This window comes from Cyanistes caeruleus, chromosome 3 (assembly GCF_971803275.1).
Source record: "Cyanistes caeruleus chromosome 3, bCyaCae1.hap1.1, whole genome shotgun sequence".
NCBI lineage: Eukaryota > Metazoa > Chordata > Aves > Passeriformes > Paridae > Cyanistes > Cyanistes caeruleus.
The window spans coordinates 63,055,262-63,108,588 of NC_141703.1; the positions used below are offsets into that span (position 1 = coordinate 63,055,262).

Here is a 53,327-nt window from a genome sequence, read left to right on the forward strand (position 1 = left end):
AGAAAGAGAGAATTGAGTGCAGCTTTTTCCTAAATTCTGTTGTTTAAATAGATTTCTGGATTCTCACTGTCAGGCATAATTTTTGAAATGATTGGGAGGCAAAACCCAGGCAATCAGCTTCTCTGTGATAGCGAAAGCATATTGGATTTGCCTGGTTACACCAGATGTGTGGCACACCACCCTCTCAGCTCACAATTTCAGATGATGGCTTGGGGAATATGCTGCCAACTTCTTCCACTTTTTGGGTGGTGACTCATAATTACTTACTTAAAGGAGGCAGATTGGTTCAAAAGACAAGGTGCAAGTAGAGTATACCTCATTTAAAAATTCGGTTTGAACCCCTTAAAAACTTTGCATGACTGCTGCACATTTTACAAATAAAGGTAGCAAATTGCATTTGTATGCCTTGTTTTTTATTAAATGAGGTGTTTCCACGGGGAATGAATCTTGTGTTACGTGGCAGTTACAGTGTGTCACATTAGCTATGGTCTCCTCAGTGTCTTGCTGGCTGCTGCTGTCCAGTGTATTGTGGCAATTGCAGTTGTGTTTCAACACCAGTAATTTGTCAGTACAAGGAGGTATTATCATTCCAGCAAAGACACACAAGTTCAGGAGACAGAAAAGTCTCTTTCTCTTTTCTGCTTCCAAGGCAAATTATAGTGATACAGCTTCACAAGTAGCAGTATTTAACTTTGCCTTTTGAGGGGTTTGTGTGGTTGGTTTGGTCAGACACTGAAACAGTAACAGAAGCAGTTGCATGAAAGAATTTTGGTAAAATAGAAATACTTTCATGTCAGAGGCTGGTCATGGGTATGTAATGCATTTCAAAGATTGTTGGAGAAGAAAGATTAAAAAAAAAGGTGATTTGGACATTTTAATTTCTTTGGGGAAAAGATTCAATAAGTGGTACCATTCACAGTGCAGAAAGCAGTCTAATCAATGATGCTGTTAAGCCCTAGTGAGCACAAAGTAAGCTGTTGTAAATTAGGAAGGAAAGAATCTCTGTTACCTGAAGCTGCTTCACCTGAAGCTCCTGTTCTAATGGAGTTTATCTAAATCAGAAGGATTGCAGGGGTCCTATTTGCTGGTACCAGCGGGGCTCCAATTTCAGTGTTTAACAAATGAATAATCTTTTCACTTTCTGGATAAACTCCACTGGAGAGTTTTCCACAGATATGCCAAGAAAAGGTTGAGAAAGACTTAGCAGGTGAATCAACTACAGTGTCTATCACAGCAGCTGAGCAAACAGCAGGACTTTGCAACAATGCAAAGTTGAACAGGAGCTCCAGACCCCCTAAGTCAGAAAACCTCATCGGCTGCTAAATGCCAGTGGCAGGATCATTCTGTGTTTATTTCTAGTACTTTTTTCCCCTGAGCACATGGCAGCAGCTATTGTGCTCAGTGTACTGCTTCAGCAGTTCAAAGCCCTGCCTGGTGGATTGGCTGGACCTTGGGTTTTTGGCAGCCCCTCACTTCTTTTCTTCTTTGCCCTTACGTCCCAGCCTCAGACAACCAAAAATGCTTTTTACTGGCAGCATTCATCTAACGTTGGTGGTTTTGTACAGCAGGTGATTTGGGGACAAGAAGCAAAGTTTGCAGAGTGTGTGTGTTTCGACAAGAAAAGGCAGCAGGTGCCTGCTGTGCGGGCTCTGGCTGTTGTCAGGGTGACTGTGGACTTTGCCTTGTCCTATTGAGTTGAGTAAAAATGTCATGCAAACCTGTCTGCAGGATGATGCATCTGGAGATATAACAGCTTTCAAAGGTTCAGCAGTGTGATTGCAGTGAAGAGAAATGCTTTTTTTTTTTTTTTTAATTTAGCTGAATGCTGGTGTGAGTAGTTACTTTTTCCTTTGTTCTTTAGAAGGAAGAGTGCTTTGTCTTTTTGGGATGTTTTGCCTATTGGTGTGCTCTTCATTAATCTAGGAAATGTATTAACCTTCTTTCTCCTCATATTTTCAATTACCTTTTCAATTATGGTTTTCAATTACCATTTAAGCATCCCTAATCCTTTATGAGAGAGAATTGTGCTAGGCACTTTACACCCACAGAAGGGACCTTTACCTGAAATACATAATGGCAAAATACAAAGACCATAAGTGGTGTATGGATACAGACAATCAGAATCACAAAGAAATAATTAATTAGTGTTGGTTGGCACAATAAACAACAGTCTCCTTACATCATAATTTTAATTATCTTCAGATTGCTTTGAGCTATGTGTTTCATGGATGATTTTCAACTAGGGAGGAAGAGTTTTAATGGGGGCTGCTTATTGCCTCTTCTGTTTAATTTTTGCATTGATGATAATGGCTCTTCAGAATGACACAAACCAGAAATGGACATTTTTGAAACATGACTTTTGTAATTTGTAACATTCACAAAGGATGAGGGGAAATGTCCTCAAATTGCACCAGGGAAAGTTTGTATCAGATATTAAGAAAAATTTCTCCACTGAAAATGTGGCCAGGCATTGGAACAGGCTGCCCAGGGAAGTGGTGGGGTCACCATCCCTGGAACTACGTGGATGTGGCACTCAAGGATGTCATTTAGTGGTGAACAGGGCAGTGTTAGGTTAATGATTGGATTCAGTGATCTTAGAGGTATTTTTCTACCTTAAAGATTCTATGATTTGAAGTATTCCACACCTAGTCAGCCCTGGAGCCAATATAACTCGGTTGTCTTAGAAATAATTGTGGAAGAGAATGATATTTTTTTTTGTTTTGCCTGGCAGTCAGGTAAGTACCTGAATACACATTTGTACTGGTCCAGCTAAGTTGGTAAGTGAAATATAAAAATGGTCCTATAGGATAAGATGCAAGTTTCTGGAAGAGTTTAGAGCATTTGAAATTTTAGAACCCTGTAGCATGCAGTAGTCTAGGTTGTGCTTCTCAGTGAGGTAAAGGACAAGCTTGTCACCCACCTGCTTTGCAGTTGGAAAAGTGGTAATTCACCTTCCCCTGCTCCCCTGCCTTTCCTTAGCATCTAGGAAACAACTGAGTCCTTGTAGGTTGCTCCTATTCTTTTGTTCTAAACCCGAGAGCTGGGGCATTAAAATTTTTATTTCCTTGTTGCACGTACCCACGTTCCTAGCCCATGGAATTTCACCCACTTTCTGTTTCTAGAAATCAAACACAAGAAAGTTTGTTTTGGCAGATATAAAATATGTGGGTTACTGCACATGTTTCTTTTTAATAAATGCTCTTTAATAAATATATAATAAATATATAAAAATACATAATTAGTTAAATGTTAATTTATATTTAATAGATATATATATATATAAATAAATGTTTGATGTTCTTTTTCTACGCCAGTATAAATTCGGATTTTTCTTATGGAATTTGGTCAAGGTTTGGCCAACATTTTGTCAGTGTCATCTGCATCAGCTCCCCAGGCTTGTGACCCTGTGGGAAGCCCACAGTAGAGCAGGCTCCTGCCAGAACCTGCAGAGCCTTGAAGAGAGGAGCCCATGCTGGGAGCAGGTTTGCTGGCAGAGCTTGTGACCCTATCAGGGGCCCATGCTGGAGCCCATTCCTGAAAGCCTGCAGCCCACAGAAGGAACCCACACTGGAGCAGTTTGTGAAGAACTGCATCCCGTGGGAAGGACTCATGTTGGAGAAGTTGATGGAGGACTCTCTCCCATGGGTGGGACCCCACCCTGGAGCAGGGGAAGAACTCCTTTCCCTGAGAAGGAAGCAGCAGCAGAAACGATGTGATGAACTGACTGTAACCCCCATTTCCCATCCCTGTGTGCCACTGCAGGGAAGGAGGTGGAGAATTAGGAGTAAACTTAATCCCAGGAAGGAGGGAGGGGTGGGGGCAGGTGTTTTTAAAATTTGTTTTATTTCTCATTATCCCGCTTTGATTCTGATTGGTAATAAATTCAACTCATTTCCCAAAATCAAGTCTGCTTTGCTCATGACAGTAATTGGCAACTGATCTCTCCCTGTCCTTAACTCATGACCCTTTCATTAAATTTTCTCTCTGCTGCCCAGCTGAGGAGGGGAGTGATATTGTGGTTTTGGTGCACACCTGGTCTCCAGCCAGGGTCAACACACCACAAGATGCCTTGTAACAAAAGCACAGGGAGAAATGGCTTCCTGTTATTTGTGCATCGTTTTAAAATCCACCTTCAATTAACTGTTAAAGGTGATGAAAACTAACCAGCAGCAGGAAGGGGGAGTGGCTCTGATTTTGGCTTTGAAAAATCTTATCACAAAGCTTGAATTGCATAATATAGTTGCCTGCTTTAAGTTAGGTTAGTTCTGACTTATTCTGACCCAGGCACTGCTGGACTGGGTATCTTCTAAGTCTGTTTCTCTGAACAACATCATTTAATGAGTGTGAGGATATAATTATATTATTTTATTGCTATACAAAGATACACTGTAGTATATTGTTTCTTATTTCCATAGAGAATGGAGATGCTTTTACAATGGCTGGCAATAAGCTGTATTAAATACAATTATAAAAACAATTTACAGCATCAATTGCCAGCATCATACTGCATTTCCAGAAGGTATTATTATAAAAAGAAGACTAATTAAAGTGTGAGGAAAAATGCAAGAGGAAATTGGACCTAAATCATGCAGAGTCTTAGCCTGCAGCATCTGTCAGTGTTGCAAATTCAGGTGTTTTATATAGTAATGAAATCTGAAGTGTCAGTTCCTGTGAAAAATAAAGCTGTGGAAAATAAAATACATCTTCTGCATATCTTGCCTGGCTCATGTTATGATGCCAGGGTAAAATGTGGTGCTACTTCCCACTGTGGCAGGGTGCAGAATGCAAATGCCACTGGTACATGCAACTTAGCAGCCTTTGGCTGTGCAAAACATTTATGTAGCTGCTTGTCATCAGATTCCACTGTGATAGAGGACCAAATGCTTGCATACAGGATAAAAAAGTACAGTACTGATCCACAGAGACTTGAGCTTGGAAGGCACTTTGAGAGATGAAGCACAGCAGTGTGGATAAGGACATGCACAAATGAATGTGAAATTTGAAATCAAGCCTCAGTTTGATTTTTGCATTCCAAGTGCCATTGACCACAAACATAGCATTGCCCTCGTTAAGACTGAAGTTCCTGTTCAAATTTGTCTGGCTCAGAGCAACCTATGTATCTCTGTTTTTTGTAAAATTCAGGGTTCCAGTCTTTGAGAGCATTTAGCATGCACCAAGCTGTGTGTCCCATGGCTTAATTACTTTCTACTAGCTTGGTGCTAGCTTGGGATTTCTGTATCAAGGATGTGTGTACCCTAAACAGTTACTGGACCAGAGTTATCAAAACATTGTTTGCAGTTGTTTTGTATACTCTTTTCTGACCACATCCAGTCAGGTTTTTCTTTCTTGTCATACAGATACAGCAGATGAAAACTGGACTAGTTATTAAAAAAGAATAATGTGCATGGATGACAATGTAAATGTTTTTCTAGCTCCTTTTTTAAACCCACATAGTCATAATCAAAACCATGTAACCAAATACATCCTCATTTTAATAATCCAAGTGTATTTCAGAAGCATAGGAAATCTTTGGTAGACACTGAGCTATTGAGTGCCGTAGAGTTGTAGTAAAATCTTACAGGAAATATGTCAGAGAAAGTTAAATTGGATTATTTGGTGATGTGGGTTAAATATCCCCCTGTGGAAGTGTTACTGCTGCTGTCTCAGAAAACCACAAGGAGCTAGGCAGCCATTTAGTGGGCGTTTTAACCCTGAGAAATGGGTTGCAGGAAAGATCTTGGCACTCTTAAGTTCAACTGGTACAGTGATGAGAATGATCTGGAAATTGTTGCTATGTCTGTCTGAATTGTTAAAGCCCAAAGAGGGAAGCTAAAAAAATAAATCTGTCCCATGGCAACTCCTGACTCAGAGGCACTAGTTGGGATAGAACAGGAAAAGCCATCTGAGTCACTGAGTCAAGTAACAAAACACTTGTGAAGGCTGAAGTTATTAAGGCAGTTTCTACTAAATATTGCCAATGCCAACAGTTAGTATCCTCATGGCCACAGTACATTATCATGGGGTACTTTCTTTCATCTGAACTTTTAAAAATAAATAAATACCATTTGTTTATGCATGCTCAGTGGAAACTGGGGCATTTGGTAATAGTGCATGCCACATTCTAGAGCAGTACATGTCCTCTGCCTGCCTTGTTTTTGTTGGTACCACACTTGTTGATTCATAGTTTAGGGGGAAAAAAATTAAAAATTGTATCTATAGTTTATAAAACATTAATGAAATGTTTACCAGGTGACTCCTGGCTGCCATCCTGGGGGACCAGGATGGTGCATGGACAACGAAGCATTCTTTTTGTTCCTGCTTCCCTTTTCCATCAGCTGGTAGGGGGTGGATCTTTTGAGCCACACACTGCTGTCAGCTGGAAGGATTGTGAGTTCAAAGTAATTTGCCACTACTGACAAGTCCAAATGGGTTCTTTGCTGTAATGCTGATGTTGTTCATTGTCTGCAGAGACACAAACATGGCAATGCTCGGCAATGCCTCAGGGTTTGATCCCATATTGTCTTTGGTTGTGTCTTCAGCATAGATCTTTTGGTGTGACTTCTGCCTCCTCTCTGGCTGGCTTTCCCTGCCACATCTTTGTGATACCAGGAAGATTTGCGCAAAAGCACAGGCTGATTAAAAGAGGTCTGTCTGAAAATTAACATTTTTAGCCAAACCAGTTTTCTGACTACCACCACCAGACACAATCCTCATTATTCCAGAAGTCTGAGAGTTTCTTTTCAGTATGTTCAGCAAGCTCTTTCAACTTGCATCTAGACCTGACACATGGGAAGCACTGGAAACACTTAGCTGAGAATAGTAGAGGGAAGACTGCCAGCAGTAAAGTCTTAAATTGTCTTAAGCCCATCATAAAATCACACTTTCAGTTAACTAAAGTACATTGTGTGTGGTATGGAGCTCATTGTTGGACTGAATTTGTTAGCTGCTCAAGAGTGCAGTGTTCCTTGGGCTTCTTTTTTTAAGGCAATGTTCTTTGTGCCCTTTTGTAAAAAACATTTTTGAGAATCAGCTTTTCACAGGAGTGGAATTTTAAGAAAACACAATGCCTGTAATCAGAGGACTTTGGAAATTATGGTGTCGGATGCAGTTTTTTACAGCTTTTGATTTAGTAGTGGTTGCTGATGGGAGTTTTATTATGTAGTAATTTATATACGTAGTAGTTGAATTACACACACAACTTGCAATTGAATTACACACTGCTGCTCTCTACAGAATCTGGTATTTATACCAAATACCAGTGTCTGGGTTCTTGCCAAGAACTATGAAGAACTGTGATCCTTATCTGTGGTTGAGGAGAGTATTGAAGCCTTCAGTGCTCTCCAGAGGATAAGTAGATGATAAGGCTGTTGGGTTTTTAAATTGAAATTTGGATTATTTCTAACAAGGTAACATAATATTCAAGCAGCTTATTTTGAGGGAGAAGAACACCAGGCAGCCAAAATAAGGAGCTCATGGAGAAGCCCAGAGCATTGGCAGAAAAATCATTATCTTACAGGGTGTTTGTAAGGAATTGCCAAGCAGCTTACTTGCTTGTGACCATGGTGTGAAAACACCCGCTGTAGGTTCCTAAGTTTGTTTGCATGAAGGTCCCATCCACTGTCTTCTTAGAGCTGGGAGCCCTTTCTTCATTGAGTGCTTAATATACAATGAGCACAGCCTCTGCTTTGACATGCCTCCAGGCTCCATAAAGCCTTGGTGGAATACACACACCCAGCAAAAAGTGTCAGGGACATGGGATTGCGCATTCAGGAACACAATATGGCATTCTCATCCTTTCTGTTTAGCCTGCTTCTGAAGGGAAACATGATGTGAACTTGTGCCATCTTTCTTCACAGAGACACTAACTTCCCAAGGTTTCACTGGAACTGAATGAAATAAACTAGGACAAGAGGGAGAAAAATACTAACATGAGTTCAAGTTACCCCTTTTTCTAACCTACAGCTGGACAGTCAGCCCACAGGCAACACACACATCCTTTTATACCAAGCATGAGCTGTTCCTCAGCTACCGGGTGGTGAGGGGATAAGTGAGAAATCTGCAGTACTATGAATGAAGAGAGGAGGGAAATGGCTGAGAATGCATCTGTGACCCAAGGAGTGACCCTGACTCTTTGCCTTGCTATGAACAATCAGCACCTGACTAAAAAAGTCAGAGAAGTTGGGTTTAGAGGATATAATGGAAGGCATTCAAGATCTTTTCTTCTGTAACACTCACCACAAAACCACTTCTCATTTGTGGACAAGGAGTACAGCAAAGTAATGTAATAGAACAAGATAATGTATGTAGGCCCACACAGATGAGGCACCCAAGATGGAAACATGTTCAGTGGAGAGTGATGAGCCATATCTGAAGTTTGACTCTGCTTCTCACCTTGGGCTACAAAAGCAGCCCAGGACAGCCAGCCATGTGCTGGAGGGACATCCATCAGGTCCATAACCTTCCATGGGAGGACTCTGTGCTACAAAAGTTGTGATTCCTGTGAAGGAGATGAGGGTCACATGGCTCTGAAGAGGGCTGAGATGGCACCACAGATTGCAAATGGAAGAGGGAGTGCCAGGTGTTGTTGCACTATCAGCTTAAGAAATGTATCTACACAAGCGCTCAGGGCAACAGAAGGGAAGGCAGCAGGAGTACACGGAGAGGTGAAGGATGTGAGATGGCCCCTTTCAACAGCAGCTTAAATTGATCATGAAAAGTTAACTGTAGGCAGGTCAGGAGAAGATAACTCCTCCCAGGTGAGGGAGGGATGAAAATTCACTGGAGCTGGAGCACAGTGTGGAGTTCCAGCATGAGTTATACCATCTAAAAGCAAAGGTACAACGTTTAGATCTGCCATTGCCTTTGCTTGATCATGCAGGGTCTCTGGGGGCATTAAGTGTTGGTTGTTGACAAGATTCATTCCCTCAGGATTGGCTGCGGTGCTGTACAATAAGGGTAGTAATTAGTCCTCATAAGATTGTTCATATTAATGTACCAGAGGTTTGAATCTCCGTCAGAGAGAAAATGGGCCTAATTTTGGGCTTTTTTTTTTTTGCCCAGGGGTTTTTTGTTACTGTTCTAAAGCTCCTGGAGGAGCAGACTGACCATTTTGCTGTGCTTGTCTGTGTGTTGGTCTTTGGTTCCTTAGCAGAGATGAAGGAGTGAGCATTGTAGAAGATTCAACTGCAGTTCTTCAGGAAAAGTATGTTTGAGGGGAGCATGAAAGAGGTTTCTCCTCTTAGCACTGTGCTGTGCAGAATATCCCATTTCTTCTTTCTTCTGAGTATCCTTCCCGAGTTTGAGGTGGTGTGCAAAGCAGGGCATGCTGAGAAGCACATTATCCAGCAGCCCTGCATTTGTCAGATGCTATTAAACAGCAGGGAAAGAGGATGGAGGAGCTGGTGAATCTGTCACATCCTGCTTGTTCAAAAGATTATTGATGCTGCATAATTCATCAAAGCATGACCAACCTAGCGGTGGGTTCTGCTGCCAGAGGTGTCCAGTTACTGCCTCTGTTGCAGCTGGCCATAAAACCATGATCCTTGTTTATGAAAATAGCCTCTGACTTTGTGTCTGCCTGTGAGCCTTTCAGTTAGTACATATAAAAGGATCACTCTTGCCTCGGACTCAGACAAAATGTGAAGGTCCTGTTCACTGAGAAGTGCTACTGTTTTGACATTTCCTTGTGTTTTGCAATGTGATGGAAGTAGGGAAGTACTGATACTTTCTGTGCAACAGCAGTCCTGGCAAATTTTAATTGGAAATATTATAGTGCCTTTTTTTTTCCTGACATTATACAGTGTTTGGGATTATTTTACATTCCCACAGTTGAAATATTTTGATTGATTAACAGTGAAAAAATATGCTGTTTTGTAATGTTTGGTTTTGCATTACTTCATTTCTTCCTAATAGCAGTAATTTCTTGATAATGAAGTACTGCTTGATGGGAGTTGAAGTTCAGAAGCTTGGCAAATTCACCCTGAACCTCTCCTGTTGCCCGATTTACATCTCTGGTACTGCATCATGCAATTTGGTCAAATGAAATTTACTGCCTGGTGTAGTGATAGAGGAATCTGGTCTGTATGGCATAAGACAGGTTCAGATATTGGTTCTCAAGAAGCAGCATGCTGTGGTGGAAAACATGGAAGTTTATGTTCCAGTGTTCTGATTCTCAATGCAATATTGCTGGAAAAAATATTTTAAAAAAAATTATCAATTATTTTTAGGTTGGATATTTTCTCTGTGTTTCCTGGATAGAAGATTGAAAATATATGTGGTTAGAAACCTGAAAATATCTGCCACAGTTTGGAAATGCTGCAAACTAGGACCAAGAACCAGTCTGCCTAAAATCTCACTTCATTGTAAATTCAATCCTATCTTACAAAACTTACCAGGTTTCCTTGGCCCTTTAGGTAACTTTTCATTAAACAACTCCTGGTAAGTCTGAGAGGTCTTTAGGTTCACCCTTTGTTTCACCAGCACAGGTGAGACAGAGGAGAGACATTTCAGAGACAGGTATTTATATCCTTCCTAAGCTCTGCTATGGGATGAGTTTAGTCACTGAAGCAGTCTGGAAAATCAGATCCCATCAAGACTGCTGAAGTGGTGACTTCTCCTGAAATAAAAAAAGTACTTGGAACACTGCCATGGGAAGGAATGGGTCTTTGCTCAGGGCACCTCCAGAGGGAATGTAACCTGGGTATGTCTTGGTGTAAAAGTGGGACCAGACTGCCAGGTCATGGCCAGAGTTTTGCTCAAGCAAGGTGTGCAAGAGACCTAGGGCCAAAAAGCAAATGAAAGAGGGAGACTTCTCTAACCTAGGATTATGCAGGTGATGTGGAAGAAAACTCTAGGGACATTTTGCCTCTTGTGTGAGTTAAAGTTAAATGCATACATACTGTAGGGAGAAGGAGTGTCAGATTCAGTTCTCTGTAACTGCAGACGAGTCTAGCTGCTTCCCAGCTGCTGGGGTTGCTGTCCTGACCTTACACCCACTTGGGCCTGCCTTGGGTGAGGAGCCCTCCCTTCCCAGCCAGCAAGAGTGATACCTGAGTCCTCATGGCACCTCTCAGGGGTGGTGGCTGCCCCCCCAGACACTTAACCCATTGCTTTCCACTCCACCCATGGGTATTTGTGGCACTAGATCATAGAATCATAATGTTATTTAAATTGGAAAGCACCTCTATGATCATCGAGTCCAACCATTAACCCAGCATTGTCAAATCCACCACAAAGCCATGTCACCACATGCCACATCTACCTGCCCTTTAAATACTTCCAGGGATGGGAACTGCACCACTTCCATGGGCAGCCTGTTCCAAAGCTTGACACCCCTTTTGGTGAAGAGACTGCTCCTAATACCCAGTTTAAGCCTCCACCGACTCCCACCCGGCTACACCCTCCCTTCAGGCAGTTGTAAAGAGTGACAAGATCTCCCCTGAGCCTCCTTTTCTCCAGGCTAAACATCCCCAGCTCCCTCAGCTGCTCCTCATCAGATCTCTTCTCTACACCTTTCACCAGCCCCTGTTCTCATAGCTACCCAGCCAGGCAGCTCTGGATGCTAAGAGATTTGTCCTCTGCAGGTACTGCTGTTCCTTACAGAGTGAGTGGAGGAAAAGAATGAGGAAGGCAAGATCATCCTCCACAGGTTTTTCAGAGGTGGCTGCTTCTCTCCATGCACACAGCAGGCGATGTAGGCAACTGTAGACAACTGGGATAGCAAGTTGCCAAGCCCAGGCAGCTTCAGTTGTGGGGAAGTCACCAAAATGAGGTGGTTGGCACAGGCAGACTTGGCAGGACCCACTGCTTTCTTTCAGATTGTCCTACTGATGAAAACATCCTGATTTCTGGGCAGGACAAGGAGGGCAGGAAGAACCACAGGGCTGGACTGCCATTCTGCTTTGCAGGATTTTCTTTTATCTCAGCTCAGCAGAATCACATCGGCAACAAATTAGAAATAATATGTAGAGGAGGACCCATACAATCATAAAATATCAGGGCCATCTTCCACTCCCAGCTTTAAGAGGTCATGTGTAACAGCTCCACAGCATTTGGGCTGACTGCTTTAACCTCTCATGGGTGGTTAATACTACATAGCAGAGGAGTAAAAAGTGTAAAATTGTAAAATACTCTTTCAATCCTGGTAGTAATTACCTCTTAGCAAAGTTAGTGCTTTGCCAACTCAGAGCGACCTAATCCCCTTCTGTCATAGGAAGAGGGAAAAAATGTAATAGCTGTGAGAACTGTGAAGCTTATTTTCAAATTGATGCCTCAGCATTTTGATATTTTCTGTGGGATTAACTAGTAACACAGGAAGGCTAATACATATGCAGAGCTTTCATTTGCTTCTGTAACAATTTGCCCTGGGACAAATTGAACTGTGTCATGAGAAATTGTGTTGTTTCCCCTCCTTTGTCAGATGAAGGTAAAAGACTTGTTAGCAACATAGAAACAATTTGCAACTGATTTTCATTTCAGGGAAGGTTTCTCCTTGCCTCGCGTTTCTGCTTAAGTTCCTCTTTTTGTTACCCAAACAGAAAGAGCTGCCATTTTAGAAGCACAGAAGCCACATAATGAAACATGTAAAAGCATCTGTGCTAACATAAAATAGAACTGAAGCTCTTTTTGTACTGATCTGTTGCACTCACATAGTTGCTGCTAGCTCAAAAAGATGATTTGCTCTGCTCTATATAACGCAGGCTCCTAAGGATGGCTTTGTGCTGTGCCTGTGAGGCTGGTTCTGTGAGCATCTGGTGCTGATGGGCACAGGCAGCGATGGCTGCAGAATACTAATGCTGCCACTGGCTCCCACAAGGCTCCACTTCAGAAAAATGCTCTAGCCATTCAGTGTCCATGCACCATGCTGAGCAACAGGAGGGTAGAAAAGCCGTGCTCAGGGATTTTTTTTTTTAATGTAGGGCAAGAAGCTGACAGCAGCGATGGCTCCGTGCTTCACATTGTTGTGCCCAGGCTTCTTTCAGAGCTGCAGTCATTTATATGCATAAATATCAAGCCTGTCACTTGTTGCAGGCTTTTGTGTAACAAAGGAATCAGAGAGAGAAAAAAAGTGAACATCTTCTATTCCGGTCCTAGAAAATGAATGACCGACTACGTAGTTATCAGGTTTCAGGTTTTATTAAATCACTGTCCTCTGCAACTTGTTTTCCTTCCTGTTCTGCTGTCCAATGTAGAGGACCTCCCCCCACACCCCTTTTGTCTTTCTCCCACACTGTGACTACCCACAGGGGGTATCTCAAAGAATTACCTACCAGTAATGACTGCCACAGCAAAGCCTCTTGCCACATACTGACACCGTTTTTCCTTTTGCTTCAATTTTTTTTCTTCCATTAGCCATCTGACAAAGTCACTCCACATCACCCATTTCATGAAGAGATAGGAGAACTCTGCTGTAATTGTATTTTTGATTACTTACTTGGTTTTTCTTTATCTCCCCTAGGCAAGATGCTTGCTTGCTATTTGTTCTGCGTACCATATCTTTCTGCAGCTTCTAAATTGAGGCCGACGTTGTGTTTACCAGTCATCTCTGTCTGCAAAGCTATGCAGTTGCATCTGAATTTTCTCTGGGTCTTGCAGCTATTCTATATTGAAAGACAGCTAAAATACACTCCTCGCACAAAGCTGCTTTTCCATTAAAGCAATTGGTGAAGTATCACAAGAATGTTGTTCTGATGCCAGGAGGGAGGAGGGAGAGGTTTGTACTGATTGCTAATAGGAGGGGGAATAGCCTTTGAGACAATCCCCTTATTAAATGTGGTCTGCACGATGAAAAGCTTGGGAAGCCTTTTTAAGGCTTCTCACATTTAGGCTTTGTGCCCAAGCTCAGGGTCTCAGACATGGAGGTGGTTTCAGAATACCACACAAGGGGAGCCATTACAGCAAAAATATCAAGGTTACTTGATTAATTTATTAAATTGTCTTGGATCACCATGCCTCTTTATTGGCATGTAACTCCAGCAGAAAAGAAGTAACAGTTTCTCCTTAGACCTCTAACCAGCCAGTGCTCTGCTGGGCTATCAAAGAAGTTTCAGGGACAAACAAGAGATAGAGCCCCTCTGAACATTGCCAAGGTTAACTAGAGGTTTCTTTTTTTCCCCTGAGTAAGTGTATTTTTTTTGTGCCTCCTTCCTTTAAAAGTCTTCCCTAATTTTAAGAAAACCTTGAAGCAGGTTACAGTCCTGATAGTCTAAAATATAAACAGTGCAGGATTTGTAGGGACAAGTAATATATTTTTCTAAAGAAAGACCTGTGTGCCTGAAGGCTTGTCTGCTTTTTTTTTTTTTTTTTTTTTACCAGCTATATCAGTTGGTCTAATAAAAAATATTACCTTTCCCTACAAACATTGCCCTACTTATTAGAACAGTTGCCTCCAGGACATATAACACTTAACTGTGTGTAAAATTCCAGAGTCAGGGTGATAGAGTTGAGTTCAATGGTGTGATTTCCATGCCCTGAGCCAATTGGCAAAAATGAAAACAAGGTGGGATGAACACTCTCCACCCTTATCATTCTGCACATCATTAATGTCCCTTACAGCCCCACTCTACATCAGTATTTTTGTCTTTCCTACCTCTCAACTGTATGGAACAGGCCTTTTCTAACATAGAAATGCACACCGAGTAGCACCTATTGGATGCTATCTCATAGAAACAGCAACTCTTATGGTATGCTTGATGAAACTTTTCTCTGCCTTCTAATTATTTTCTTGGTTGCTCTATCGCTGCACATTTTGTTGTTGTTTACTACAAATGAGATTCAGAGAGATGGAGAAAAAGAAAAGCCCACTGTGTCTGAGTAAACTGTTTCTCCTTTAAGGGTCACCTAAGTGTTGTCAACTTACTTGCAAATCTTAAAGGACTTTTTTTTTTTTTTTTTAATGTTTCAGGTGAACTTTCTGTGGAAGGCATACAAGACCCATTCCTTGTTAGCGTACATATTATCACTGACCCGGGTGAATCCAAGACTCTCCAGCAGGCCATTGATAAGCTTCTAGCCTGGATCCATCCAGACCTCCAGCTGTTTCGGGTCTCAGAAAGGCGAGTGCCCAGGAAGCGCAGGAAGCCGGTCAAGGCTGGTGTTTCTCAGCCAGCCCTTGCTGTCATTCTGTTCCTGCAGGAGGAGTATGGAGAAGAACCCATCTTGCAGCTCCATGAAACTTTTCAGCGGCCACCTTGGCATTACCACCACACAGAGCTAATGCACGGGAAATTCCTCCCTTACCTCCCCTGCAGCCAAGACTTTTACACGTTGGCTCCAGAGACTCCTCTGTGGGCCATTCGTCCAGTGCACTACGGGAAAGAAATGATCCGCTTCACCATATACTGCAGGAATGAAAATTTTGTGGACATTTTGAAATTGTATGAGTTAATACTGAAGAGACCAATGTGTCAGAAAAAAGCAGACTTTTGTGTTTTTCCTGTGTATTCTAACATGGAAATAGACATTCAGTTTTCTTTAAAAAAACTCCCAAAGGGACAAGTTCCGGTGAGGACAGAGTCAGCCGTGCTGGAATTCAGAGTAAAAGATGTGGGGCAGCTTGTGCCTCTCCTGCCCAACCCTTGCAGCCCCATCAGCGAAGGCAGGTGGCAGACAGAAGACCATGATGGAAATACGATCCTTTTGCAGGTAAGCTCAGTACACAGGGAAATAGAAGCATATTTCTTGGATTTTGCGCAGGAAAGCTTAACCTGCACTGACAGTTGCCCTTTGGTTGGTTGCTTGGTTGCTTGGGTTTTTTTTTGCTCTATCCTTGGAGCAAGAGCCAGGACTGCTGAAGAAAGAATGTGAAACCCCTTGCTGTGTTGTGTAACTGATCACAAAAGCAGTGAATGATGTTATCCAGATATCAGTCAACCTCAGTTTATGCTAAGAGTGATGTGAGATGAGATAGCTGTTTAAAAAAATGAGGAGATAAAGAATTATGAGCCCAAGTGGAGAAATCAAGGCTGATGAGTGTAGTTTCATAAGAAGTATGGACACAGAACTGACAGAGAGTTTTTAAATAGCCCTAAGTTATGAGATCTTTATGGAAGACAAGCAGAAGTTCTAATGGTACTCCTTATTTTCTAGCATCACTGGATGACAAACTGCATCTCTCTTTTGCACAGTGATTATCAGGATGAAGAGAGAGGTGATGAAGGAAAGAAATGCACCCTGAAGAGCAGCCTAAGAGAGACATTCCCACAGACTCTCTTTTTGTACTAATCTCAAGTGCTCATAACTGAATCCTGAGAGTTTTTTGTTAGGACATCTGTAGGCACCATATCTGGGCAATATATCAGCATGCTCTGCTCCATTTCACTACATCCGAGGGAGATAAAAGGATAAGCAGCAAACCCTTAATAGCTGCCTGCCCTGCAGAGGGGTATCTGTGGCAATCCAGAGCCAGGTTAATGTGCACTCTTGCACTGCAGAGGTATTTATTGCTGCTTACATTCAAATCAAGGAGTGCAGTCCCTCATCTTTATAGGCTCTTGTTCAGATTTCAAAGGGTATTCTTTTGGAGTCAATTTCATTCATGTGGCTTGTCCAGTTGTCTGACCTTTCTGTGAAAGGCACATTGTGGGTGCCATCCTTTCACCGTACAGACCTCCTAGTATGCAGAGAGGTGTGAACAACCCTCTGTAGCACAGTGCCTCTGGGTTTCCCCCTTTGGTTTCTCCCATTTCCTAGGACTTAAATGGGTTTCTCCCATTTCCTGGGACTGAAATTCCAAGTATGCAGGACATCTCTGCGCTGGTGAGTCACATCCAGGTGGTAGGGGAACCTTTTGATTCTGCCTTGCAGATTTCACCCTCGGGGAAATCCCATGCCAGAGCTGAATAACACTTGTAAAGAGCTGAGGAGGGCAGCTTCCTTGCCCATCTGGCAAGACAGTCACCAATTTGTCAGGGTTACTGGTTGTACTTTAGGCACATCTGTGTTAGCCTGATGTTGCAAACTGAAGCTGACAAGTCATCACCAAACTTACACACAACAGCCACACTCACCTATGTCCTCTTTTCCCTGTTCTTTCTCAGGACATTTCTGCTATGTGATATAACTTTGGTTTATGGGACCTTACACTGGTTTCAAGCAAAGGAAGGGTAAAAACAAAAAAATAGGGTTTCTAAATAAGGCTTTTGGTTTAAACCCAGCAAATTTTCAGAAGCAACAAATACCAGGCAGTACAAAGGTAAAGTGAGACTCGCTGAGCACAGAAAATCAGAATGAGATTTTAGCCATATGAACCAAAAGAAAAGAGCAGAAACCTACCTAAGTATGGCCTGCAAGTACAATTGATTTTCATTTATGTTTTCAGTGAGGATGATGATTCTGAGCAGGAGGACAAAATGGCAAATGAGAATGAAGTTACAGAAATGGAATTTATTACTCTGGAAATCTGGTGGATCAAAAGGAGTTTAGTATAAGAAAACTGGAAGGAAAACAGAGACTTTGGATCTAACTTGTGCCATTTTAAAGTCATGAATACTAGGTCCTGGTATATGGGTTTCAAGCAAGTCTGTACAATAAGAAGTGGATCTCTACAGCTAAATCAAAGGGAAAATTTCCTATAACTCAGATACCTACAGGCACCAGTGCAACATGACCACGAAAAGAAAATTGCAGTCTCGGGTGTGTACCAGAGTTACTATGCCACAGGAAGCATGGGAAGTTGCACAGGGTCCCAAGGGCCACACCTGTCTTCAGCTCTGGGCTCCAGGAAGGTGACCTCAGAAGGTGCAGGGACAGGGAAGGGCTCTCACCCCAAGCAGAGGAATGGAGACACAGTCCTACAGAGGGGAACTGGAAGAGTAGGGTCACCTGAGCCCAACCAAAGTAAGTCTGAAGGGAGCTCTGACTGGAAGACAGACCACAAGATGAACAGCAGGAACAGCAAAAGGCTAGTTCACTCGATGATTGTTTTGATACAGGAACAAGAACCAGACAATAAATAGATTTTAGTGCATATTCATAGCTAACTACATAGCATCCACCCAGCAGGAGCGAGCAGGTTAAAACCTTAATTTAAGGCAGGATGGTCAGTTAGGGAATGATGGAGGATGGGTTATAGGAAACATTGGATTTGGTGATCCAGGGACTCCTTTTATTCATTTAAGTTCAAAGCAATTATAGTATCTATCTTTGAACTTAAATGAATAAGTTTTTATTCAAGACTACATTTTTACTTGTCACAGAGAGTTGCTAAGAGCAGTATTATCCATGCCACAGCATTGATAATAACTTTGACTTCTTCCCAGTTTATATAAACTTAAACAACGACCTCTCAGTATTTTTCAGCCTCTGTATCATTTGATAGTGATCATCAGAATGGTTCTCTTTACTTTATACAGATACTGCACTTTTTTAAAATTATAATTATACAAAAAATGGTAGATTAACATCCCTGTTAAATTGCAGGCAATGTTTTAAAGTTTGAAGTTTGAGTGTTCTTCCATGTTGAAGCTAACAAGATGCGACCTCTTGCTTCTCCTGACAGGGACTTGGATACTTGCCAGCCAGATTAATCCATGTTCTTAATCCATTTTGCAAATGCAATTATCAAGGGGCTTAGATAAAGTCAGTTCAAGAGACAACAAAGTTATTCATGGGTAAGATAAATCTGTTTAATGCCAAGAAACTATTCCTTCATTTGCAAGGAAGCCCTTCAGAATTGTCTTGTCACAGTAGCTTTTAGACGTTGGCAAATTGCTCCAAGGGTGCAGCTATAAAACAGCTGAGGCAAAGGGTTCAGTGGCTGGAGCAGGAACAAGCCTTAGGAACAGGATTGCATCCTATGGGAAGACACCCACACTGCTTCACCAGAACTAAGCCCAGAAGCAGGAGCTCTGGGGAGCTTTTGTCAGAGCAGTGGGAAGAATATGTAAATAATGTAGCTAAGAATATATCATATACTGGTATAGTGAGTGTACTGCTGGATTTATAGGTCTTGCCCAGATTCTTGGCTGCCTCTGAGCGTAATCCACACAGAGACAGATGAAGTGCTAATCAACTTGCACTCCTGGCAGTGCAATTTGGGAAGCAGGAAAGGTTAGTAACTGATGGGACTGGCTTGGCCATGCATGTTTGGGAAGGAAGGATAGTGAGCAGAGAGGAGAAAGTGCACAGATGGCTTCTTTAAATTACGATAACATCTCTGGATAGAGTAGGAAAAGTAAAATAATATTTTGGCAGGATTTCCTGGCCACTCTGTGTGAGATGGAACATGCAGACATGCCCAGGATGAAGGTGGACACCAGAAAAATTAATATCTTACCTAGGTGGAGTCTCAGCACATAAGCATAGGGCCTGCTGCTGTTTTACATGCCAGAAAGTCCCTGTGCAGTTTATGAGGTGGCTATTTTCTGCCTAGTGTTGCTTAATAAGGCATCCTTGAAATAACACTGCAAATGTTAACAGATCACAGCTTATGAGGAGGTAGAGGGATTCTTTTTTTAGCTGATTTGCTGAATTAATCGGCCAATGTTCTTATCGGTATGGGGCAACTGTAATCTTGAGTTGAGAAGTTGTATCATGTGTTTTAGGAGCAGAGGTAGTGGCCATGACTGACGCAAGGAGTTGGGACAAGAGGATTCAGATAAAGTAGAAAAGAGAAAGAACGGCAACTAAATGAGGGTCAGAGAAGGCAAAAAGACAAAAACTGGCAAAGAAAGTGCACTTTTGCAGAGAACAGTTTAGTCTGCAGGAAGGAAAATGGAGGTGAGAAAAGACCTTCAAGCTTGCTGAATTATTATGCATAATAGTGCTGATACAGCAGAATTGAGCACAAAGAGGAAGAAAGGCAAGAAAAGCATCCACTGGAACAGGTTTCCCAGAGAAGTTGAGGGTGCCCCATCCTTGGAAGGGTTCAAGGCCAGGCTGGACTGGGCTTTGAGCAACCTGATCTAGTGGAAGGTGTCCCTGTCCATGGCAGGGGGGTTGGAACTATACAATCTTTAAAGTCTCTTCCAACCCATTCTATGTCTTATGACAGGCAAGGATGTGTACAGGGCACTTTACAAAAATTATATTTACTTTCTTCTGAAACTGGTGAAAAGGCCACACTTTCAGAGCAAAAATTGACTCAGTTGAGGGAGATGCCATGAACTAATTTAATTAATCTGCAAATCTAATTCTAGTCTCCTGTTTTTCAAAATATTTTAATCTATTTTTTCCTTTTCTTTTTGTGACATTAGTGTTTGGTTGTCCTTAATGCTGGTGGCTGGGAATTGGGAGAGCACAGAGGATCGGTCACTAACTCATATAAGGGATTTTTACTTGTTTTTCTTCAGCCTAAGGTACTTTATCCAGTTAAGTTCCATGGTAAACTAGGATATCTTACAAATCTATGCACACAGCAAAAATTCTTGAGAGTGAATGTATTTTGTATTACAAAACACTCAACTTTTCTATTATTGTGAACACATTACAAGCCACTTTTCAAAGAGGCTCAATTTTAAATCTGTGCATTTTGCCTTTTTGAAATGCTGTGCTTCTGACTATTTGCCTTTCAAGTAAGACTTATTATGACGATACTGAGGACTAATCTCTGCCACTTTTTCTTGTGTTGATATTTTTCCCCTGGATCAATTCCGCTGGTTTTAATACAATTAAACAAACACCATCACACTCCTGTTGAGCAAGGCAGACAAAATCTGGGCTCGAGATGGTGATGTCATTGCTGTGCTGGCTGGGTCCTGACCTCAGCAAAGCCTTGCTGGCAGTTCTTAATGCAGATAATGCTTAAGGAGATCTCTATCTGCTTTCTTAAAAAGCAGATAACTTAAAATAGACTGCAGCAAGGGTTTTTTCTGTTAGGTCCCAGCAGCCCAAGCTGAAAGTGTTTTTCTGAAGGGTTCACCCCAAGTTGTTTATGGCATTCCCGGATATACATCATGAAATTCTTCTGCAGCCCATTGTAAAACACAAAGACTCTAAATCCCTCCAGGCTTCACAAAGATTTGTGCAGAGATTATAAATGAGCAGCAGATTAGCACCAGATGAAAAAATCTGTTCTGTTAGAGAGCTAATCTGTTCAGTCAGTGACTGGGTTTGCTGCACATCTTTGTGGCAAGGTCTGACAAATCTACCTCCCTGCATTTGGAATTTTGGTCAAAATCAACGTGTCACTTTGCAACGTGTCTTTGTCCCCTCAGATGACTGACATGCTCTCTGGCATCTCTCTGGTGCTTGTGCCTGTTGCAGGCAGCACAGCAGTAGCAGGCAGGGCTCTGCCAGGCAGCAGGGAGGCAACAAGCAATGCTGAGAGCATTAGCAAGCCATGAGAAGGCTGATGATGAGGACTTGAAAAGAACTCAGAAAAGATGCAACTGTTTTCAAAGCCAGTGGCAGGATGAAGGAGGCAGAGAAGCCTCCTCCAAAAACTGAAGAGGAGCGGTCACACAAGCGCACAAGGCCTCGTGCAGCATTCGGTGTGCCCTGCCAAGGTGGCACAGGGGAGCACAGTCAATGGCCTTGGCACAGGACAAGGAGCTAGTTTTGCCTGATTTTTAAACCTGGCTAAATCATTGAATCCCCTCTGTGATCTCTGACAAGTTAGAGAATGTAGATATAGAAAAATCTTATTAGTCCACATAATCCACTTCCCTACAATACAGGATTAGCCTGTAATCTTTATTCACTAGTATTTCATGGGGTGGAGCTTGTGACAAGCTACCTGTGGTACAGTGTTCTACCTGTAGTGCACTACTGCTGCTGGTACTGTCTGGTACTGCTGCTAGTACTCTCCCAGCCAGGAAAGTCTTCGGTCATGTTGCTTTTAGATGAAAGTATGAAAATAACACCTCCACATTATTTCCCATTTCTGCCCATAGAATGAAGAGCAGCATTGGAAAATAGGTCTTCTAAATCTTACCTAAAAAAAGGATCAAGGTGAGCAGTTCCCCCTACAAACAGCTGTTCAGAAATAAGCTTTATAAGTGATGTCACTTGATCTGTCCTGCAGGCAGCCATTCTGGGAGCAGGCTTTGCTTGCCCCCTTCTCCTCACCATCCACCATTACCTCCTGCCAGGCCAGCTGGGCTTGACCAGGAGCAAGATTAACAGCAAATACTTAGTGTAAAATGAAATGCATCTATCTGTCTGCAGGAACATTAAAGAATTAGGAAAAAAGGGTTTAAAATAGCAAAACCCTAAAACTGATATCTTACCTGAAGTAGGTTGTCAACTACAGTCTGTGTTCTCACTGCAGTCAATGGGTGCATACTCAGTACAGCCCAAGGACATAGAAAGAAATTCAGCTAACCAACCAAACACAAGAATTTTTTCAGGGAAAGCTGAATTGCTCTCCAGACCCCACTGGCTGTACTAACTAGACAGCTAAATTTTATTGATGATGCCACCTGACATACGTGTGGTAGACAGGTGGTGTGGCCTGCACAAAGTAAAAGCAAGGCTTTTGTACTGGCCCCAGAACTCTCTGCAGTGCAAGAATAGATCTGTTCCCAAAAACCTTATGTTTTCAGCTCCAGGTTTGTCCAAGGTGCTCCCAGTGGTCCCATCCTTTTTACAAACAGGAAGACTGCACTGCTTGGATCCCTGGTTTCTGTGGATGTTTGATCGCTTGATCTGCCAAATTGTCAGCTTAAACCTGCAAAACCACAAGTATTGCGTAAAAATAAGATACAGTGAGGCAATTGGTTAGAAGTGTTCTGAAGGTGCTTCTGTTGATTCCCTGTGCATGGTGGTTGAGTTCATGTAGTGTATCTCATAACAGAGCTACTGCAGAGAAAAAAAATGGTGCCTTTTGTTAATGCTAACAAAATATAATGAGGAGTGTTTTCTTGGTCAGACACATCAAAAGAATGCAGTGCTCTGTTTGTGGACTTTCAGCATGTCAGATTCTTATTTCTGGGTTATCCAAAAATGTCTTCAGTTAAGAAACAGCTGGTATTTTCTTCACAGACAAGCTTTTCATCTTGCAGAGTAATTTTTAAACAAATTGGTTCACATATTGCACTAATAAAGTAATGTTATTTGTAGAGGTCGAACGTGATTTCTGGCTAATGTTTTGTTGACAACTGACTTTTTACATTTGACTCTTTTGTCCTCAATTTCTTCATTAATATAATTCTTTATGACATTAAGGGAAACAGCTTACTATATTACACAGAAGTAGTTATGAATTAACACACCTTATTATATACACACACACACACACACACACACACATATATATAGTATACATATATATATGTACTCATCTACAGCATCTAAATGAACTTCTATGGTTTGGCTGTCCTATGATCTCTAGTAAGAGATCATGAAAGAACCAAGCATTTTTTGCAGATGTGAAAATCCTTTATTTGCCTATAAAATCACTTCAATAAAAACCAGAAGATGGCTATGACAGATCTGGGTCACTAAGACAATGTGATGTGCACTAGCAAGATGTTGGAAGCAGCAATGTATGGAGCTTTTTTAGAGACTGGGTACAAAGAACCTCCTTGGTTGCCAGGTCTCAGCTCTTTCTCTCATGTCATATAATCTGTTTGGTAAAATGAAGAAGCTCTGTCTTTATCCATTACTCACCCCAGAAAATTCTTCTCCTTCTGTTGTTACTAGAAACCTTCTATTAGTTTGCGGTTCCATTTTTTTAATGGGTAGTTAATCTTTTGCACATAGGTGTGATTGGAATCATGTGCAGTATTCCAGGTGAGGCCATAACAGTGCTTTTTCAACTCACTTGAGACTGCCCAATACCATGTTGTCACAGCCTTGTTGCTTTAATAGCAGAAAGAGATCAGTATACCCAGTTCTTTCTCCTCTCCTGTTTTCAGCTGACAAGTCCCATAGCTGAGATTATTGTTTATTCTCTTGATGATCTTGCACTTTGCCCCATGATTTCCTGTCCCTTTTGGAGCAGAGATCAACTGTGTTCTATTATGCAAGAAATTCCATTAAAAGGCTTTAAATTAAACTTTTTGAAAGGCTAATTTCTAAAAGCCTCACTAAAATAAGGGAGAAGGTGAAAAACCTCACAATTGCCCAAACACAGTTCAGTTATCCAGACATCAGTGTCTAGCTCCATAGGAAAGCCACGTGGCTCCAGCTCCTTCTTGAGAAGGATGTTGGATTCACCATGCATCACAGCTGCTTTCCCTGTTCTAATGCTTGAGTATCTGATGGGTAGGCAACTGAATCCTGCCCTGGGACTGAGATTTATTCTGAGGTCCAGATTTGGATCACAACCATGAGCTTGAGTCTTCAGTCTAGGTGTCTACAAGCAAACTAAATGTGTGTCTGTAACCTCACTGTGAGCTAGTTAATAGAGCAAACTAGGTAAGAAAGAAAATATGAAAGAGTTGAGAGAAGTAGTAAATTCCCACTGAGAAAACAGAATGAGCATGCTTGTTGAAGGCTTTCTGATGTTTTAAAGGGGGACAGAACAAAACAAGAAAAAAAGTAAGGAAGAAAAGAGAAATTATAATTATATAATATACCTCTTCCATTTCTTTATTTTTTTCTTAAGCTGTCCACTAAGGTAGTAATGTTGGAAGACAGAATATGAATGAATCTGGATTAAGTCAGTAGGAAGTGAGAAGTCCAAGCTAGTGTAATTCAGCCCACAAGGCAAGGCTTCTCTACCATTTATTCTTGTTGTCTTTGAGGCTCCTTTTGTAAATATTTGGGATTTTGGCAGGGTGGTTTGTCATTGTTATTGCAGTGAAACATTTGCCGCAAGCATACTGATTGAGGTCTGCTTCATAATTATTTGCAGTAACAACTCAGCAATGGAGACTTAGGGTTGTAAAACTGCCAACTCTGTATTAATGTGATCTTCTTCTCTCCCTCTCCCAACTGCAGCAAGCACACAGTTGGTGTAGGAAGTCTGCAAAGCAGAACAAGCAACCATATCCATCTGTGTCAACAGATTCCCAATTCACCACTCTGCCAGCCTTTCTTCCTCAGAGCCACCGATCTGTCTCTGAACAGCCACAAGAAATGGGTCAAAAAAAGGTACATCACACGAATGGCCTTGGTCATTATCTTGGTTTCTCCCAGCAGGACTTGAGACATGGTGATCAAGGAGACTTCAAACGCAGATCCAGGAGTGCCTCCAGCATTTCTTGGTCATTTCAACGAAGCAAGTCTCTGTTCTGCTTGCCCACAGTGAACTCCGCTTCAGCATCAGAGACATTTCATTTCAGTGAACCATTTCAGTTTTTAAACACTGGGTCACCTACAGCCAGGCTAAAAACATGGAAATGCAGCCCCAAGCTTAACATTGATGACTTGGAGGGTGCCCAGGAGACTGATGTGGACACAGGGATGAGGCTGTCCTTCTCAGACCTGTCCGTGGTTTCTGCATACTCTGCTCTTAATGGATTTTGCAGTGAGTTGGAAGACTCTCTTCCATCACAGAAACAAACTGCCAATAGGGCTAAAAAGGCAGCCACCAGTGGAAGGCCTGTATCAGCCATGTGCAATACTTTTGAGTCAGCTGATGGTTCACTGCCTTCTCTTTCAGAATGGTCTTCCAGCTCTTTCATGTCAGCATCTCTCTCCGAGCAACACAAACAGCCCTTGAGAGCAGCTCCCTGTTCTCTGGATGACCGTGTTTGCCCAGCTTCACCAGTTAATGAAGAAGAATTTTACATCTGAGGTTTCTCTATCTTACACCTTCCAAAGGAAACGTATTCTACTTGTGAATGACAGCAGTGGGCCCACCCTGAGCTTAGAGAAGGTTCCTTGCTGAGGAAAAGGTGATGCAGAAGTGTGTTAAGTATTTGAAGAAAATACTCAAAACCCTCTGAGACTGGCATTCCCAAACTGGGTACAGTAAAGCAGGCTGAGATTGCACCCTGTATCTTTTTGGGGGGATATGAACAGCACAGAGGCTTTTGCACAGCAGCACAAGGTGGATGTTTTCGGAGCAGCCCTTGGACTGGTGGTGAAGGAAATGCCAGAAGAGGCACATTGTATTCCATCTTAATTTGGCAGAAAATGAAGACTAATTTGTGATACCAAACTGCTTTAACTTTTCTGAGAAATTCCCTTAAGAAAGATGGGAAAAGAAAGGGGTCTCATTTCCCTTTTCACAGGTTCCAAAGGCAGCTCTAAGCACAGCAGATCCCAGCAGCACAGCCCCTGTAGGGTTAGGCAAGAAGTTTCTTGTGAGGAAACACTTTGTTTCCAACCTTTGAGAGCTGGCAGTGGTAAGGTGGGGCAGAATCACATAAATATCGAAGCTGGAAGAGCTCTTCAAGATCATCTAAGTCCAAGTGACAACCTAGCACTACCATAATCACCCCTAAACCATATCCCCAAGTGCCACATCCTGACACCTCTTGAACACTTCTAGAGACTGACCCCACCAACTCCCTAGACAATTTATTCTAAGGTCTGACCACCCTTTCAGTGAATAATTTTTTTCCTAATACCTAATCTGACCCTCCCCTGGTGCAAGCTGAGGCTGTTTCCTCTCCTTTCACTCAAGATAAGGCAAGAGACCAATCCCCACTTTACTACAACCTCTTTTCTGGTAATTGTAGAGATCAGTGAGGTAACCCATGAGCCTTCTTTCCTCCAAATGAAACAATCTCAGTTCCCTCAGCTGTTCCTTGTCAGACTTTTGCTCCAAACCCTTCACCAGCTCTGTTGCCCTTCTCTAGAAATGCTCCAGCACCTCAATGTCCTTCCTGAACTGAGGGGTCCAGAAATGAACACAGGATTCAAGGTGCGGCTTTCACCAGTGCCAAGGTCAATCTCTGCCCTGGTCCTGCTGGTCACACTATTCCTGATCCAGGCCAGGATGCCATTGGCCATCTTGGCCACCTGGGCATACTGCTGGCTCACGTTCAGCTGGCTATTGACCAGCAACCCCAGGTCCTTTTCCAGCCACTCTTCCCCCAGCCTGTAGCAATGCATGGGATTGTTTTGACCCAAGTGCAGGACCCAGCACATGGTTCACCTTATTGAACTCCACAAGGCTGTCCTTGGCCCATCGATCCAGCCTGTCACAATCCCTCTGGAGAGCCTTCCTACCCCCCAGCAGATCAACACTCCCAACCAACTTGGTGTCATCTGTGAACTTACTGAGGATGCACTCAATCCGCCCATCTGAATCATCGGTGAAGATGTGAAACAGAACTGGCACCAGTGGTGAGCCCTGGGGAACACCACCAGTCACCAGAACCAACTGGATTTAGTTCCATTCACCACCACTCTCTGGGCCTGGCCATCCAGCCAGTTTTGTTCAGTCAAGAATCCACCCATCCAAGCCATGAGCAGCCAGTTTCTCCAGGACAGTGCTGTGGAAGGCAGTTTCAAATGCTTTCCTAAAGTCTGGACAGACAACATCCACAGACATTCCCTCCCCTGCTAAGTGGATCACATTGCCATAGAAGGAGATCGGGTTGGTCAAGCAGGACCTGCTTTTCATAAACCCATACTGGCTGGGCCTGAGCCCTTGGTTGTCCTGCACATGGCATGTGATAGCACTCAGGATGATCTGCTCCACAACTTTCCCCAGTACTGAGGTCAGGCTGACAGGTCTGTAGTTCCCCAGATCACCCTTCCAACCCTTCTTGTAGATGGGCATTACATTTGCTGATTTCCTGTCAATCAGGACTTCTCTGATAAACCAAAACAGCTGGAAAAGGGTTGACAGGGGTTTGGAAAGATACTTTGCCAGTTCCCTCAATACTCTCAGGTGCATCACATCAGGGCACATAGATGTGTGTCTAACTGGGACAGAAGGTCATTAACCCTTTCCTCATGGATTATGGGGCCTTCATTCAGCTCCTCATCCCTAACTTCCAGCTGTCATTGCTGGGTATCCTGGGGGCAGATGGCTTTGGTGTTAAACACTGAGGCAAAAAAGGCATTAGGTACCTCAGCATTTTCCTCATCCCTTGACACTGTGCTACCCTGTGCATCCAACAAAGAATGGAGACTCCTTAGCCCTCCTTTTGCTGCCAATGTATTTATAGAAGCTTCTTTTGAAGAAGTGTCACTCCTTCCCCAGAGAGGAGGAAATTCCACTGCATCTCTTACTTTGACAGACCAAGATGCAGAAAGTGCCAAAAGGGAAACCTCAGAGAAATTTTCAGCCCCCTCGCCCAGAAAGCCCATCCTTTCTAGCTAGAAGGGAGCCATTTGGACTGCTGTCTGAGCCACTTGTACAGACAGTGATAATCCAAGTAAACCATGTTTGCTACTTCTAACTCAGGCAATACAGCTCACCTTTTTGGAATACAAACCAAGAAAGATAACACAGCATTTTTATATATTGCTACACCATTAGACTCAAAAAGACAGCTCTCTGCTTTTTAAGGGATTATTATTTTTCTGATAAAAATAATAAATGAAGAAACTTATTCTTTGTATTTGCAAGCATACTTTCTGGATAAAACTTGTTTCTTCTCGAATACCTCTCCCCAAAGGGAAAACAACCCAAATTTTCTGGCTTTCAAAAGATGTTTTTAAAATACGCATTTTTGATAGCCTGTTTTGCTCTAAATTACTCTAATTGCTGTTAAAAAAAAATAAGTGAAAAGCTGCTAATATGACAGCTAAGTACCTTCACCAGGATTTAAGTTATATAAACAGATTTTATAATATGTGTTCTGAAAAGTTAAATTTTTGGATGACAAGTGTCACTGATCACAACTCTGATCAAGCCACTGGGGAAATTACCATGTTAAAAGGTGTATGTATAATGCTGGGTGTAACCTATATATAGGTGTAAATGCTGAAGACCTACCATGATGGCATTGTGGTCTATGGAATAAAAGCTCATTTTCAGAGAAAGGTATTTGCTGTATTACCAGGTAATTTTAATCAAAAGAATTTCTGCTTTGGAAGGAAAAAAAAAAAAAAAAGAAGATGAAAAAACACACACATACTGTTAATAATAGTTTAAAAAATGGAACAGCTCCCCTGGCCTGTTTAGGTAAGTGCATGGTTTTTACAAACTAGTCTGGAAGAAAGTCTAGAGGAAAATGAGTACGGGTTTTTAGGGGAGGAACCTGTAACCCGAGTCCAAAACAGGCCAGAGGGATATGCTGTTGTTTTCTTCACATAGAAAAAAAAGTCAACAAACTGAAGTCCAAGTCTCCTCTCTGTAAGATGCTTATTATAGCATTTAGCAGAGGTAGACTTTGTCTTTTGTGCTAAACACAATGAATAAATAGGAAAATCTATTCACAGTAAAGAGCACAGAAGATTATCAGCCTTCTACTACCCTCTAAAACTGTTTAGACTTATTGCAGTTTTGGGTAAACTGTTCTCTTTTCTGAGACAAAAATAGCACTAATGAAAGATTTGTCATGGTGTGTGTGTGTGTTTATTTGCTCTATACTCCTTCAGACCCCACACAGTCTTTCCTCTGACTGTCATGACCTTTAGCTCAAATCCCTCCCTGGAACATGTGAACCTGATTTATCTAAAGTTATATTTCCATGTTATTGTTTGTACCCTGCCAAAATATATGTAAAACACTGTGAAGTCAGACAGCCACTTTTTCCATCAGCTTGCATTTCACCATACAAACAGTGATGCCTAGCACAGTCAGCATCCATGGGTTTAAATTTATGCTTCATCATTATCTGTCCATAATCATGGTATTCGCACAATATTTTAGTAATACAGATAACATTTAATCTGGACATGAAATAAAAAACTTGTTTGAACTGATGTAGCTGTCTGATCTTGCCATCATGCCAACACTGAACTCCTGACAAAAGCTGATTGGGGTTTTTAATGAAGAGGAGGCTCTGAACCATCTTTCTGCATGCTCTAGAAGGAGTCCGTCGCATCTGGGATCTGTTGCCTGCTGTGGCAGGAAGCACTGGGAACAGAGATCCACAGGGAAGCACAGGACAACTCAAGTGTCAGTCATGAGGCCCATGTGTGTTATTAACCAGCAGCTCCACAAGCATCTCAGCTCCAGATTTTGCCACGTTAGTCCTGATGGGAAGAGATCCAAAAGAAGTGTCCACAGACTCTGCATTTGTACTGTCCCCACTGCTTCTGTCTCTGTTTTGTTTACTGATACCTAACTAGAGATTAAAGTTTTAATTGTTTACATGGATGTTGCTTGTAACCAAATCTTGTAAAAAACTGTCCTAAACTGAGTTTTCTGACACTGAGTGTCAGGAAAAGCAGAGGTGATAGCGTACAGAAAATTTTCTGTCTATAAAAAGAAAGCCAGATTATGAAGTGAGTTTCACTGAAGGTAGGCTTCATTAATTCTCATCCCATTATTTAAGAAGGGGCTTATCTCTTCAGAGACTTGAATATGCACAAATTTCATGACATTTACTTATTGATATGGTTAAATTATCAACAATGTCCTTTGAGAACTGCAGGTTTTTTCTGAACTTTTTCTCCTTTTACCTCAGAATGCACTGCTTCTGTGAAATAAAATAGAGATGACAAGTCAGTTGTACGTAACCTTCTGCATGTTCATCTATGAAGTATTGCAGACTTACAGAGTATTTTATCTAGGCTTCGAAAATGACTGCAGTGCCACCAGCTCTGCAGCTCTTGGCATTGTATGTTGGTGGGATAATTACAAAATAAACGCAGCAAAAATATTTTTTGTTGGATTCAGTTTTGCCTCTGCAGACTGGGTCTCTTGATTGTCACTATAGTGTTGTAAATCATTTTCTCTAGTAAAGCTGAATGATAAAATAGGAGCTGTGACACATATTGGTAATCTTTCATGCTTAAATCCCATCTGGGTTTGTTTGATGTGCATTGGTCTTCATAATCATCCTTTCCTCTTCTTTTCATCAGTGTGTGGTGTTACCTATTATGCATTTCTTTATTCCCCCCATGGGACATGTCTGCATGTCAGCGTTAAATTGTATATGCAAAGCTGTGTAGGTTTGGCTCTGTTTGGTTTTTATGGTTTTATGATTTAACATTGTAGAATTTATATATATTTTTATGGCGCTTACAGAGCTGTAGAAACATCAGGAGTTGGAAGAGGTCCCTGGAGGTCATCTAGTCCAAAGCATCTGCTGAAAGCAGGCACAAACTGCTCAAGCCTGAAGCTTTGGAGTTAAATCAAGTTGTTCAGGACCTTGTCTGATCAGATTTGAAAGTATTTAAAGGTGGCAATTTATGGTATCTCTGGGCAATGTGTGCCAGTGCTTACCCACTGTAATGGTGAAAAATTGCTTCCTAATCTGCTGTGAGAATTTCCCACGTCCATAATTGTGATCTTTCCCTCTTGTTTCACTGAACACCTTTGAGAAATCTGTGCTCTGTCTTCTCTATAATCCTGCTTTAGGTGCTGGAAGGCTGCAGTTACTCCTGCAGCCATGGTCTTCTCACTCGACCCTCTGAACTCTCTCAGGTTTGTCAATATCACTCTTGTACTGACATTCCCAAAACTCTACACAAATGTATGGATGTGGTTGATGACGAGTGCTTAGCTGGCTGGAAGAAGAATTTCTGTCAGCCTGACAATTTATTTGCTTTTATTAAACTTGATAAGGTTCTCACTGGCACCCTTCTCCAGCCAGTGAAGGTCTCTGTGGGTGGTAGCCCTGCCCTTCAGTGTATCAGTCATGGTCATCCCACTGGGCAGTTTCTGCTGCACTGTCAGTGGTAGCCCATCCAGTCCCGTGGACTGATGCAGCTTTCTGCATCCCTGACTCACTCTTCTAGTGTGATTAGTAATTTTCTCCTCAAAACTTTGCTGGATAGAGACACACAGCAGGCCTAACAGAACATCTTGTGAGTGATGACCTTGTGACTGAAGGCACTGAAGAGTTTATTCCAATTGGCAGATCTTTCCAGTTACAAGAGACAGGAATTTTTCTAGTCTGTCCTGAGTAACTCCTGAGTTGTTTAAAGAAGGTTCTATCTGTCTTTCCTTCTTGATTGATTGGGTTGTGGGAGATACCCACAACAATATCCGTTTAGTTTGCTTCTCCTGACCCATGAGCTCCTGAGTTTCTCACCCTCCCTCACAAACATGCACAAATTTGTGCCACTCCGTTGCTTAGAGTACAAACATTATTGCCGTCTTCCACCCTTCCATAAAGAACCTGTATCCAGCCGTGAGAACTCTGGACCCAACTGCCTCATCATATCTCTAAATCATCTGGTTTTACATCCTGAGAGTGCTGAGGTCTTCCAGGAGTGATTTCAGGTTCAGCAGCCTGAGCTTTGGCACTGGTCATCCCATCTGCCCAATGGAGTTGCCCAGGTGTTGGGAAGACAGTCCCACCTCACAAAGGGCTTAAGAAGCAGTTTCAAACTGTGTGTTAACTACTGCAGAAATCAGGTTTGTTGTTTCTCCTGTCAAGCTGAAAAGTCTTAACGCAGTAACGTATTCTTCATAGGAAAACCATTCCATGCTTTTGTTCATTCTTGTTGCCCGTTACCTTTCTGTGCTGTGTGCTTTTTGAACTAGAGGGTCTATAGATACATGTCGTTTTTGGAGATTTAGATGCACTGTACTAATGTACAGAACAGCTTGAAGGTGTTTTCCATTTTATTCTCTATTTCTCTCCTAGTAATAGAACTTGCTGCTTTGGCTGCAGGTGATCACTGAGGTACATTTTTCATAGATACTTACATAGCCCTAAAGTCCAATTCCCAAGCGGAAAAAGTCAGTTGAGACCCTACTCTCATGTATGCAAAATCAGATACTTTTAAAATGTAATTAATTTTAGAAGTAGCTACGTTGAATTTCATCTGCCTTTTTATTGTCCAATTGCTGTCTATTGTGAGATTTTTCTGTAGCTTCCCCAGGTGTTCATCATCTTTACTGCGTTGGATGCTTAATAACCTCAGCAAACTCCCATCTCACAAAGCCCCCATTTTTCCAGGTTTAAGTCATGCTGAGCAACGTAAGCTTGAGTACAAATGCCTGCATGACTCCACTGCCAACCTCCTTCCACTGTCAGAACTGGCTATTTATTTCTACCGTCTGTTTCCTGCCTTTTAATCAGCCCTTTATTCACAAAACCTTACCTCTTAAACCATCACACCAGGATTTCTTGCAAAGGCTTTGATGAAGGGCTTTGGAAAACTGTTCTTAGCTCTACACCTATTTGTTGATGCCTTCTGAAGCCCCAAACAGATTTAAAAGATGAGATTTCCTTCTATAAAACCATGTTGACTCTTCCCAAAAAAAAAAGAATCCTCAGAATCTTCTGTTTGGATAAGGACTTGTTTCTCATCTGAGCTCAAGTGTCATTTGAGTACAGAGCAATCTTCCCTGTGGCATTCTTTCCCAGCTTCCAGGATTCGGCATAGTGCAAATTGCTAAATTTACACAGAGTCCAGACTTCCTGAGCCAAAAACTGCTCAGATCACTGTGTGACCAACTGCTACATTGTGCTACCAATGGATTTATCCTCCCTCAATTTGTTGAATCTCTCTTAATTCCTCGGGTTTCCACAGCAGCTCAGGGCAGTAAGCAGCACTGAATTCATTCCCTGCGTGAGAAGAAAGTCACATTTATTTGCAGCCTTCACCCAGACAATTTTCATCGAGCACTTTCTGTTCTAGAAGTCAATGCAGGCTTCTGGGCCATGTTGCCTCAGTAGCTGGGGAGGATTGTGTCCCCCTGAGCTCAGGAACCAACGGGTTGTGAGATAGCTGTGGAGGAACCCAACTGCTTGCTTTGGAAAGCCTTGCAGCCTCCCAGGGTATAAATCGTCTGGCAGAATATGTCTTCAGCAGTAAATGGAAGTGGGACAGTGAAGCAGGTTCAGACACTGGATTGTTTGATTGCTTGTTGTCTCTGTTTTGGACCACTTCAAGCAGCTTTCACCAAGACACTTCCTGGTGGTGCCCTTCACCTCTAGGACTGTTCTCACTACAGAAGAGGCTACATCAAGCTTTGGCCTCTCTGTTTCCAACGCTCTCCCACCAGGCATTTTGCATCTTCCTGTCATCCCACGTTCCCTTGGACATCCCACACCAACCCAGCCTCTCAGGGTCATGCTGTCAAAATCACCTCTCAGCTGAGCTGCGATGCAGGCCTCACTTCAGCACTGTGGGCTGGCTGTGTCTGAGAGCGGCACAGATCCTGCAGCAGTCTGGGAGGGAAGCCAGGCCTGCTGCAGTGTGGTGTGTCTGGTGACCTGTGGGGCATCTCTCAAGCGTGTGGACAGCTCAAACAGCGCTGGGCTGGCCTTGGAGCTCAAGAAGAGTATTCAAACTGCTGCTCTTTTTTTTTTTTTTTTTTTTAATATTTTACACATAGACAGTGTTGCTTCAATTTGGCCACAGAAGGGGAGTCTTAGAGGACTTCATCCTGCCCCTGCTGTGGCTAAGCCTCCTGCATTGAAGCACGGCTGGCGTTTTAATCAGATGTCCTTTTCGATCCCTTTTCTCCTGAATACATGGTGCATAAAATGGAAAGATAGCTTGGTCGGTGGAGGCCATTAATCCGATCTGCCCGTCATAAATGAAAACCGCCGACCTGATGGCACATAATGAAACGGCGATGGGAAGGGAGGGATATGGCCAGAGATGGCCGCTGGGTAGGAACGCCCGTGGGGCTGCGCCGTGTCCGTGTGTGTGGCGTGTCCGTGTGTGTGGCGTGTCCGTGTGTGTGGCGGGGCCTGTGTGTGGCGTGTCCATGTGTGTGGCGGGGCCTGTGTGTGGCGTGTTCGTCCGTGTGTCATGTCCGTCCGTGTCCCGTGTTCCCGGCGTGTGGCGGGGCCCTGTGTGTGCCGTGTTCCCGGCCTGTGGCGGTGCCCTGTGTGTGCCGTGTTCCCGGCGTGTGGCGGGGCCCTGTGTGTGCCGTGTTCCCGGCCTGTGGCGGGGCCCTGTGTGTCCCGTGTTCCCGGCCTGTGGCGGGGCCCTGTGTGTCCCGTGTTCCCGGCGTGTGGCGGGGCCCTGTGTGTGCCGTGTTCCCGGCGTGTGGCGGGGCCCTGTGTGTGCCGTGTTCCCGGCCTGTGGCGGGGCCCTGTGTGTGCCGTGTTCCCGGCCTGTGGCGGGGCCCTGTGTGTGCCGTGTTCCCGGCCTGTGGCGGGGCCGTGCGCCGGGAGCCGCCGGCCCGGGCGCGCCCCCAGCGCCACCCGGCGGTGACAGCGCGCACGGTGACAGCGCGCCGAGCTGCCAGCCCCGGCGGGGCACCGCGGGGACCTCGGGCTCCGGCTCGGTGCCCTGCTGCCCTCGCAGCCTCCGTGCTCTGTATTTCAGCCCGAGCTGCTGGCGGCGGCCGTGCTGCGCTCCCGGCCCGCGGCTCTGCCTCTCTGGCCTTCCAGCGCCACCCAGGGAGCGGCTCCGTGACCCGAAGGGCTCCGCCGTGTGCTTTCCCTGCGCCGGAGCCAAGGGCGAGGAAGCGGCCACAGCCCACGGGGCTGCTCTTGGGATGGAGCCGAGCATCCGCTGTGAACGAGCCCCTGAGCACGGCTCGGTAAGCCGGCTGCCTGTCACGAATTCCTCTGTTTACTTTGATGAAAATTTCAGCCCTCCTGGTACGGAGATAATCTGCTAAGTATGACCCAACTCCTGCCAAGACAATGCTTCTTGTGAGGTTAGCAGTGCTGCTGGAGAGCTCCTGCTCCTTAGGTGCAATGAACCTGGGGACAGGGCTGCCCGGAACAGATACTCCTTAAGAATGCAACACATAATACCGATTTTATAATTCCTCTTGCTTCCATGAATTAACAGCCATTTTTTGCAGCTCACATGTACTGTCGCATGGACATATTTTTGTTTAAACTGGGCTGTGATTAGGAGCAAGAGGGTTTTTTCACACGGTTTGCCATGACATGGTTATGAGTCCCACTTTTTCCTATTTTTGGGGGGGGTGGATTTGTCACAAGAAAGCAAAGCTTTAACTAATTACTCAGTGCCCCTGCTTATGGAATTTGACTAGATGCCAGTGTTCCCCTGTCATGCCATGTAAAGCCACAGAAATGCAGCCTCTACCCTTCAGGTTTCTCTCCCTGACATTTTTCTGCCTTGCTTTCTTTCAAGAGTTGATTGGCCTGTGGTTTTCCCATAGGATTCGTGAGGATACTGGTTGCCACCCTGCCACATGTGTAAAGACTCTGCAGAAGTTTTGAAGAAAGGACTTCTGGGGCTGCCTGAAGCAGCAACAGATAGAACCACTGCCAGGTCTGCCGCTGCCAGAGAGCTGGCCATGAGGTCAGGGTAGTGCTGGGACAAGCCAGAGGGCAGGAGAGGAGCAGAAAGATGGGAACCATCTGTGACCCTCCTCCAATTTTCTAGCCCCAGATGGTGAACCAGCTTCAGGCGTGTGGGGCTCTGCAATGTCCCACTCTTTGAGAGATTAAGATGAGATAGAGAATGTGGAGGGAAGCCATCAACCCTGGGGGATAAGGATGCTGAAGCTGTCAGGTTGCCAGCAGGGCCCAAATGCACAGTGTTTTCCAGGTTTCCAGGATAATCTTTGCTCCGGGCAGGTTTGCTTTTCCAGCCACTGTCCGTGCAGATGAGTTCTTTTTGGATTTATGCTGCCTGTCCCCACAGATGCTCTTCTTCCCTGGCCTTCCTGCCTTCCTTCCTTCCTGCCTGCCTGCCTTCCTTCAGCTTCCCTTTTCTTTTACAGTACAGCACTATCTCCTCCTTGGCCAGCATGAGCCTGGATGTGCTCCCATTCTGCCAGCTGCACCTGCTCCCTGACACAGCCCTTGTCTCCCCTCTTCAGACTCATCTCAAGTCTGAGGCTGCACTTGCAGCTCTGTCCAGAAAGAAACAGGACAGGACCCAGGGCTCCTCTCCTTTCCTGCCCACTCCTCTCTTTAGCATCTCCTCACTAAATCCACAGGATTTGGTATTTACCTTGTCTCTAGCAGACTGCAAGGGGCAAAACTCTCCTTTCAGCATACCTGGGAGTCATTCAGCGGCACCACAGGGATGCAGATGGTGGTGTGCTCTGTTCTCTGCTGTGGAGGCTCGTTGTCTCTCAGACATGCCAGGTCACCAGAATATTTTCTGATGATGCCATTTTTGGTAGATGGCCCAAAGAAAAATTGGCTGCTCTCTGGAGTGACAGCTAGATTGCAGCCTGACATGAATGAAGAGCATAGCAAGATGGAACATATTTTTGTTCCAGTTCTTCTCTGCTGATGTGTTAACTTTGGCAGCATCATTTGGAGAAAAAAGTGAATTAATCTGATTGGAGCTGTGTACAAAAAAGACTGGGGGAAGGAACAGAGAAAAAAAAAAAAAGTGTGAATCTATGTTGATTATTTTGAAGCCATAAACAAGTGGCATCAGAAAAGACTTTGACAACCATATGGACTTTCAGAAGTGTGAAATCTGAAAATGATGTGCAATCATGTAAGGGCTGGCATAAAAAAAAAAAGAAAAGAAGACAAGATATGGATGGATGATATGTACAGACAGCATACTGCAATCTGTGATATAGGAGTTAAGATTCTGGGTAAATGAAAAAAATATTACCTTGAAAAATAATTTATATAAATGAAATAAAATTAAATTAAATTGCATAAGAAAATTCTCACAAAGGTAATAAAAATAACAGTCAATCCTATTCTTATTGCTGGTTTTCAGAACTAGACTCTGGGGACCAGCAGTCTCAAGGACTGAGCAACAGCTTTCCACTGAAATAATCATTGTTTTTCCGGGAAGCTTCACTGGAAATGCCACATGCAATCAGGATTTTACACGGGGCAAGAACCACAGGTACAAGAGTGCAGGTCCTGCTGAAGGGCATCAGCTGCTCTGGCTGAGGTCAGGAACTGCTGTGCCAGCTCAAGGTATGTCCACTGACATTCACCGAGGGGACACTTTTATCCCAGAGCTTGGGAAGTGCTGCCTGAGAGGCAAGTGGGTTGGCAAGAAAGCAGATTTGCAAATTGTGTAGCTTTGGTTAGCACGTTTCCACACAAGCTGTATGTGCATGTGGCAGGGACAGCCCCATGGGCCACTGGAAGGTGCAGGATGTGACACACACCAGAGGAGTTAAGTGCTGCTCTGCGGGGCTATTGGCAGGGACAACTCATCAGATCTAGCCAAGGGCCACCACGCTACCTGTGGTCTTACCTGCTAGGAGGAGAGAAACTTGAGACATCCGGACTCTCTGGGGACTAAATTTCAATGCCAGCACTCTGAGCCTTTTTACAACCTGAGTCTTTGATGCCTTTCCACTTTAAGCTATCACAATGCACAATAATGTGAGACACAGATTGTGGCAAAATACTTTTCAGGTTTGATTTACAAATGGCTCTGATTTGCTTCTGATTTCAGCTTCCACTGTGGCACCATTCCAGGTCCAGATTCTGGTTTGTATTTCTTGCCACATCACGAGAGAATGAGAAAAGCAGATGAAAGGTGAAAAACTGAAAATGGGAAATGAACCAGCTATGCCATCTTAAAGAAGCAGGAACAAAAGTAGGCTGAACTCTCAGATGAGAAATTATTTTTCATGGGAAAGTACAGATCAAGGCAAAGTTGGCTTTTATGTATCAAAAGGGGTGTATGATGGGATTAAATAGATGATGCATGTGAAATGAATCTGCATAGCTGGAACACTGAAAAGGCACAGCCTCTGTGCACTGTATATAGTATACACTATCCCATGATACTTTGAGTCCTCTCCCCACTCTGCAATATTTCCATCAGACTTCAGTCTTTAAGAAGTCAATACACATCCAAAAATGTTCACACACATCTTAAGTTTTTCTATATATATTTTCTAAGTATACCCTTCCTTTTCTTCCCTTTGCCTATCACCCAGCAATCCTTTGTTTTTTGGTGACATCAGCATGGTCACCAGTAAATTTGGTGTCTCTTCTTACCACTGAAGGTTGTATGTGCAGTTAGTCCTAAGTAGTTGCAGCCAAAAAGTGTCACTGAAGAGAATGTGATGAACTGTATAGAGAAACTTTTTTTTTTTTTTTTGCTATTTGGAAAGAAAACTGAGAATACTTTAAGATGCCATGATCTGTATTTTCAGACTCTGGAGTGACAGGCCTAAAGAAAAGCATATCAAGACGCCCCCTTATTTCTTTATTTAATGAGGTATGGGGTTTAGCTGAGGAATTTAAATGATTGACTGGGAAGTATTTGAAATCCTTGAGGGTCATAAAGATCAAGGCAAATGGATCAACCCAAAATAATTAATTTTGACACTGTGACAACTGCTAGTGCTTTCTTTTTTCCCTCAAACAATCTATGTGTATTTTTTCTCTTCTTGAAATGCTGAAGTAAAGAGTCTTATTTTCCAAGGAACTGCAACATTAAACATCCCCATATTTGACAAGAGCATTTAAAGAAGGCTGTAGCTGTTCTATTTCTAAAACAAAGGAGACATGAAAAAAGAAAAATTTCTCAATTCAGGATTCATTCATTCATTCATTCATTCATTAGCTGGTCCTTTGACACTTTTTCCTAATTAATAGAGTTGTTACGCGACCAAGCAGCAGCAAATAGACATTAAGCATGGGGGATGGGGGGAAAGCATTAAGAAATGAATGTCTTACATTTAATTACAACAGTCATGCAGAGATCATATGTGCTGTGCCACATCTCAAGCAGAATCAGTGCATTGTCGTGCCCTCGAAGAATCAACCCTCACCAGACCAATTAGCTTTTTAACACTTTTTCTTCTCTATTACAAATAGTGTATCTGATGAAACAAGATTGTTTAACAGTTTAATTTTGTTTTATTCCAGAAAACAGATTTACTGTTTCCAAACATACAATCTCAGGGGCTGGGAATACAACCATGCTTGAAAGGCATCTCTGGACAAAAGTGCACAGAGAACAATCCCATAAAAAAGATCAGCAGCCATCCTGTAGTGAATGGTGCATGCCTTCTGTGTGGCTTCACATAAGACCTTCAACCATGAGGTGTCCCAGACTTCCCAAGGAAAAATTGAGAATAACCTTGTGTCACCAAGCATAGTTCTAATATAATTCTGCTTATCACAGAGAAACATAAACAAAACAATGTTATTTTATTAGGTGCCTATTCCAGCAGATTTCTGCTTAAAGGAGGAGAAAGCAGTACTTGTTTTCTGTAGGAACTGGCTCTACATTACAGCCCTGAAAACTCAGCTTTCCTGCCTGGTTCCAGCTCTGTCAGAAGGAGCTAAAGGGTGGATACCAGTCAGACAACACGCTGATGGAAGAGATGTCAGCTTCCCAAAATCACTGCCTCTCTGGGAATTATTTTAACTCTCTTGATCTCCAAGAACTACCATGCCTTAGAGAGGAATGTTTCAGAGTTGAGGGGAAAAAGAGAAGAACAAGCTTGGAAAGCAAACAAACTACACTGGAAGCCAATACTTGTTCATGTGGTTATGTGCTTGCCTCCTCCCATGGCCTGAGCTAGCTTTTGGCTCTACTCTTTGGAGCAGACTGAACAAAGATAATCCCCAAGCAATGAATCCCACCATTCTCAGAGGACTGCAGGTGCCCTGGTCACCACTTTAACTGAAGAAATTACATGTAGCTTCTTTGTGAATTTGTCTTATGTTCAGCTCCATCAGGATCAGCAAGTTAACTTTTCAGGTTCCCATTTCTGGGACATTCTTCTCCCCTGACTTTTGTTCTGCTACTTCCTTGTTCTTGACATCTGTATGAACATTTGCAATAACACAGAATAAAAAATTCAATTTTAAAGTTGTTTCCCTGAGGTGTAAGGGTCATCCTATCAGCCTGCCTTGATCTGATACGCAAGGCCTGGGTGACCATCACAAATAAGACGTTTCAAAAGCTGTGGTCCTGCAGATCTGAGGGTCTGTGGAGAGCCTGCAGACTGCAAGTCCTGTTCTGTCCTTCCTGGAAAAATTTTTGTTTAGTATCTTGGATTCCTATTCAAGTGCTGGGCTGGCCATGCCACTGGTAGGGAGATCAAGAGCCAGAGCTATTAGCACTCAGCATTAACACTGGGCAGGAATTATTTTGGCTCTGCAGCAAGGTTTCCCTGCCACCTCTTGTCCCCAGTTTTCTCTGCTGAGGCAACAACTTAATGGGGATCAACCCCAGCAGGGTGGAGCACTATCACATCCCAACACCAGTGACACAGAGGGGGCAACTGTTCCCATGGGAATGAAATCCCACATTTTAATGGCAAGCACATCTAATATACCTCTTCTAGGAGTGTGTGTGGAGACTCCTCCCTTCACTCCCCTCAAGGCTGAGCAGAATAGATTTGCCCACAGTTGTTGGTATGGCTGAATAACATCAGTCTCTACTTAATTGTTTTGCCAGCTTTAATATTGCTGTTTCAATATTGCTTCAATAAATAGTGCACTGCACTAATAGTTATAACTATCTGTACTGTGCAGTAAATCATTCTGATTAAGGTATTTTAGTTTAATCATTATAATTATCACCATCAATAAAATAAATAATCTACTTTATTCATATAAATATATTTGGTTTTCCTTTCTTAATCTTGCGGTCCAAATTCGCACAAAGATTCAATTACAGGAATGTAATCTCTTCAACATAAAGTCTTGGGCAAAGACTGGATCCATCTGCACCTAGATTTCTCTGAGGAGAAGTTTAGAAAGCAGGGGGGTTCTTTATGCACCTCATGACTCAGTGAGAGCACTTCTCTAATAAACTTTGTCAGGAGCCTCTGTTCTGCTTGCAACACCTGCATCGGGAGAGGGTGGAGAACAGGGATCTCGTCTGGGAGGGTGCCACACCAACAAATGCCATCTCTGACAGTGAAATCTCAATAGAAAGCCATTAAGAAGAGGCCTTCTAATTAGTGCTTTCCCCTTTCCTTGCAGCTGCAGCTTTGCCCAGCAAAGCTGTATGTTTGAAGCTGTATCTGCCCATAGCTCACCCACAGCACCGAGCGCAGACCTCCCTCCATGAAGCACATACACCGGCAGATAATCCAGATCAGTTTACCTCTGTGTACCTGGCAGCATGCTACTGTGCACTGACCAAGTATCAGAAGAGTTTGTGGTTAATTAGGATCAGATTAATCCCTGCTGACTGCCTGTCTCTGTGTAAAAAGGGCACTAGAGGTTAGAAAGTATTAAGTACCTTAAATGTCTACTTGCATAATGTAAAAACCTACTGAAGATCCAGACTTTGTGCTTGAAAGTGTTGATGTGAAATAATTTACCCCTAGAGGCATTTAAATGTGCTTCTTATCCTGTCAAAGCAAAAGAATCCATTAAAAATTTCCCAGGATAAAATGTAATAAATACTTGACCATGGAAAATAATAAACCTGCAGAACAGTGGAGACATCTACACAAAAGTGCCTTAGAGATTCTGAACATTATTTCCAACTTCAAAGAATTTAGCTCAGCATATAAAGTATCATTTTTATAGCTGCAATAAAGCTTTTCTGTGATACATTTGTACAATGTTTTCAATTTTATTAATTCCTATTTATCATAAGAATAGAGAAGATAATAATTAGATAGTTTCAGATATACACCAATTCTATGGTACTCCCTATGGAGCCCAGAGGGCTTCACAGGAAAGACACATTTCCATATTCCTATATGATCAAATTCCTTAACACATTCATGACACTAAGGTGCAGATTACATTTGGGTGAGATGCTTTGCTATGACTAAGCATGTATGTGATTATTGGACATGTCAAAATATGGAGAACTTTTGTGCTTTTCTCTTGAAATAAGGAAAGATCCTGAGGCTGATTGTAAAAACTGAGCTGATAGTGGGAAGATTTTTAGAAGCAAGAGACACTAATAGAGGATGTGTGGGTCTGTGAGAAATGTCAACTTTACACACATCTTCACATACCTTGATAGACCATTGGGCCTTTTTTCTTTCTTATTTTTTGTTACTGGCACATTTATTGAAGTATTTGGAACACTTACATAATAACAGATATTAGCTTATTTTGAGGTCATGTGCTCTTGTGACTTACTCCCCATTTACAGTCATAAGCTTCTCATTGTGACATCACCTTGGCGGCCTCAGCAGTACCTGTGATGTCACCAAAAGGGATTATAACCTGAAGCTGTGAGAGCAGATCAGCTCCCAAAGAACAAAGGCTTTTTGTTTTGCCCTGCTAGCAGAGGGATGTGGAAACACCCACCCACCCTTTCTCCTCCACCTGTCTTGGTGGAGCAGGACCATTTCACCACACAGGCTGGCACTGCAAGAGTGGGACTGCCTGGGTAGGAGGGTTTGCTTAGTTTGGGTGAAGTGCATGCAGGAGGAAGTACGTGCAACATGTGCAAACACACAAAACTGTGCTTCTCTTCCCAGGTTGGGGGCACATCACAAGCTGGGATGGCCTATGCAAAACCATGTTCTTCCACGTTATTCACTCTATAAGTTCCCTTTTCATCTCAACTGTCTTGCCTACTCAACCACACCTCTCTTTCTGAAAAACAGACTTCTTACAGAAAGTCAGAACTGCAGCTTCATAAATGTGTTTATGTTTTCGTCTTCTGTTTGGTTCCCTGTCATTGCAGTCAGATCAGCAGCAGAAACTTCAGCTGGCAGTGTGCTCATATGAGGACCTCTTCCTATGTCATTTACTTGGCATCATTCTCTTGGCACTGTAAGAGACTGTGACAGACAGTTAGACAAGCATTTGGGGGTATCAGCTTTTAACTTACTTGGTATTCCATGTCAACAGCAAATGCATTTAATTTGTCGGTTCACGGAGTTGTCTGGGAGGAAAATATGGTGTCACAGTGCTGCTCTCCTTCCCTGCTTTGGCTCACTGGCACATCTTGTCTGAGTGTGAATCTCCACCAGGCCCCATGCAGGGTACTGACTCTGTCTCAGAAACATTTTAAATCTGCAGATACCAAAAGGGTGATGTCTGGGGGCAGAGGAGGCATTTCACAGACTGACAAGTCAACTCTGAATGTGCTGATGCAGCACCTCTGAGCCACTGAAGTCAGCCAAGCAGCTGATCTGTGACAGCAGCCCTCACAGGTCAGCTGTGCACAGGGATGGGCTCTTATACATTCAGAGTCCACAGGGAAGAGGCTTTACTGCTAAGATCTTCATTCAACACTGCAGAAAATATAAACGCAGTGAGATTTTCTCTTTAGACTTCAGGCATCATTTTCCTGGTGTTCCTTAAGCTGTCTTCCCTATGAGACAGGCATAGGACAACTATTGCTTTACAACAAGGATGTCAAAAATCCTTAGTCTTTCCTCAATCAGCTTTTCTTCCTTTTTTTTTTTTATTCAAATAAATGTCATCACCCTGAAAAAAAATAAGAAGTGGTCTTATTCATTTCTCAGCCCTTTTGAATTTTGTCTATTAAAAAAAACATAATGAGAACAGTCACTGTCAGAAAACTGCTTGATTTGGGCTCTTATTCAGCCTACTCTTCTGTGTGTGGAAACACCTGTCACTTCATCAGTGTTATGGCATTACCCTCATCCAGTGGAAGTGGAACTCATGTTTGCTTCGCTTTGCTTCACACTGGAGAAAGGCACCATTCATCTCACTGTAGAAGATATCACATAACACATCAGAAACACCTAACCTAACCTCCAGACCTGAACTTAAACCCAGCACCAATTTCTCACACCATTTATTAACTTACTGCTTGGTTAAGTTTTTGGTTGCTGTCACTAGCTTGAAAACTGCCCCTGGAAGGTCTCATTTATTTCCAGACTCAACTCAAAAGCTCCTGTGGCATAGCCTGGCCCAACCTTGGATCCCACACAGTCCTCCATTGCCAACCCAGCCTCCAAGGGTGCCCTTGGGGCATCTCTCAGAGCAGGAAACACTGATTCCCAGGGTGGTGGTGGTGCTGTGAAACCACTACTCTGTTATTCCATTTGGAGTATTAGAGATTAGAGGAAAATGAACCCTTCAAAATGTTATGTTCATGTTTTAGATCCACAGGGGCTGAAGAGAACTGGGAGCCAAGTGCTGCTCAGTTTGGTTATAGCCAGCCTGTTCCACTGCTCCTCTGCTACCCAGCCTGCAGCCATGGGCAGGGAGACTACCTGCTCCTGTGGAGCTGCCAAAAAGCCTTCATTGCTGCTAAAAGCACTTCTTTCCACCTGGAGCAAGCCAGGCAGGTGTGAGTGAAGTGATCTTGGGGGCTCCAGCAGAATGGATCTCATTGTGGGATTCTACACTGTATGACTTCCCCAGAAGGTCCAGGCTGGCACCAAGCTCATCTGCTCAAACCATGACACCTCGCTGAGCAGATAGATTTCCTCTTTGGAAGCAACCCTCTAAAGTGGTCCCCCTTTGAAGAGACAGATTTTGCCTCACACCCCGGTGGGAGGCAGAGGCACTGTTGGTTTTTACATGGCATGGGGATAGCAGTAAACAAATTCACTTGAATTTGCTCATCTGGGTGTTTTGTGGCTCCACAGCCATCTGCCCTCCCACAGAATAAGCTCTGTATGAAATGATGATGCCAATTTTTCTGATCCTGAGATTCAGCAGAACCACCTTCCTGACTGAGCAAATGTGCTGGCATCTTGCAGTGCAGGCTCACTCCTGGAGGAGAGATGTAAGCAGGAAGGAAGCTGGTTTGGATCCAATTTAATTTCCCTAGGGTTATTCTATATGTTAAGGAGAGCTGGCACACAAAAGTCAGATGCAGATAGAAGATTAAATTCTGCTCTAATTTGTGAAGGGGTAAATGTGCAGTAGCCTTGCTGATAATGGGGTTGTGCTAGAGTGGAAGGAAGACTGCAGGAGACTGACCTGACACAAAAAAGCTAACAGGAGAGTTCTGAAGAGGAAAACTTGCTTCCTACTGGTTCTCTCATCTTTTTCTCTTCCAGCCTTTCTCTGGGCCAAATTCTGGTCCAGATCACTGTGTAAAGTGAATGTAACTGAAGCAAACTGGCCAGAGCCCAAAGCAGAACAACTCTCCCTTTCCTCTCAGCAGCCACACCAAACTAGGGCTCAGTTTTCTTAGAACACTGATAAATCAGAGGAAACTCCAGTCTCCTGTGAGAAAAAAATTGTTTGTGGGGAAAGGTTTCCAAAGAAATCTTGCTTTGCCCATACTGCCTATGCAAGCTGTGCCTTTCCCTCTGGTTTCTCATTTCAGTCCTGTGACTTCTGGATGCTTCCAGGGCTAACAAGTTCCTGACCTTCCTTCCTATTGCCACCACTGTGGAGGCTGGACCCTGAGTCTCTTTTCCACAGTCATGGAGCAGCCTGTCTCCCAGAGGAGTCTCCCAGCCCATAGTCCCCCAGCAGCTCTTCATTTGCTCGAGGACCCAGGTTTGTGTCCAGGGCTGGCATTCACTCCTGTACCTGAGAGTAGAATCTGGACCATTGAAGACCTTGAAGATGTAATTCTGGGGAACAGCTGTCTCTGTTTCTTTTTCCCTCATTTTTCTTTTCCACTTCTGCACATTTTTCACACCAGACATTGCAAACCCGCCTGTGATGGCATCTGTCAGTGCTGAGCAGCAGGGGATGCTTCAGCAGTCTGTCCCCTTGCCCAGCACCATGGTCACACAGGGGGACACTGAGGGGCTGTGCAGTAACAGCACTGGCACACTGCAGGCACAGACATGATCTAACCCATCGTGGAAAGCAGCCATCACTTATGGCTTCTTTCCAGTGCTTTCCACCAGCTTGGCTCCCTGTGTGGGGAGGTGCCCACACTAAGGAAGCCCTGTGCTGTCTTCCTTCTCAAAGACTGGTGGTTTTCTCTGCTTAGTGAGGGAACAAAGAGGTTGGTCTCCCTGTGAAGGCTCAGAGCTGCTCCTGTAGAAGCTTAGAGGAGCTCCACAGAGACACAGTGCTCTGTGCTCCAGAATGCCACCCACACACTCCTGTGCTGTGTTTTCTCCAGACATCCTGGGTTTCTTTCCTCACTTCCCTCACAGTCAGTCTAAGTTATCTCAATGTGAAGAAGCACTTCTCAAAATACAGATGCTACCTCTGCCCCTTCCTGACTTCGAAGTGTTATCTTGGGGACCAGTCAATTGCATGCCTTTTAAAACATGTTTTCAGCATCCTAAGAACAAAATTATTGCCAGAATGTTTATCAGTACCTCCCTCAGTACCTTGTGATGCAGAGCCAGATTAAGCCTCAAAGAAAGCTGTGATGCCTAAACTAGGACACAGGCAGGTATGAAGGCTCTAAAAAAAAGTCCTTTAAAGGAGACAGAAACTCCCTTTCTACACAGCAGCCCAACTCTAACACTTCAGTAGGTCCAAGACCCCTCTGTTTCTGAGCTGGAATTTCTGTAATTGGCCTAATTAACTTGCAGCCCCCCCTGAATTATCCTGATTTGGACAGCTCAGTTTCTGGCTGCCTGGCTCACTTGGCAACCTCAGTTTTCAAACTCACCCTGACGTGGCACTGGCTTCTCCTTGGACACTCAGTTCTCAATTGCAGATCCCAGTCTGGTGCAGAGAAACTTTGAACTTAGGCTGCTAAACTGAACAGGCATGAGAATTTCATTTCTGACCTTGAGTATGATACATGTTCATAACCTTCCCCAAGGCTTCTACACTTATTTTTTAGCCACAGCTAGTTTCACTGACTCTTACTTCTTTCTTACTCCACTGCCTCCTATCTTTCTCACCATTCACCGGTGGATTTTTTTCCTATTCATTATATGTAAAACACATTTCTTATACCCCATGGTTGCTTTGAACAATGTTGATCCAGTTTTAGTTTTCTTAAGTCCTTGCTGTTTGTCTGCAAACACTGTTTTTGATGCAAAGATTCCTCCACAGATTTCCTTTCCTAGGAGTTGCAGAGAAGGAAGATTTGAAACAAACACTCCAATTTTTAAATCTTCCTTGTGATAAGACCCAGAACACCTTTTTCCCTTTCCCACTGAAACTATGCTGTCTTCCACAATATTTTTACCAGGTCTAGTTTTCAATTATGTCTTCCATAAATACATACCCCAAATCTGAATAGCAACATTTTTGCAAAGTGGGAATTGAATGTTATTTTTAGACAGTAATGCCTAAAACCTTCAGGGGTTCCCCACCTTTCATTTAAATCTTAATAAATCCACAGGAGGGTGTCAAGAAGGGCACAGAAGAAATGTCTTTTCAGGTCCAGAGCCTTTGGGAACATCACATCAAATCCAGTGTACAGTCCTCGCTAGTGACCAGAGCTAATTTACTTATTGACAGCTCTGAGCCCTTCAAGAAATCACTTGGTGGCCTCTGTTTCATTCCCTCTGAATACAGATCCACTCCAGTGGAAACTGTTAATGATAACTTCAGCAGAGAGGTCCTCATTCAGCCAAACCCTTAAGCTCAAATGTAATTTTTAGCCTGAAGATACTGCCATTGAAATCTGTGGGAAAATTACATTTCTGCCTGTTGTATTAGGCTGTGACTGACCAAGCTCTTGCGCTTCATCAGTCCTTGCAGGAATGCACTCTAAATACCAGGATCCTGAAACAGACCCCAGTGTCTGCATTTATTCTGGCATATTCTCCAAACAGCAGGAAGAGAGGAACAGCACAAGAACAGAGTAAGGGAGGCCCATTGCTTCATTCTCACTCGGGCCCTCATTCCATTGTGTGGCTGTGCCTTCCCCGCTAAGAGTGAAACAGGAGAACCTAAATTATTGCTTGATTGTAGTGCCCTTTTCCCCCACTGTCTTCTTTCCCAGGTGCAACAAGAATGTATCTTGTGAAATAGGCAAGTGCATAACATCAAACTCTGGGAAGACTAATAAACTGCAGTTTTACATTAATTTTTAAGCCAAATCTTGGTTGTCTTAGGCGATGTTCTGAGGCTGTGAGGTTGAACCCGTGAATATGATAGGCAGGATTTGATCCCATCACACAAAGCAAGCCATGAACTGCTGCAACTGCTTTTAAAGCAGTCACAACCACAGTTCTTCTGCTTCTGGTCCATTCAAAGTCCATTCTTCATTTGCTCTCCTTCAAGCACAGCACTTTGTTGTTTCTTTCCTTCTGGAAACTAAAGAGTGAAAGAAAATCTTGCTATTTTGGATGGCATTAATTAAAAAAGAAAGGGAAATAAAGACATTATAATTGCATGGGATTTCTGAATAAGGTTTCAACGTGGGGGTAAAAAAATAGCTGTGTGCCTGGTACACAGAGAGCCCTTTCTCTTCCCCTTTGTGGCAGAGGAATCAATGGAATTCATATAAAAGAAGGAGGGGGGTGGGAAGAGAGATAGGAGATGCCTTGCTCAGTACCAGCAGGTCACAAGTCTCATGAGGCTCGAGCAGGGCTTGCAAGGAAGTTGCTGACTCTATCTCCATGTGTACCTTTTTGTTCCTTGCCTTGGATTTGCTGGTCAGTGGCATGCTGCTTTGCCTGGCTCTCCATAGAGCTTGTAGCCTACAGGAATTTGGACAGAGTGGTACAGACATCGCCGACAGAGACTCTGATCACTGACTATCCCTTTAAATGCAGTCTCATGACTTAGTCTTTGCTCCACTACCTATTAAAGAAGGAGACAAGACGTTCATAGGCAGCTTTCATTCAGGCATCCAGAAGGACACAGAAAGGCAAGACAATTTAACAGAGCTAACTGTGAGTAAATATGAAGCATTAGAGGTGCTCTCTAGAGCAAAGGGCATTGAGAAAGATTTGTAGGAAATCCTGAGATGAAAGAAGGTGCAGTAATCTTTAAAATATACTTGTATACAATCTTCAAAAGGTCTGTATTCTCTCATTTTAGTATTATTCCTTTAAATGTGAATCTAAGTATCTCTGAATATAACATTGACCAATGCTTGATTTCCCACAAAAATCCGATGTGGTGATTTTGTGCTGCAAGCATTGGAGCCTTTTGCAAATATAACCTTTTCTTCTGCTGGCAAAAATCTCATAGAAGGAATATCTGGGGGGGAAATATGAAGCCAGCCTTTTCAAAACTTGGATCCAAAGCCCAGCCTGGAGACTCCAATTAGATTTCTGCACCTCATGAGGGGTGACCCCCTTTCTGCTGGGGACAGAATGGAACTGTGGGTGCTCAGCAGCATGGAGACTTCACTGGGATGTCCCATCATGTGTGCAGGTAGCTAATTTTTAACCAAGAGACTGTGTGGCTCCACACTCTGTAGTGGCCATCCATCTTACATGCTACAACATTCTGGAAAATTCAGTTCTTATTAGCCAACAGAGTCGTCAGCATGTCCATACATAGATGATGATAATGATGATGATTATTATTAATAATAATAGTACTACTAGTAATAGTAATAGTTTAATTTTTTTTAAATGACAGTAGCTACTGAATAGACCTAGACAAGTATCTTGATGGAGGTCATTACTATTGCAAGTGATATCTGAACACGGATGGAAAGTTCCTCTGCCAGCTCAGCCTATCACTGATATCCGTGTCATTAATTGCAGGTATTAGCTGGAGGAGACTGTTCCCGGCTTTCTTCATGTTGCCCATTTTATTCTCTGCATTTATCCTGTCTGCTTGCTGCTTAACCAAAGGGAACTGCATCTCCTATGATGAGCTGAAAGAGCTGAAGACTGAATTTGCCATCACTCTCTACCGGCACATGTCTGAAGCAGAGAACAGCACCAATCTGGTAGTCTCTCCAGCAAGTGTGGCTGTTTCTTTGGAGCTGCTGCAATTTGGAGCTCAAGGAAATACCTTTACTGAGCTACAAGATGCCCTAGGATACAGTATTCATGGTAATGTACTTTAAAAAGATACTTACTGTCTTATATTTTGTAATAAATTCACAGCTTTACTGGTGTCAGGAATTGTACACATCGTACTAAACTTCTGATTTCTCACTGCAAGATGTAGTTTTCTCCATCTTTGACAGCCAGGTATCAGGTGGACAAAGGAAACTCTAAGGGAGTAGCTGACACACAGGTCAATTCCTCTTTTTTCTGAATCAGTACTTGCTCTCTTATGACACAAATAGATCTAGAAAAGCTACTTCCATGAACAGCAGAATTGCTCCAGGTTTTTCAGAGGTCCATCGTGTCCACTGGGTCCTGGTCTCCTTTGTGTGCTCTGCAAAGAACTGCTAGGCAGAGAACACTTGTTTTCTCTCCTCTCCCACTAGCAAATTTTATGAAACCTGCAGAAGCTGAATTATCTTTAAGACTTTTCTAATGCTATTACAACTGGCCTAAAAGATGAAAATTTATCAGAAGGAGACTGGCAGACAGAGATATACATTGACAGATGGATGGTGCAATTGCATCTGAAAGCAGGCTAAAATATAAAACTCAATGGGAATTTGGAAGGGATATGGGAAAGACAGATGTCTTTAAATCCAGCATTAAGTCAGCTGAATTTAAGGGTGCTGTTTTCATTTTAGCTCTGGATTATCCTACCATCTCAAATCACATGTCAAAAACTATTTTACATTATGGGCAGAATGTTTATGAAAAGCAGACGACTGCCTCATCTTCATAATTTGCAGCTTACATACAATACTTATGTATAGAGATAACACTGCTATTTCTCAGCATAAAATTTACCTTCAGGGTATGAAGACTAAAACCCACAGCAATTTCACTGTCCCGTGGTGTAACCAGCCTCAGTCAGCACCACCGTTCTGTACAGCATTGATATTCAACCCCACCACAGCAGTAAGAGCTAACTCTGGCTGATCTATACAGATACATGTAGTGACACAGGGACAGTGCATCTAAATTATGAGCAGCTGATACAATGAAGTCTTGCCTACAGGACTCCTATTTCCGCAAATTCAGTTCCTAAACAACATTATTTCACACAAGGATTATACCTTGCTTGACACTTCTGGTCATTAGGGGCTCAATTATTATGAAAGGACCTTGCAGAATAACATTTCAAAGTGAAATTCAAGCACAGATCTCCACAGAAAATATAACAGGGAAGAGCAGGGGGTGCTAATGACCTGCTAGCTCTTTTATGCTCTCTTCTCATGTGGCACATCAGAGCAAGCAGACATTATATCTCCATTTTAGCTGTGGCATAAACCACATAAACTTTGGCTTTCAGTAATATTAATGCATGAATGTGAAAATAAAGTAGGATGGGATCTATTGTTATTGGTATACAGCGTATTTCCAGTAACAGGGAAGGAAACCACTTCCCCAAATAGTCTAAATCAAATAAAGAATTAAATACTTAGATAAAAATTCCTTATAACATAAATAAACCCAAATTGTATATGTATTGTTGTATGATAAAATTTCTTTCTTCCAGTGGATGTTTGCATTGATGTTTCTGTTGGTCTACCCTAAACAATAATGAAGGATATGGTTAAAACCTTAGCAGGCTGAAAACAATTGAAACATTGGTGTTTTATTCACTGCCCACAGAGAATCTGCTCTTACATGCACTTGTAAACTTCTTTCAACATTTGGAAAATTTGTTCACCTTTATTCTAGGACTAACAAAAACAATGAATAATGGGATGTATCTCTAGACAGCACAGACAAAATGACATGCTTTAATATTACTTCACCTTGTGGTTTTATTAAAGGCATTTTGAGCTGTAGTCCAAGTAAGAGTTCAGGACTTTGGTTATCTAAGCACTTTGGTGAAGTCACAAGCTTAGGATACCACTCCTCACATTTATCTGTGCTTCTAATTTTTTGACTTCTCACATCTTCCAGAGAGCTCACCAAGTACTCCCATAGTAATGCAAAGTACACAAGAATAATACTTTATACCTCAGACCACGGCATTTAAAAAAAAAAAAATAAATAAAAGCTTACTGCTGTGGACCATATAAATAAAGGAGTCACTTGTAACACGTGAAGCAACCTATCAGCTCAGTTTAGGATTGCCAGGGCTCATCAGCAATAATGAGCCAGTTTGGGACACCATCCTTCAAGAAATCAAGCAACACCTGAAGGGCAAGGGTGGCAGAGGGGCCATCAGGGAAATGCCTTTCCTGGGATAGATGGATAACATCAGGAGAAGGAGACAGCGGTGTTTTGGCATTGGCAGCTCAGCCAGCCATGGCCAGAGGCACTAGACCTCACTGATGGGAAGTCAGAGCGTGCCCAAGAAAGAATAATTACCTTATGAACTGTTAAGAGCTGTGCCTGCATAGAGCTGCGAGCCTGCCATGAGATCAGCCTCTTGACACATCTGCACCAGAGTGATTTCTGCAGACACATGAAGGGAGCTTTTCAACTGCCCGTGGCAGCAGTACTTGACAGTAAAACTCTGTAAAGTCAAGGGTGCTCCAGTTGTTATAGGGCTTTAACAGTCAGAGGACACCAGTGTCAGCACTGGAGCTAAGAGCTACGGAACCCTGGGGCAATCTGTGCTATCCTTCATCCCAGCACAACAACTGCAGCTTGTCTCTTGCCTGGCAGATCAAAGCGTGCAGGATTTCATGCACACGGTGGACCAAGCAGTGACTGACTCCAGCCAAGGCACAGTGGTCCAGCTGGGATGTTCCCTCTTTGTGGACGCGGGCGTGCAGCTCTTGCCCGACTTTGCAGAGCGTGCCGCGCGCTGGGCCAACAGCAGCCTGCTGCAAACCAACCTCACTGACCCCAACACCACCCACATACA

The 53,327-nt window shown here is 43.1% G+C and overlaps 2 protein-coding genes across 3 annotated transcripts; both read left to right on the forward strand.

Annotated features, from left to right (window-relative positions):
• The first annotated feature begins 14,332 nt into the window (after positions 1-14,332).
• FAM124A (family with sequence similarity 124 member A) lies at positions 14,333-28,771 on the forward strand. Its single transcript, XM_086881373.1, has 2 exons — positions 14,333-15,642; positions 24,823-28,771. The coding sequence occupies exons 1-2, from the start codon at positions 15,214-15,216 to the stop codon at positions 25,618-25,620; spliced, it is 1,227 nt and encodes a 408-aa protein (XP_086737499.1). The 5' UTR covers positions 14,333-15,213; the 3' UTR covers positions 25,621-28,771.
• A 974-nt stretch (positions 28,772-29,745) lies between these two features.
• On the forward strand, positions 29,746-41,310 carry LOC111941668 (uncharacterized). 2 transcript variants are annotated; one of them, XM_086881379.1, is made up of 5 exons: positions 29,746-35,353; positions 35,948-36,060; positions 37,483-37,688; positions 38,179-38,322; positions 39,606-41,310. In XM_086881379.1, exons 1-2 carry the CDS (start codon positions 34,425-34,427, stop codon positions 36,006-36,008), a joined length of 990 nt encoding a protein of 329 aa, XP_086737505.1. In that variant the 5' UTR covers positions 29,746-34,424; the 3' UTR covers positions 36,009-36,060; positions 37,483-37,688; positions 38,179-38,322; positions 39,606-41,310. The 2 variants fall into 2 exon arrangements, with proteins under 2 accessions (XP_086737505.1, XP_086737504.1); XM_086881378.1 differs by lacking the exon at positions 35,948-36,060.
• The last annotated feature ends 12,017 nt before the right edge of the window (positions 41,311-53,327 follow it).

What these genes read in the sequence shown, in the direction of transcription:
- FAM124A (XM_086881373.1), top strand. Translation starts at nt 15,214, where the DNA reads ATGCACGGGAAATTCCTCCCTTACCTCCCCTGCAGCCAAGACTTTTAC. An exon ending in GAAATACGATCCTTTTGCAG is followed by an intron (nt 15,643 to 24,822) that starts GTAAGCTCAGTA and finishes TCCCAACTGCAG; the next exon opens with CAAGCACACAGTTGGTGTAG.
- LOC111941668 (XM_086881378.1), top strand. Translation starts at nt 34,425, where the DNA reads ATGAAACGGCGATGGGAAGGGAGGGATATGGCCAGAGATGGCCGCTGG. An exon ending in GAGCCCCTGAGCACGGCTCG is followed by an intron (nt 35,354 to 37,482) that starts GTAAGCCGGCTG and finishes GCTGGTTTTCAG; the next exon opens with AACTAGACTCTGGGGACCAG. An exon ending in AACTGCTGTGCCAGCTCAAG is followed by an intron (nt 37,689 to 38,178) that starts GTATGTCCACTG and finishes TTCTGATTTCAG; the next exon opens with CTTCCACTGTGGCACCATTC.